The 72,089-nt window shown below is 31.7% G+C and overlaps 4 protein-coding genes across 6 annotated transcripts; all 4 read right to left on the bottom strand.

The window, feature by feature from the left end:
• Positions 1-38,169: 38,169 nt before the first annotated feature.
• On the bottom strand, positions 38,170-41,138 carry LOC112741526 (probable folate-biopterin transporter 7). Its single transcript, XM_025790542.2, has 2 exons — positions 40,614-41,138; positions 38,170-39,455 (listed from the first exon to the last, which is right to left on the bottom strand). The coding sequence occupies exons 1-2, from the start codon at positions 40,888-40,890 to the stop codon at positions 38,404-38,406; spliced, it is 1,329 nt and encodes a 442-aa protein (XP_025646327.1). The 5' UTR covers positions 40,891-41,138; the 3' UTR covers positions 38,170-38,403.
• A 1,143-nt stretch (positions 41,139-42,281) lies between these two features.
• LOC112741525 (uncharacterized) lies at positions 42,282-44,869 on the bottom strand. Of its 3 annotated transcripts, XM_072213765.1 has the most exons (3): positions 44,680-44,868; positions 43,146-43,226; positions 42,282-43,035 (listed from the first exon to the last, which is right to left on the bottom strand). In XM_072213765.1, exon 3 carries the CDS (start codon positions 42,819-42,821, stop codon positions 42,486-42,488), a length of 336 nt encoding a protein of 111 aa, XP_072069866.1. In that variant the 5' UTR covers positions 42,822-43,035; positions 43,146-43,226; positions 44,680-44,868; the 3' UTR covers positions 42,282-42,485. The 3 variants fall into 3 exon arrangements, with proteins under 3 accessions (XP_072069866.1, XP_025646325.1, XP_025646324.1); XM_025790540.2 differs by having other exon boundaries at positions 42,282-43,226; positions 44,680-44,869; XM_025790539.3 differs by having other exon boundaries at positions 42,282-43,162; positions 44,680-44,836.
• A 6,585-nt stretch (positions 44,870-51,454) lies between these two features.
• Positions 51,455-52,223, bottom strand: LOC112742247 (E3 ubiquitin-protein ligase SINA-like 4). The gene is made up of 3 exons (XM_025791485.1): positions 51,996-52,223; positions 51,761-51,914; positions 51,455-51,675 (listed from the first exon to the last, which is right to left on the bottom strand). Exons 1-3 carry the CDS (start codon positions 52,221-52,223, stop codon positions 51,455-51,457), a joined length of 603 nt encoding a protein of 200 aa, XP_025647270.1.
• Positions 52,224-56,838: 4,615 nt separating this feature from the next.
• Positions 56,839-58,095, bottom strand: LOC112741524 (E3 ubiquitin-protein ligase SINA-like 10). The gene is made up of 2 exons (XM_025790538.3): positions 57,743-58,095; positions 56,839-57,648 (listed from the first exon to the last, which is right to left on the bottom strand). The coding sequence occupies exons 1-2, from the start codon at positions 57,956-57,958 to the stop codon at positions 56,971-56,973; spliced, it is 894 nt and encodes a 297-aa protein (XP_025646323.1). The 5' UTR covers positions 57,959-58,095; the 3' UTR covers positions 56,839-56,970.
• Between the last annotated feature and the right edge of the window lie 13,994 nt (positions 58,096-72,089).

Below are 72,089 nucleotides of genomic sequence, written 5' to 3'. Positions count from 1 at the left end.
ATCTAAAGTTTTGCCACAGCAGCATTTTCCTATAGGTGACAATTTGGCATTCTCTATGAAAGATTCTTAAGATTAAGGTAAGAAAGTAGGAAACAGAACAGAGATGATGACTTTTGAGTGAAAAGAATTCTAGAAAGAATATTAGTGAATCATGAAAGAACTTGTATCAGAAACTTGTGAATGAAATTGGGTAATTATGAGCAGCACACGAGACCTTATAGTGACTAATATGTAGCTCAATATAAGAATTAATTGTACGAATAGTTTACACGTCTGTTGACTTGTGTTGGGGAAAATTCAGCAAAAATTTAAAATAAGAACCTGTCTAACAGCGAAAGTATCAAAAATAATTTTTTCACAATCTGTGCAATTAAATAGGCAATACCAAAGATACTCCAAGTAACAATTATAATGACAGAAATTAAATAATCAGACACCAGAATTTTAACGTGGGAAAATCCCCAAAAGAGGGACAAAAAACCCACGAGACCTAGTCCAGAAAATCTTTCACTATCAGAATAATGGGTACACAAACAGTCTTTCTAGTGACACTAGGACATCTCAACAATCAACAAAATACATCATCAAAACTGATGGAATCAACATAAACCCTCCACAAAGTGGGTATCTCAAATCAGGCAAAAGAGAAGGCAATACAACTAGCAAGTTATATCCTAATGTTCATCTCTACACCAGGAATAACATACTAAAATTTCATAAGAAATTGAGCAAGTTTACCAGGTCAATATGATCAAAATGTAACTGCCCTTTTCCCTCAAATTCCTTCTCTTCGGCGCCGAAGCTTTGTGCTTCCTTTGCTTTCAATTTCAAAAGAAAGCTTCTCTCACTCTTCTCCCGTGGCAATTAGCCACTTTATTCTTTCTTTATTTTTTGTTTTTGTTTTAAAGCTTGTGGGCCCCACTTGGTTGGGGACCCACTAACAAATCTCCCCCTCACCAACTCAAGTGGGGATAGGCTGCTCCACCAAGTCTGCCTTCTCTTTTTTGGAATCAAACTTCACTGCAGGTAAATTCTTAGTCATCATATCTGAACCATTATCATCAGTATGGATCTTCTCAAGTGCATATGACTTCATCTCAAGCGCTTGACGTATCCAATGATACCTCACCTCTATATGCTTCGATCTGGAATGAAACGTCAGATTCTTGCTGAGATGGATAGCACTATGACTGTCATAAAATAACACAAACTTCTCTTGATTGATGCCTAACTCTTGTAGAAATTTCTTCATCCACAAGAGTTCCTTAGAAGCTTCAATAACAGCAATGTATTCAACCTCTATAGTAGACAAAGCAACACATTTCTGAAGTCGAGATTGCCACGACACAGCTCCCCCTGCAAAAGTCATCATATAACCAGAAGTAGACTTCCTTGAATCAAGATTCCCAGCCATATCCGCATTTGTGTAACCATCCAACACAGGTTGGCCATTCCCAAAGCACAAACAAACTCTGGAAGTACCATTAAGGTATCTGAGAATCTACTTCACTGCTTGCCAATGTTCCTTGCCAGGATTAAAGAGTGTTCATACCCGGGGTCGAGCTATCCGACCCGAGTTGTTTGACGCCAAGTCGACCAACCTCTTCAGATCAGAACTACCCGACCTCTTCCCAAAGAGCTCGACCAAACCGCTACAGAGGCCCAAGAAGGCCCAGACCAAGGAACACGGCCCAAATCTAAAGGCAGCCAACGCCTAAGAAAGATAAGGATGGTTTCCCCTAAAGATAAGATAACTCCACTCAAAGATAAGATTAGATAACTATCTTATCTCCAGAAAGGTCACTCCACACCATTATAAATACACTGGAGCACCCAGGTATAACTCATACTCTGATTCTACAAAAAACATGCTTAATACCCTTGCTAACTTAAGCATCGGAGTCCTTTGCAGGTACCACCACCCTTCGGTGATGAAGGATCAGCATCACCAACAAGTCCAACAAGTCAGACGCGGCGGCTCCGGCCACCACCCACAAGTCGGACACATCAGCGCTGACCAGCACAGAAGATCTCGTCCGAGATCGACCTATAGTTTCAGGTAATCCTCGGAACATTGGCGCTGTTGCCGAGGAATCTGGAAGTCATCCCATCGTCATGGTGGACAACCTTGACAACGACCACAATTATGATTTGGAGAACAGAACACCCCATAAGAATGCAGAGGTCACAATAGACGATACTTTTCAACCTAACAAAGACAAGAATTCACCAAACACGGGAGCCATGGAGGCACTTCAAGATCGCCTAAAACAACTTGAAAAAGAGGTCGAGTACCAACGGGAAGTCGAAAGAGACCTACGAAGGGAAGCTAGGTGACGCCGCGAGTTAGAGGACAAGCTCCTAAAACTCGAAGCAGATCTCAAGGGCAAAACTACTCAATCCGGCCACGAAGATAGCTCCCATAAGGACCAAGACCCATTCATCAAAGAGATCATGAAGACCAAAATCTCAAAGGACTTCAAACCTCCCGACATGACTCTATACGATGGCATAGCAGATCTCAGTCATCACCTCAGTAATTTCAGAAGTAGAATGTACCTCACTGACTCCTCAGATGCAGTTCGCTGCAAAGCCTTCCCGACTACCTTAACAAAAACAGTAATTAAATGGTTCGACAATCTGCCTCCTAGGTCCATATCAAGCTTTGACGACTTAGCCAAGAAGTTTCTGGCCAGATTCTTCATCCAGAAAGATAAAACTAAGCACGCCTCCAAGTCTATTAGGGATCAAGCAAGGAGATCGGGAAAGTCTCCGCGGCTACATGGAAAGATTCAACAAAGTATGTCTGGACATACAAAGTCTACCAACAGAAGCAGCCATTATGGGTCTCATTAATAGCTTACGAGAAGGACCTTTTAGTCACTCAATGTCAAAAAAACACCCCACATCCCTGAATGAATTGCAAGAACAAGCAGAGAAATACATCACCATGGAGAAAAACTCTCGACTAGGAGAGACCTCAAAGTCTGGATTCTCCTACTCCTCCCGAGATAAGGACAAAGAGTCCAAGAAAAAAGAAGATCAGCATGGAGAAAAGATCAAGAAATACCACAATTGCACCCCTCTTCGGGTGTCCCTTGTAGATGTCTATCGAGAAGTATGCCATACTGAAAAGATACCCCCATCTCGCCCACTCAAAAGCAAAAAAGGATGAGGAAATCGGACTGAATATTGTGAATACCATCAAATCTATGGACATTCTACCAACGAATGTTTCGACTTGAAAAATGTCATAGAAAAACTGGTAAGAGATGGAAAACTAGACCGGTACTTAGCCAGCCGAGCAGACGAACCAAGAAAAAGAAGAAGGGACGAAGATGTCGGACGAACTAAACGACCTCCTCATACTCCAGAGAGACATGTCCACATGATACACGGAGGATTTACGGGAGGAGGAATCTCTAAATCATCTCGCAAAAGACATCTTAAAGAAGTATATCATGTTGAGGGAGGAGAAGAAGCACCCGACATCCCCACTATCACTTTCACTAAAGAGGACGCAACTGGCATCGTCTCGGGACATGACGATCCCATGGTCATCACTATCATATTGGCCAACGCTAATCTCCACCGCACACTGGTAAACCAGGGAAGCTCGACCGATATCTTATTCAAAACCGCCTTCGACAAACTCGGCTTAAAAGAAAAAGAACTCAGAGCATATCCAAACAGCCTATTCGGGCTGGGAGACACTCCAATCCAACCACTTGGATACATCTCACTACACACAACCTTCGGAAAAGGAAACCGGTCAAGGACACTCAACATAGATTACATCGTGGTCAACGTGAGTTCAGCCTACAATGCCGTAATAGGCCGGACAATATTAAATCAGCTCGGTGCAGTAGTCTCGACTCCACATCTATGCATGAAGTTTCCAACCGCAGAAGGAATATCTACGATAAGAGCATATCAGAAGATGGCGTGCCGTTGTTACAACGAAAGTCTAAACCTTAGAGGCAGAGGAGAAGAGTTCCACACCATCGAACTCGGGGGAGTTCGAGGGCGGGAAGAACTTCGTCCACAACCCGAAGGCGAAATAGAAAAAGTCCATATCGAAGATGTCCCAGACAAAACAACCAATATCGGCACAATCCTAAAAGGAGACGTAAAGGAGTCACTCATACAGTTTTTAAGAGACAATGTCGACCTCTTTGCATGGAAGGCCGCAGACATGCCAGGCATAGAACCTAAGTTAATATGCCACAAGTTGGCAGTTTACCCAGGATCTCGGCCAGTACAGCAGAGACGCAGAAAGCTCGGACCAGAACGATCCCAAGCTGTGGAAGAGCAAGTACAAGCTCTACTGGAGGCATGATTCATAAGAGAAGTTAAGTACCCACTATGGCTAGCTAACGTCGTCTTGGTGAAAAAATCAAATGGGAAGTGGCGGATGTGCACCGACTACACTGATCTCAACAAAGCTTGCCCAAAAGCTCTTTATCCACTCCCAAGTATCGACGCTCTGGTGGATGCCTCCTCCGGATACAAATACCTCTCGTTTATGGACGCCTATTCAGGATACAATCAAATCCTGATGTACCCACCTGACCAAGAAAAAACCTCATTTTTAACCCCGAAAGTAAACTACTGCTATATCGTCATGCCATTCGGACTCAAAAACGCCGGAGCCACTTATCAAAGATTAATGAATAAAGTCTTCTCAGACCACATCGGAAAAATCATGGAAGTCTACGTGGACGACATGTTAATAAAGACACAAAGTGAAGAGTTGTTACTGTCCGACGTCACCCAAGTATTCGATACCATAAGAAGGCATGGCATGCGGCTAAACCCTGCAAAATGCACCTTCGCAGTAGAACCTGGCAAATTCTTGGGTTTTATGCTCACACAAAGAGGAATTGAGGCAAATCTGGATAAATGCCAGGCCATACTCAACATGAAGAGTCCGACCAGCGTTAAAGAGGTACAGCAACTCAATGGAAGATTGGCAGTCCTGTCCAGATTTCTAGTTGGATCGGCAATAAGATCCCTCCCCTTCTACGCCACTCTAAGGAAGCGAAAGGGGTTTGAATAGACAACAGAGTGCGAGCAGGCCTTCCAGGATTTCAAAAGGTTCCTGGGACAACCACCTATTTTAACTCGGCCACGGAAAGGAGAACCACTTGTATTGTACCTCGCAGTAGGAAATCGGGCAATAGCCTCAGCACTGGTCTGAAATGACGATAGTGGACAACAACCTATATACTTCATCAGCAAAGCATTACAAGGGTCCGAACTGAACTATCAAAAGATAGAAAAATTCGCTTATGCTCTCATACTAACATCTCGACGACTTCGCCCATATTTCCAAGCCCACATCATCAGGGTTCGGACCAACCAGCCCATAAAAGGCATTTTACAAAAAACAGATTTAGCAGGAAGAATCTTGCAATGAGCAGTCGAGTTTTCCGAATTCGACCTTCAATATGAAGCTCGGACAACCATCAAATCACAGTATTTGACCGACTTCATTGCAGAGTTCACGGACACCCTAGAAATCCCTACAGAATAGAATCTCTACGTAGACGATTTTTCAAAAAAAAATGGGAAGTGGCACAGGCGTAATAATAGAAAGCAACAGGGAACCCAAATCGAACTTTTCCTCAAATTCGGGCTCCCTGCCTCAAACAACCAAGCCGAATATGAAGTACTACTGGCTGGTTTGAAGCTGGCTATGGAGATTGGAGCTCAGAAGCTTATCATCTTCAGTGACTCACAAGTAGTTACCTCACAAATAGCAGAGAGTTACCAAGCCAAGGATCCCACCATGAAAAAGTACTTAGACAAAAACAGGGAACAACTCGGACAACTTGGGGAATATGAGGTCCGCCACATATCCCGGGAACAGAATGCTCGAGTTGATGCACTCTCAAAACTAGCCAGTACCAAACTAGAGAGCAACAACAAAAGCCTCATCCAATAGATGCTGCAAAACCCATCAATCTCGGAAGAAGAAAAGGTCCTAGCCATAACAGGTCTGGATCAAGGATGGATGACTCCCATAATTAATTACCTCAAAACAGAAACACTCCCTACAGATAAGAAGGAAGCAAAGAGGTTAAAATGGGAAGCACAATACTACACCATCATAAACAATACTCTATACAAGAGAGGGATTTCAACACCACTGTTAAAATGTGTGCCGACTTCCAACACAAAAGAAGTTTTAGAAGAAGTACACAGTGGCATTTATGGCAACCATCTTGGAGCACAAGCCCTCACCAAAAAAGTACTCTGGGCCGGACTCTATTGGCCAACTTTACAAAAAGAAGCAATGGAATTCGTAAAGACATGTCCACCATGTCAGAAGCATGCTAATTTTCATATCGCCCCACCAGAGGAGCTCATCAGCATAACCTCACCCTGGCCATTTGTAAAATGGGGACTTGACCTCCTAGGACCTTTTCCCCAAGGATCAGGACAGGTCAAGTTCCTCATCGTTGGGGTAGATTATTTTATAAAGTGGATTAAGGCAGAGCCCCTAGCTAACGCCACTGCTCAAAGAAGTCGAAAATTCTTATATAGAAACATTATCACAAGGTTTGGGGTCCCCTACTTCATCACCACAGATAATGGCACTCAATTCACAGACGCAGGCTTCAAAAATTGGTGGCCGGCTCGAAAATAAAGCACCAATTCACATCCGTAGAACATCTCCAGGCCAATGGACAGGCAGAAGCCGCCAATAAAGTTATATTAGCTGGGCTAAAATGGAGATTACAGGATGCAAAGGGAGCCTGGGCTGAAGAGCTCCCACAAGACCTATGGGCATATCGGACAACTCCACACTCTACCACAAAGGAATCACCTTTCCGATTAGCTTACGGAATGGAGGCAATGATCCCAGTGGAGGTCGAAGAAGAATCACCCAGAGTAATCCACTACAATGAAGAGGCCAATTTCCTATTTCAGAAGGAGGAACTTGACCTACTTCCAGAAATTCGAGAAAGAGCTCGGATCAAGGAAGAGGCGTTAAAACGTCGGATGGCCTCAAGATACAACTGAAAAGTAGTACAGCGAGGTTTTGTCGAGAGTGATATCGTCTTAATCCGAAATGATATCGGAACAAGTCGACCTGGAGAAGGAAAGCTGGCAGCAAACTGGAAAGGACCCTACTGAGTCGTAGAAGTGCTCGGAAAGGGATACTACAGGCTGACCGAACTCGAAGGGCGAGAGCTTCCAAGGTCATGGCACGCCTGCAACTTAAGAAGGTATTACAGTTAGGAGGTAATAAAAGATCTTAGGATGAGGTGCACTCTTTTTTCTGAAAAAGGTTTTTTAACGAGGCACCAAGCCAAGATCCATGAACTGCCTCACTTAGAGGGATAAAATGCCCACATGTATATATTTGCATTTTCTTTATTTTAAATAAAGTTTTTAGATTCTCTACAAATCTTCTTATCAAGACGCATTAATCTGAAACGCAAAAAATTCATCGCCCGATTATAAAGCTACAAATCGACAGAAATTGAAAATCAAATTCACTGCTCGATCACGATAAAGACCAACAAAGATGAAAACCAAATTCATCAAAAGTTCGACCAAACGGGGATCAAACCCAATTTCTACAAAATCCGCAAAGATGAATAGGCGACAAAAACAAAATAATATAAGAAGTTATCGAAAGTGATCCATAGAAAGGACCTGACGAGGTCTTAATAAAAATGGGTTGCTAAAAATAACTTAAAGACAGGCCGACGTAAAGAAGTCGAACCAGTCGACCACAATAACCAAAGTTATAAAAAGTAAATCCCTGAAAAGAGGCCTGGCGAGCCCTAAAAAAGAGGATTACTAGAAATAACTTAGAAGGGACCGACATGATGAAGTCGGCCCAAACCAAAAAGTTATAAAAATTAATCCATAAAAGAGACCTGACCAAGGTCCAAGAAAAATGGATTACTAGAAATAACTTAGAAGGGACCGACATGATGAAGTCGGCTCAAACCAAAAAGTTATAAAAAGTAATCCATAAAAGAGACCTGACCAAGGTCCAAGAAAAATGGATTACTAGAAATAGCTTAGAAGGGACCGACATGATGAAGTCGGCCCAAACCAAAAAGTTATAAAAAGTAATCCATAAAAGAGACCTGACCAAGGTCCAAGAAAAATGGATTACTAGAAATAACTTAGAAGGGACCGACATGATGAAGTCGGCCTAAACCAAAAAGTTATAATCCAGAGAAAGAGACCCGCCAAGGTCCAAGCAAAATGGATTACTAGAAACAACTTCAAACATGATCAAATTAAAGAAGGCAGAAGGTAGGCGCTATAAGGGACCCAAGTCGGACCCAAAAAGCCAGGACCTCAAGAAAATCAAGAAAGACAGGCACCATATCAGAGAATGCAAAAAAGACTAGTTGCACGAAGCTAGCTTCAACTCAAACAGAAAATAAAACACAAAAGGCAATCAAAAGAGATTGGACAACAAGGCTCCAACACTCTCAAGATTCCAGAAGTTTTCAGAAAAATGCAGACAAGCATATCACAAAAGAAACAAGGTTGTTATAATAACAAGACTCAAGAGGTCACCTGAAGTCGACCCCAAGAGGCTTGAAAAACTACCTTTGTTTTTTCAAAATAAGGTTGCTAAAAAAGCAACTAAAAGTATCCAGAAGTCAAGACCATAAAACTACAAAATAAAAGAGTTCAAAGCTCATAGGCCGGGCTATACACAAATACATCAGAAATAATTAGAGAGAATCCAAAGACTTCCCAGTAGCAGCATCCCGAGGTGAAGGAGGACGAGTCTGAAGAGGTACCGTATCTACCATTCTATCATCCCGGTTCAGGATCTGGACATCGGGATCAGACTCAGGCTGACCGACTTCAGCTGCCAGAGTTGAAGAAGGCGGGGCAACGGAGACTTTGGCAGAAGGCACAGGAGGAGGGTCGACATCATCATCATCATCAGGGTCATCTGGGACAATCTTACCATCTTTTACAATGTTGTCCAAGTTGAAAAGAGTAAGGTCAAGCTCGGGCGCAAGAACTCGAACTTGATCCTTTAAATTCTCATAAGCAGCATTTACACTGCCTACAAGATGACCCTGGAGCTCAGCATAGTCAGCTCGGGCAGACTCCAAATCCTCCCTAAGACCCATCATCTCCCTATAAGTCGTGACATAGCTCTCCTTATGCTTCAACGCCATATCTTCAGACAACTTGGCAGAAGCCGCCAAGGCAATAGCCTGAGTCTTCTCACCCTCCAACTCTTTCTCCAATTTGGCCACTTTCACCTCGAGCTCCTCCTTCAAACCCTTCATCCGGTCGAACTCTGATTTGGCCTCCTCCATAAAGGCCTTCGTTGCATGGATAGGAAGATTATGGGCATTTCGATATAAAGCTGCTCCCAAATATGCCATTTTGATGCTGCTCCGAGTAATGAAATCCAAATGACGAAGAAGAGAGACATCGTCAGTAGAAATAACACCATAAGGAGAAATCTGCTGATCGACAAACCCAACGGCATCGAAGTCAGTGGCATCTAGATTGAAGGGCTCAACAGTCCTTTGTCTTTTGGGAAGAGGGCCGGCAGAGGGAGAAGATGTAGCAGTAGAAGTCTGGGGGGATCAACTAAACGGACTTGAGGCGTAGGAATCATCTTCCTCGGCCCAGCAGTATTCAAAACAGGCTTCTTGAGAGGAATCTGGGAAGACCCTTCCCCAGCAACCTTACCCGAGATGTGCTGCGTTGCTGTAGCTTTTCTCGCCTTCTTAAAGGCCTTCATAGATTCGTTGTTTTTAATCATATCTGAAAATGCACAAAAAATTAAGTTATAAACTGGAAGAAAAAGGAAAGAGCTCGAAAGAATAAAGCAAATACGACAAATATCAAGGAAGTCGACCCCTACCCAGTTCAGCTCGGAGAAATAAAGGATTTCCTAAAAATTTCTTAGTATCAAGATGGGGAGGCTGCCCCCAGTTCTCTTCCAACATAGTTACAAAAGCTTGCTCAATTTCGTCCAACATCTCCCAGGTGTACCTAGACACCACTACGTTCCTTTGCCACTCTAAAGGAAAGCTGGGCTCGCCATTCTCATCCAAAAAGAAAGGTCGAGCTCCTTCAACAGCTCGGACCTTAAAAAAGTAATTCTTAAAATCCCTAAAAGACTCATCATACATGGAAAAAACTTTGTGTCCTTGGGCAGACCTGAAAGAAATCCAAGAAGCTTTCTTTTTGGTAGTCCCAGGCTTGGTCAACACAAAGAGGTACATAAAGAGGGTTTGAGAAGGTTTAACATCAAATTCTTGACAAAGCAATTGAAAAATTTTGATAAATTCCTATGAGTTCGAATGAAGCTGAGATGGAGCTACGTTACACGACCACAACAGGTCGGTCTCAAAAGGGGTTAAAGGAAGGGTGATGTTCATTTGGCTGAAAAAGAAGTCGTACACATAAAAGAAGGGACGCTCCCCCTGGGTCGGAATAGGGAAGCAAACCCTTTCATCAGAATCAGGTGCTACCAATTTATAGTTGTTCTCTTGATCTCTACTACTACAGATTCGATGATGTTTTCTAAGCTCGGCACAAAATTCAGAGTTAACTACAGAAACACACAGCAGGACGAGGGAGTCCAGCCAGTCGGACATACCCTCAGGAACCTTGGAAGACGTCTCGAAAATATTTTTGTGAGAAGACATGGTCAACTAGTTCTACAGCCAGAAAAAGAAAATGGATTAATAACCAAAACAGCTCGGACAAAAAGAAATCAGCTCGGACAAACATGACTCAGAACAATACAAACAGTAAAAGGAAAACCCCAAGACGCACAACAAGGTCCAAGGGCATCCTTTGGAGGCAGGGACAGAGTAAGGACTCAGAAAAAAGTCTACAAGGCTACACCCCAACAAAACTCTCAGCGAAGAAAAATAATCCCCTTCCAAACAAGCAACGATACGAGAAGAAAATCAAAGCAAGCCATCAGAAAAACGTTATCTTCTACAAGTTTATCAGTAAAGAAAACTACCAACATGGCGAAATCATCAAAGGCGCAACCCTTTTCAAGAATGAAGCAGAAGCCTTAGTAAAAAACATGCAGTTCATAAAAATCAAAAGATACAAACCAGAAACAATAATGGCATGCAGAAACCCTAAAAACATCAAAGGCAAAAAGAATCATTCAAAATTGAAGAAACTCCCAGAGCACACATTGCAGTAATAATCAGATGCACGACCAACACAGAAAAGATTCAAGCTTTCTAAAACCAAGCAAGATCAAAACTTTTCAAGCATAAAGTAAAGTACGGAAAGAAAGAAGAAGAAAGAAGGACCAACCTGTAAAGTAAGGAGACAGCGAAAACAGAAACCAACAGTGAGCCTACACCAACGATCACCACCAAAGAGAGCACGAAGACGTAAATAATTGGGGGCAAAAGAACAAAAGAGTTACAGACGAAACGGAAGAAAAAAAAGAGAAAAGAGGAAGTTACAGCAAGAAGAGAAAACCCTTTTTTCGTGAAAATTCAAAATAAAAGTAGGAGGCAAAAGAAACGGAGCATTAAAGAATTAATTAATGGGTTATTAAACCCTCGCACGTTCCCAAAGCAAAGGGACATGCGCTTTCAAAAGGATGAGGAAAAAAGAAAAACGTTCCGCATTTAGAGGAATCTCTACAAAAGAAATCGACACTGCTCGAGCTCGACTTCTCCGGAGAAGGATTAAAATCCTAAAACTATGGACTCGACCTCAAGAAGAAGACCGCACTCGAGCAGGGGAACTATTCATACCCGGGGTCGAGCTATCCGACCCGAGTTGTTTGACGCCAAGTCGACCAACCTCTTCAGATCAGAACTACCCGACCTCTTCTCAAAGAGCTCGACCAAACTGCTACAGAGGCCCAAGAAGGCCCAGACCAAAGAACACGGCCCAAATCTAAAGGCAGCCAAAGCCTAAGAAAGATAAGGACGGTTCCCCCTAAAGATAAGATAACTCCACTCATAGATAAGATAAGATAACTATCTTATCTCCAGAAAGGTCACTCCACACCATTATAAATACACTAGAGCACCCAGGTATAACTCATACTCTGATTCTACAAAAAACCTACTTAATACCCTTGCTAACTTAAGCATCGGAGTCCCTTGCAGGTACCGCCACCCTCCGGTAACGAAGAATCAGCATCACCAACAAGTCCAACAAGTCGGACGCGGCGGTTCCGGCCGCCACCCACAAGTCGGACACATCAGTGCCGACTAGCACAGAAGATCTCGTCCGAGATCGACCTACAGTTTCAGGTAACCCTCGGAACAGAGAGAAACCGACTAACAACTCCAACTGCATGAGCAATATCCGGCCTGGTGCAAACCATAGCATACATCAAACTGCCAACTGCAGATGCATATGGAATCTTCTTCATTTCTGCTTTCTCTTTCTCACTTGTAGGACATTGCTGCGAACTCAGCTTGAAATGACTAGCAAGTGGAGTACTAACAGGTTTGGAATTACTCATGCTAAACCTCTCTAAAACCTTCTCAATATACTTCTGCTGTGACAACCACAGTTTCCCATTCTTCCTGTCACGAGTGATACTCATGCCAAGAATTTTCTTTGCAGGACCTAAATCTTTCATAGCAAAGGATCTGTTCAAGTCTTTCTTAAGACTTTCCATCTTCTTAGTGTCATGACCAACAATCAACATGTCATCAACATAAAGCAAGAGAATTATAAAATCACCATCAGAGAATTTCTTAACATATACACAATGATCAGAAGAAGTCTTACTATACCAATGACCTTCCATGAAGGAATCAAACTTCGTGTACCACTGCCTTGGCGCTTGCTTTAGCCCATATAAGCTCTTCTTCAACTTGCATACAAGGTGCTCCTTTCCTTTAACCTCGAAACCTTCTGGTTGCTCCATATAAATTTCTTTATCTATGTCACTGTGAAGGAATGCAGTCTTCACATCAAGCTGCTCAACCTCTAAATTCAAGCTAGCCACCAATCCAAGCACAACTCTAGAGGACATCTTCACAACTGGAGAGAAAATCTCCTCAAAATCAATACCTTTCTTTTGCTCAAAGCCTTTCACAACCAATCAAGCTTTGTACCTTGGCCGTGAGACATTTTCATCTGCTTTCAACTTGAACACCCATTTATTCTTGAATGCTCTCTTACCCTTCGACAACTTCACCAATTCAAAAGTATGATTCTCATGCAAGGATTTCATTTCTTCTTGCATGGCCTTCAACCAATCTTCCTTATGCTCATCAGACATAGCTTCCTGGTAGCTTTCTGCCTCCCCAGTCTCAGTGTTCATCACATACTCATGAGGAGAGTATTTCTGAGAAGGATGATGCTCTCTAGTAGATCTTCTCAATTCAGGCTCAACTGGTGGTTCAGGTGGAACTTCAACATCTGACACCTCAGGTTGAGGTGTAGGTTCATCATGCAAATCATCACTAGTATTATCAACTTGTAAATCTCTCCCATCAATAGGAGGCCTAGTGGAAGGACCAGATTCATCATCAGCAGAACGTCTAACAGTTACAGTTGGCTTATCTGTCTTCTCAAGATCTTCAATAGTTTGGTCTTCAAGAAAAATTACATCTCGACTTCTAATTATCTTCTTGCTCATCGGATCCCATAATCTGTAACCAAAATCTTCGTGACCATAACCCATGAAGATACACTGCTTTGACTTTTCATCAAGTTTAGACCTTTCATCTCTTGGAATGTGAATAAAAGCCCTACAGCTGAACACTCGCAAGTGACTATAGGAGACGTCTTTCCCTCTCCAAACTTTCTTTGGAACATCACCATTTAGTGGAATTGAAGGAGAAAGGTTGATCAGGTCTACTACAGTAATCATCGCTTCACCCCAAAAGGATTTAGGCAACTTTGCATGAGAGAGCATACATATGACTCTATCATTGATAGTGCGATTCATTTTCTCAGCAACTCCATTATGTTGAGGAGTCTTAGGAACCGTCTTCTCAAGCTTGATCCCATGTCCTTTACAATACTCTTCAAACGGACCCCTGTATTCACCACCATTATCTGCTCGAACACATTTCAATTTCCTTCCTGATTCTCTTTCAACACTTTCATGAAAGTGTTTGAAGATTCTGAGCACTTGGTCTTTAGATTTCAAAACAAAATCTCACACTTTTCGAGAATAATCATCAATAAAAGTAACAAAATATGATGCACCACCTAGTGTCTTAGCATCCATAGTGAAAACATTAGTGTGAACTAAATCTAGAACATGTGATCTCCTATGAGGTCCAAAATTATGAAATGATACTCTAGCATACTTTCCAACAAAACAATGAGTGCAGGTATTTAAAGTTGTACCTTTCACTGGAAGTGAGTGCTTCTTGGCCAAGACGCTTAGTCCTTTCTCGCTCAAGTGACCAAGACGTATGTGCCACAAATCAGAAGAGGAATCATCAACTACATTCACATCTTCTTTGCACAACTTTGCTTGCAACCGGTAGAGAGTAGTGAGACTATTGTCTTCTCTAACAACAATGAGAGCCCTTTGGTAATCTTGCATTTTTCACTACCAAAGGAAGTGCAATACCCCTCTTGATCCAATGCCTTCACTGGAATAAGATTGAACCGCATATCTGGCACATGCCTAACATTCTTCAATTGTAGCTTGCATCCCATGTTGGTTTCAAGCCACACATCACCTATACCAATGATATCACACACTCCTTTATCTCCCTATTTGATCTTGCCAAAATTTCCAGCAGTATAGGAAGTGAAAAATTCACGCCTCGGAGTGACATGACATGAGGCACCAGAGTCCATAATCCAAGTGGAATCATCACAGACAAGATTCACATAATTTTCATCATATGTGATAAGAACATATTCATAAACAATAGCAACAGTTTCTTTATCACTATCTTTACCTTTGTCTTCGTTTCTTTCCCTTGATTGTTCTCTTTTCAATAACCTACAATACCTCTTGATATGCCCCGACTTGCCACAATGGTGACAAATGAACTCCTTTCTTGGCTTGTACTTTCCTCTTGACTTGCTCCGACTCTTTGACTTATCAGAACTGTGAGGTTTTCTACTTTGACTTCTCCCCCGTAACTCTGAAACAAGTGCTTCTAACTGGGAGGAGGCATTAGTCAAACCTTGCTCTCTTCTTCTGGCTTCTTCATTCAACATGCTCTCTTTAACCGTTGCTAACGTCAACTTTCCATTTGGAGCTGAGTTAATCAGTGTCACAACCAGAACTTCCCAACTATCAGGCAAAGAGCTCAACAACAACAAGGCTTGCAACTCATCATTCAAAATGATCTCATTATTTGTCAGTTGGTTCACTGTCTCCTAAAAAATGTTCAAGTACTCCGCCTTCAACATACTTCATATTTACAAGCTTCCTAATCAAGAATGCTTGCTTTGCACATTCTTCCTCTCATATAACTCCTTCAATTTATTCCACATCTTCTTAGCATTCGTTTCGGTGTCAACATATGGATACACACTAAGATCAAGCAATTGCCTAATAAAAGCAACTGTCTTCCGATTCAGCTTCTTCCATTCAGCATTGGATTTAGTACCTTTGGATTTATCTCCCTCCACAGGATCATACAAGTCCTTGATATACAACATATCTTCCATGAGGGTCTTCCAAATTGAATAATTTTGGAAATTCAATTTGACCATATTCAGTCCATAAGTATTTTCCTCCATTTAATCAGCACAGAGACAAACAACCAAGCTCTAAATACCACTTTGTTAGGAAAAACTCAACAAAGGTTTAAAACAAGAACCTATCTAATAGCGGAAGCACAAGAAATAATTTTCCCACAACCTGTGCGATTAAATAGGCAATACCAAAGATACTTCAAGCAACAATTATAATGGCAGAAGTTAAATAATCAGACACCAGAATTTTAACGTGGGAAAACCCCTAAAAGAGGGACAAAAAACCCACGAGACCTAGTCCAAAAAATCTTCCACTATCAGAATAATTGGTACGCAAACAGTTTTCCTAGTGACACTAAGGCATCTCAACAATCAACAAAATACATCAAAACTGATGGAATCAACATAAACCCACCACAAAGTGGATATCTCAAATCAGGCAAAAAAAAAAAAAACGCAATATAACTAACAAATTATATCTTAATATTCATCTCTACACTAGGAATAATATACTAAAATTTCATAAGAAATATAACAAATTTACCAAGTCAATGTGATCAAAATGTAATTACCATTTTTCCCCTTCTCTCACTCTTCTTCCGTGGCAATTAGCCACTTTATTTCTTTTTTTTAAAGTTTGTGGGTCCCACTTGATTGGAGACCCACTAACAACTTGAAACCTAACAGATTCATCTATATTGTATTAACTATTAACCTATCTTATCACTCTAATAGTCTGCAGAATTAATTCCACTTATTACTTTCTCAAATCTTCTCGACCACTTTATTTCTCCTCTTTAATTTTAGGTTGTAATATTTCATCTCTTTTTAAATTACTTTGTGTTATTTACGGTACCATACTACCATATTTGATTACGATAGCATTTATCCTCTACTATGTTGGTCCAATACGTTACAGAACATCCATTTTACTTGTGTTATTCCAGCTATCAAATGAAAATGTGTATTTCAAAAAACTATTCCACAACATACCATACTACAATTCCCTTCTTTCTCTTACGAGTTTGCTCCCTTTGCCTTTAGCCCTTCTCCTCTCCAATTATCTTGGAGATATGTGGCTATAAAGTATTGCCTTACAATTAAAAATATTTTATTAAATTTTAATTCACTTCAATTATGTATTTTTTTTTTTGTTGAATCTTATCCCTAAGGGCCGAAATCTGTTAGATCAACTTGCTAACTTGTAAAAAAAAAATGGACCGAACTAAAAATTTGAGACTATCATAATAAAAAATTGTGCTTAACTTATAGAGTCTAACTCACGGATTTTGATGGAGGCAAAACAAGTTTATTCACAGGTTCGTCATTTTATAATTTTGCTTTAGAAAAATTAGTTAATCATTATGTTTATTAGATATTTAAAATTATAAAAATTTTAGTGTTTGTGAATTTAAAAATAAAAATTTTTTATTTTTAAAAATTATAAATTTATTAAAATATTTATAAAATTATATATTTTTTAATATTTAATGATTTAAAAATATATAAAAAAAAAAAACTAAAATTGGCAGGCTAAGGGTGGGGGAAGAAATTTGGGAAGCCTCGCTAACTGGTACGTTTCCTAAATCTCACCCATCAATTCTCTTAGAGCAATATTAAATGACTAGCAAATATTATCATTTTTTATTAGTACTTAATCACTTATAATTTATACCCATATTTATTGTGCACACAAAAAATATATAATTTGCATTCAGGGGCGAAACTTCTCATATTATAGGGGAGGCAGTGGCCCTCCAAAAAAAATTTTGTTTACAAGAATAATAAAAAATTAAAGAGTGGTCCCCTAAAAAAAAGTAGGCCTCTCCCCTTTGAAAAATATATGCTGTATATAATTCTATTAAAAAAATGGTTTAGAAAGTAGTGTATTATTTGGGCTATGAATAGTGGGTCATATACTTAATTAAAAAAAAGCCCAAATCCATATTAAAAGTGAAGAATCTGAAAAGGCAATAACAAAAAGTCAATAAATCACTTTTTCCATTCTTCCCTCTTCCTTCAATTAGAAAACAAAACATCACTCCATATTTTCATTATCATTACAACTTAGAAAAAAGCAAGTAGTCTTTGGTCTTCCATTATCATCTTTTATTCTTCTTTCTTTTGTAAGTTATTTATTTTATTTGTTTTTATGAATAATTTATATATTTATTTATTTATTTATCTAGTTTATAATATTGTAATAATAATTTAGGTTTTTGAATCGTGTAATTATAATGTTATCCTTGTATTGTTTTTATTTTTTTCTCATTATTAATTGTTTGTGATAGTGATATTATTGATTTACAAAAAATAAAATAAATTGAGTTTAGTTAAGTTGCATAATGTTTATCTTATTATCTATGTAAATTTTTAATTTTAGGAATTTAGTTGAATCATGAGTAAGATGAAAACAATAGATACTTTGAATGCAATGCATGTTGTTTCCATATCAAAACTACTTCTTCAAAAATTGAGGGATAATGGTTGGTGCAATTTACTTGAGATTGTTAAGAAGTTTTGTGAGAAACATGAAATTGACATCCCTGATATGAGTACACAATACACGGTTGGAAGAGGTCGATCTCGTCAACCAAAGATAACAATCGAGCATCATTATTGAGTTGATGTGTTTTTGGCAGCAATTGACTCTCAAATTCAAGAGTTAAATAGTAGATTTAATGAGAAAATCATGGAGCTTTTGACTTTAAGTACTGCTTTGGACCCTAAAAACAATTTTAAGTTGTTTAATATTCAGAATATATACAAGTTAGTTAAAAAATTTTATCCTTCAGATTTTTCTGATCATGAAATGATTCTCTTGAATGCTCAATTACAACATTATGCATTTGATATACCGAATCATCTAAAAGATGTTGGGACACTTTCTGAGTTATGTCAAAGATTGAAGAAAACAGGAAAATCAAGAACTTATCATTTGGTTGATAGACTGATTCGCAATGTCTTGACTCTTCCAGTATATACAGCAACAACAGAAAGAACTTTTTCGACAATGAAAATTGTTAAAACAAGACTTCGGAGTAAAATGGCAGACAAATTTTTTGCAGATAATTTAGTCATTTACATTGAGAAAGAAATTACAGCTACTTTCAGTACAGATTCAATAATAGATGACTTTGAATCAAGAAAAAAACGTCGAGTTCAATTGTCTATGTAAGTTGTAAATTTTAATTTATTTCAGTTCTAATAATATTGTTACTAATTTTTTTTATTGCATAAATTATGGTTGTGATTTAAATTATTTACATGAAGGTTGAAGTATAATACATTTTTTTAATAATTTTGCAGGAAACGTCTAAAGAAGAATTGAACAGTAGTTAAAGATTCTAAAAATAAGTATGTAACAACTTATATTTACAATATTTGAAATTAGTTTTGAGATATTTGTGTTTAATTATTTTAATATACAATGTGTTCAGTTATCTTATAAAAAGTAAATTTTAAGTTTTAGTTGTTATTTTTAATTAAAATTATATATAGAATTATTTTTAACTTTTTTTGTTAAAATAAAAAGCTAAAAAGAATATTGGCCCCCTGATAAATATTGTCTAGCTTCGCCCCTGTTTGCATCTATATTTACTAGAATTTTGCACACATAAATCAATACTATTTACACATAAATTAATACAATTTGGACGAAAGCTAGTGCACTCCAGGTAAAGTAAAGAGTGCAGCACTCTTTAAAAGTTAACCTACTATCAAAAGTTATCAGGTAAATTAAATTTATTTATTATTGTTATTATTTTTTTCTTTTTTTTTTCATAGGCTAAATAAACAAATTGACACTGACAAAAAAAACTAATCGAATTCTTCCATTACTCTGTTATTGTCGATGCGATATCTTCAAGCATCTTTACTGTTTTGTCTGCTAGCGGTGCTTCCACTATCGTTTTGGCTAACCAGACGCTCTTGAACCCACTCCCTTCTACTTCTACCATGAATAACCTTCAAAGCGCGCCTGAAAAATCGCTGTCATAGAAGAGGAAGAAGACTTTCTGTCACTGCTGCTGGTTGGCTAACTCCAAACACAAAACCGATTTTGTAGAAGAACCCGGTCTCCATGAAGGCGCCACCATAATTCTCAGATAACGACACAGTCAAAGCACAAAATACATGGCAGTTACAAAAGTTCATTATCTTTTATTTCAAATTATCCACAACGTACGTAATAGAATGAAAAATTAAAATACAATTATATTTAAAGAATTATTTGTATTACTTTTTTATTAATTTATTCAAAAAATAATTAAACTTTAAACTAATTGGTATAAAATATTACAGATATAAAATTAAGAGAAATTTTTATTTGTATAAGAATGAGCCTAATAAATAATTATTCTATTTAATATATAATTAAGAGTATTTCTTTCTTTGCCAACGAACTATAATTCAAATGGCATACTCTTTTCATACTCATCTAAAAGATCGTGGATTTGAGTAGGGGTGGCAAAACGGGTCGAGCTCGTCGGGCCGATCCGCTAAACCCGCTAAAAAAGGTGGGTCGGGCTAAGATTTGGAGCCCGCCAAATTAAAAAAACCCGCCAAACCTGCACCGCCAAATTGGCGGATTTTGGCGGGACGGGGTGGGCCAGTCCGCTGGCCGAAGATTTTTACTTTTTCTTTTTTTTTTATTAAATAAAAGAGTAATTACTATTATAAAATTAATAATTATAAAATTTTTAAAAAATTTTGTTTATTTTTTATTTTTATTCTTCTTTTAGTTATTAACTTTATTTATTTTATTTTTCAATTTCGTATATATGCTCAAATTATGTGACTTATTTTTTAAAATAAAAATAATTCTATTGACAAATATTATTTTGAACAATTTTATGAAGTTAAAAATTAAAAAAAATTGTAAAAAAATTATATTATAATTTGATTATTTTTTATTTGTATTTAATTTTTTAATTATTATTTTTTGGTTAATTTTAATGAATTTTATTTTTCAAAAAAAAAAAATCAAGTGGGCTAGCCCGCTAACCCGTCAATCCGCCATAAAACGGGCAGGCTAACATTTTGAACCCATTTTAGTTGGCGGGACAGGCGGGTCCGCCCCGTTTATGGGACGGGCCTAGGCGGGACAGGGCGGGTTGGGGCGGGCCGGTTCGCACAAAATAAAATTATTATATGTTTGTTTGCTTCTTACGTTGTATATATGCTTTTTAAATTAAATTTATATAATACAAAATCTTTTATCATTTACTTCATATTTAATGTTATAATTTTGAGATAATACTCAATTTGGTCCCTGAACTTACACGCGAGTCTCAATTTAGTCCCTGAGGTTTCAATTGCCTCTATTTAGTCCCCGAAGTTTATAAACGTGCCTCATATTAGTCCCTGAGACCATTTTTAGTATAAAAACGTTAATAGAGCGCTGTTGTAGACTATCACATGTCACGTTAAAACTTGTAAAATGATGCAGTTTTGGTTTTGACATTTAAATAGCTCAAAAACGACATAGTATTATTTTTTTGTTAGGTAAAAATTTAATAAACACCATTTAGGATGTTGTTTTTAGGTTATTTGAGTGCCAAAACCAAAACGACATCATTTTACAAAGTTTAGTGTGGCATCCGGTTGTCACGACAGTGTTCCGTTAACGTTGTACGTTGAAAATTGTTTCAAGGACTAACATGAGTTATGTTCACAAAGTTTGGCGACTAAATAGAGGCAATTGAAACTTCAGGGACTAAATTGAGACTCGCGTGTAAGTTCAGGAATCAAATTGAGTATTATCTCTTATAATTTTGTTTCACACAAAATAAAATTGTATATATATATGTATTAATTAAATTTATATAACACAAAATTTTTTATTATTTTATTTATATTTAATATTATAATTTTGTTTTACACAAAATAAAATTTATTTAAATTTTAATATTATATACATAATATATATTTAATATTATTTTTTTAAGATTATAATATATCTTTTTTTTTCTGAATTTAGTACATGAATTTTTAACTTATTTTTTATGTATTATTTATTTTAATTCTAAAATCCAGTAATTTTTTTTGTTGTACCGATATGTTGCTTTTAATATTTATATACTATTTTTCTTTTGTTTTAGACTTCATCCCAATATCTGAAACTTATAAAAAAATCTAAAATTTATAAAAAAAAATTGTTAACCTGATTAATAGGTTATCTTTTTAAATTTAGATCATTTAAATAAAATATAATAAAGAAAGAGTTCAGATTTAACGAATTAACAAGGTATGCAGCACTTCATACTTAGCAAAGAGCGTTTAAAAATGAACCTATAATTTATACTCATATTTTTTAAAAATTTGCACATATAAATTAATAAAGTAACAATTTAGTATTTGCATTAGCTAAACATTGCCAAAAACCCTAAAAATTGATGGGGTGTATTAATAAGAGTTTCTCATTCTGTTATTATTGTGTATATTTAGCTAATTGTCATATGAAGTAATCTTCATTTCTGTTGATTATAATGCAGAGATGGAGTTAAAGAGAGGTTAGTTTTATACATTATAGAAATTCTCAATATTATTACAATTGAGCATCTCTTAATATGGGTTCCATTTTAGTTTTATACATTTTTGCTATTTTTTTCCTCGCTCTCTTTTACTTAGTGTAATTTTATTCTTTATCAATTTTTGTTTTGAAATTCTATTTTTGCTTTTTACTCAAGTGTTTTAACAAATATACTTTTTTTATAGCTAGTAAAAAATGAGCTGCAGTAAATAAAAGCAACTCAATTATAGAACACATCTTGTAAAGAATGAATCATTATAAGGTCAAAAAATTTAGATATAAAAATGAGATTTGTGATATATCTTAGCATTATACTTTTGAATATTTTTTAAAATTGTGGCATGTACACAAATTGAATCTTTTAAAATTTGGTGAGTTCTACCATGTAGAACAAAGATTCTTTCTACACCTATAGAAAGACACATGTTGACATTGGAAGAAGGTAAAGAACGGAAGAAGGGAAGAAGGTAAGAAACTATGCACGCAAAACTAAACAGCATATTCTACAAAATTGGGTCCCACTAATCTATAGGTTTGCAGTTTGGTTAGTCCTACAATAAAATGTTCTATGTACTAAGTAGATGTTGATCCATATTAATTACCATATTAATTATTCAATTGTATTTATCAATTTATTTATACATTTTTTTCTTAGTAGGTGTAGATATTTATTATATCTTTTTTAAGCCATAAAAAAGAGGAATATTTTAAAAAAGCCATTAAAAAATACAAAAATAATACGACAGGTTCAATGCACATTCACATGCATATTAGTTATTGAATAACCCTTGTTAATTTTTATTAAGTCAAAATCACTTAAATATTTTTAACACTCAACATAAATGTATCTTAAATTCAACAAAAATATGAAGCTTATACCTATTCGGCTATTCCTTTCACAAAATTAAAAATTAAAAATTAAAAGTAACAAATATCTCCTAAGCCAGGAGTAAAATAGGAACTTATCAAAGTCATGCTTTCATGTACTTGTAGATAAATTTAAATCATCAAACATCAAAATTTAAATAATTTAATGCATTTAAATTATGATTTTTTAAATATGAATGTCATGGGAATGTAAATTCTTTTTTATTTTTTTTGTACATGACAAAATAAAAGTATGCATTTTCTGTTATAGTCCTGTAAACAGTGATGGACCCAAAAAATTTTAAGAATGAGGGCAAAAATATATATCTTAAAATAAATTTTGTTGAACACTGTTAATTATATTAAAGAGAAAATTATTCTAAAGGACCGTTAGTAAGATTTAATTATTAAAAAAGACCTTTAATACTAAAATTATTAAGAAGGACCAATTTTTTTTATAATATTTAAGAAGAAGAACCAAATCTTTTTATAAAGAGACAAATATAATTGAGCTTTTTGGATAGTTTGTGCTTGTGGGTACAGTTAATACCAAGGAGAGGTTGAGTAGGCTAGGCGTTATTATGCCAACTAATAACATCTGTGTACTTTGTAACAAGGAGGTAGAATCGGTCAAGCATTTATTTTTTCTCTGTGAACTAACATGGCAGGTGTGGTGCAGTTGGTTGCGGTCCTTTGGTAAAGTTTGGGCTATTCCTAGTACAATAAGAAACTGTTTGAGAGTTGGACTGGTTAACATAAGCGAAAACAAGAGCGGAAGAGATGGCTGACTGGGTTCTTTGCAGTGATTTGGAACATTTGGGTGGAACGTAATGCTATGATCTTCAATAATAATAAGGAAGCAGGTGTTGACTTCGTAATAAGGAGGACAATTCTGAGCTACAATAAATGGACCGATAGTGATCCTTTTGGTTGTTGATAGCAATGCCGGCATTGACAGAGATGTTATGTATTTCCATGTAGTACTTGTTGTTTGGCTTGTTTGCTCCACTTTACAGTGTTGAGCTTCCTTTGTTTCAAAAAAAGAGACAAATATATATTTTTTTTAATTTATTTTTTATAATCTTTAATATATGTTGTTTGACTCTCAACGCTATATAGATATGAATGAATATTTACTTGTGATTAATTAGTTAATTAATTTAGGAAAGAAAAAAGACCGTTGGAGAGATTTAATTATTGAAAAAGATCTTTAATATTAAAATTATTAACAACGACCAAATTCTTTTATAATATTTAAGAAAAAAGACAAATTTTTTTATAAAAAGACAAATATATCTTTAATTATTTTTTATTTATTTTTTGTAATTTTTATATTAACAATTTTTTTTCTAAAATTTTAGTAATTTTTATTATTTATTTATTTTTTTTATTTTTCTAATCTTTTGTCTTTTTTTTGTTGGATAAAGATCACAAAAATAAATAAATAAATAAATAATTAATAAAAATTACTAAAATTTTAAGAGAAATAAAATTTATCAACATAAAGATTATAAAAAATAAATAAATAAATAATTAAAGATATATTTATCTCTTTATAAAAAGATTTGGTTCTTCTTTTTAAATATTATAAAAAAAATTTGGTCCTTCTTAATAATTTTAGTATTAAAGATCTTTTTTAGTAATTAAATCTTCTTAGTAGTCCTTTAGAATAATTTTCTCTTTAATATAATTAACAATACTCAACAAAATTTATTTTAAGATATATATTTTTTCCCTCATTCTTAAAATCAGAAAATGCATACTTTTATTTTGTCATGTAAAAAAAATAAAAAAGAATCTACATTTCCATGACATTCATATTTAAAAAATCATAATTTAAATGCATTAAATTATTTAAATTTTGATGTTTGATGATTTAAATTTATCTACAAGTACATGAAAGCATGATTGTGATAAGTTCCTATTTTACTCCTTGATTAGGAGGCATTTGTTACTTTTAATTTTTAATTTTGTGAAAGGAATAGTCGAATAGGTATAAGCTTCATATTTTTATTGAATTTAAGATACATTTATATTGAGTGTTAAAAATATTTAAGTGATTTTGACCTAATAAAAATTAACAAAGGCTATTCAATAACTAATATGCATGTGAATGTGCATTGAACCTGTCGTATTATTTTTGTATTTTTTAATGATTTTTTTAAAATATTCCTCTTTTTTTTATGACTTAAAAAAGATATAATAAATATCTACACCTACTAAGAAAAAAATGCATAAATAAATTGATAAATACAATTGAATAATTAATATGGTAATTAATATGGATCAGCATCTACTTAGCACATAGAACATTTTATTGTAGGACTAATTAAACTGCAAACCTATAGATTAGTGGGACCCAACTTTGTAGAACATGCTGTTTAGTTTTGCGTGCATAGTTCTTTACCCTCTTCTAATGTCGACATGTGTCTTTCTATAGGTGTAGAAAGAATCTTTGTTCTACATGGTAGAACTCACCTTAAAATTTTGGATTTTATACTTTTGAATGTTTAAATTGTGGGATGTACACAAATTGAATCTTTTAAAATTTTGGAGTACACAAATCGAACCCTTCCATTTGTGTTTTAAAAATTTTAAAAATTCGGAGTACACAAATCGAAGGGTTTGATTTGTGTATCCCAATTTTTTTTAATTTTTTAAACATAAATTCGAAAGGTTCGATTTGTATCCCAAAAAATCGAACGGTCCGATTTCTATACCTCTTACAAATCGGACGGTCCGATTTTAACTTATGACACTACAGCCGCGTAAAACACCTATACACTTTATAATTGCGTTCCATATCTAAATTAAAAAGTGTAATTTTAGAATAGAATTATTGCATCAATTTATTTCTTTGTTTTTTTTATAAATATTATATAAATTAAAAAAAAAAACACACACATAGAAGATAGGCCACACAACGTCTAAAAATTAGGAGCATTGACAGTGAAATTCAATCAAGGGAGAAGTACTCTAGCAGCCTACCTCATCCTCTTCTTAATCTTAAAAAGAAATTAATGAAAATAAAATTCAATCATCCTCTTCATCCTCTGCCTCTCAAATTATCCCAAAATCTAGAAAGAAAAAAAAAATTGAATTGAATTGAAATGGAAGGAAAAGTGGAAGTACCAGTAATAATAGCGATGAAGGGTCATCCGGGAACAGGCAAGAGCACGTTAGCACATTCCATAGCCTCAACCCTCAAAATTCCACTCCTCGATAAAGACGACATCAAAGACGCTGTCGTTTCACTCCAAAACGCAACAACCTCACAGTCACGGCCACATCCACTTCCACCTTCTTTCCTAAACGACGTGTCATACGACGCACTCTGGCACCTTGCCGCCACACAGCTCCGCATCCGCCTCAGCATCGTCATCGACTCCCCTCTCTCCCGAAGCCACCACCTCGATAGACTCCTACGAATCGCCGCCGACGCCGCAGCAAAGGTCGTCGTCGTGGAGTGTCGTCCGTCCTCCGAGGCCGAGTGGCGTCGGAGGTTGGAGCGGCGAGGTGGAGAAGGGCACAAGCCTGCCACTTGGAGGGAAATTGAGAAGCTTCTAGAAGGATACGGTGGATGTACGGAATACGATGTCGGTGATGTGCCGAAGATGGTTGTAGATACGACTGCCAATGTGGCAGTGGAGGAGATGTGTTCCGCCGTGGTCGAGTTTGTTTTATCTCATGCTCGTGTATAGCCTTTAGAATTTCAATTTATCTCAAAATTATACCAAAAATAAATTAATCAATCTTATAAGATTTGTACTAGATTCAACAAATTTACTATTTAAATCTTATTATTATTATTTTATGAGGATAGAGTACATGCATCAATTAAACACATAATAATATTATATAAAAATTTTAAACTAAAAAATCTTATTTAGATGTCTTCCTTTATAATTTTATATAAATAAAATTTATTGAATTTGAATTAGCCAATCCAATCCAATACTAAATAAAGGCCAATGTCAGGTTTAGAAATTTTTATCTGATTTGACTTTTTTTTTCTTAGCTAGATGTAATTGACAGCAATTAATTTAATTAACAGTATTTTGTTTGACCATTTTTATTAATTATGGGATTGATAGCCCATTATTGATAAATTCTAATGATGCACTTATTTTATTGGTAAGAAAAAATGTGGAGTACATATTATAACCCACAATAAAATAAATCAGTTCAGAAGACATTAATAATAATAATAATAATAAATAGGGAAATAGTATGGCATACCTAATTGTTATTAATATTATGAGTACTGAGATCCAACAGATATTATTATATTTTATTTAACTATTTTTTTATTATTTAAAAAAATTATATATTTTAAATTGTAAATTTGATATTATTAAATAAAATATAAAAATAAAAATTTTATAAATTATTTATTATTTAGAATGTATGAAATAAAAAAATATAAATTAAATAAAATATGATTAAAAAAATTTTAATTATGTTGTTAAAATGTGCAATAAAAATACAAAATTAAGATAAAAATTTATAAAATAGTTATTTATAAATAAATGTTATTAAATTTATTTAACTTCTCAACTCTATTTACTTTTTTTTTTGGTGAAATGGATATATGAAAATTTATATTTAAAGTACTCTTATTTCATAAATTTTTTTTATTTTTATACATAATTTTAATATATATAAAACAATTGTATTTTTTTCCAATATTATATTTAACATATTAAACTATCTTCAATTTCATTTTTTTTAAATTACTAATTTTTATTTTTATCATACCCTCTTTTAGTATTTGTTACGATGGGTAACCGGAGATTAATGGGCTAGATGGTATTGGTTGGCCCAAAAGTATGAAAGAGGAGGCCTGCAAGTGGGTTGACGATCCCCGGGCTCCGTCCGACTTGTTCGTGAGAGGTGAGGGGGGTGGTACCTGCAAAGACACTCCGATGCCAAAGTCAGCAAAGGGAGCAAAACAGGTCTAGAGAGTATTGGGCTCCTGAGATACCGTGTCAGTGTATTTATAGGGATAAACTCATAACCACCGTTGAAGTAGTTCCATCTTTTAAGGGGGGGGTGACCGTCCCTTTATCTTAGGGAGGTTAAGATATGGCTCCTGGAAGTGGTTAGAGAGATTCTAGGGGCAGTTATCCTCTTGATGGAGGGTTTATCTGCCAGCTAATCCTCGTACCGACTTCTTTAGAGCAAGTCGTGAAGATAGCCGACTTCGTGGTATCTGATCGGTGTAACGAAAGGCTCAACTCTTTTGGGTTGGGCCTTTTTTCTTGGATCCTGGGCCTTAGTGTTTGGCCAGGGTATGAACAGTGCCCCTACTCGAGCCCAATTTCTCTTCAAGATTTGGGTTCGAGTATTCTACTCGGGGTCGTAGCCGACTTGTTGGAGGGCCGACGTGACGGTCCGTAACCGACGTGACTTTTCGTGACCTTTTGGTTCTGACAGTTACGTCTAATCAAGGGTCGCGTCCGTTAGGGATTTGCGTAGGGATTGATGGCCTTGGTAATGGTGCATTCTTATTAATGATTGCTCCGCTTTTACCATTATGCCCCTAGCATGTTTATAAATACTTTCCCTCTCCTTCGTTATTTCGTTTCTGCGATTTAAAATTTTCTTTTCTACTTTACTTGCTCGTGGTGCAACCTCTATTCAAAGGCTTTTATCTTCCTTTCCTTCACGCCCAGACAAAGGTTAGTCCTTTCTTCTCTTTTCTACGAAAAAATGCTTCTGGCTTTCATGCTTAGAGAGAAGTTGGTTTGTAGGTTCTGACTCCGTATTCCCCTTAGAGACCATGTTTTTTATTTTTCTTTTTCTTTTTCCTTTGTAGGTTTTTCTCACCTTTTAGGAAAAATAATGGCCTCTGTAGACATTCTTGCTCAGTGGGTTGATGTCATTGTATTAGGAGAGGAACCTTTGGTTGATGCCGAATTTATCACCCGCTTTCGCACTCATCATAGGCTTTGTACGTCTGAGGAGGATGAGCCGAAATATGAGTTAGTGGCCCCGGGTCCGGAGGACCGGGTGTGTTTTGGGAGGGTTACTGAGGCGGCCCCTCATTTCTTCTTCATGTACGAAAGCATGATTACCCGTTTGGGTGTTTTTCTTCCATTTTCTGACTTTGAAGTTGATGTTTTACGCCACTACCGAGTTGCTCCTACTCAGCTTCATCCCAACTCTTGGGGTTTTTTGAAAATTTACTAGTTCATCAGTCATGCCCTGGAATTTCCGACGTCTTTGAGGATTTTTTTCTATCTCTTCCATATGACCAAGCCCTTTAGTGGGCAAAATAATAAACAACAATGGGTGTCCTTCCGAGCTATCCAAGGTCGGAGGGTTTTCACCCTTTTTGATGAATCTTTTCATGACTTCAAAAATTACTTTTTCAAAGTGCAAGCTGTAGAGGGTCACCACCCCTTTTTCCTGAATAATGACTCTTCTTCTCGCTTTCCTCTATATTGGCTGGAGGCCTCCCCCTGTGAGAAATATGGCCTGGATGACCTGGATGAAGTGCAGGCAGCCATTGTGGGGTTCCTCCGAGAAGTGTGGGGGAGGGCCCCATATTTGGACACTAAAAAGTTTCTCCAAGGGTCTCCGACCTTTGTCCAGGCACAACTAGGTGGCTTTTACTTGTTTATCAAATTTCTGATTTGTCTGACTTGCTTTTCTGACTTGTCTAATCTATTGGCTGTTACTTGTTTTTACAGAGATGGCGAAGAGGACTTCGAATGAGTCTTACCAGAGGGTGCAAGAAGCTAAGGCGAGGTCTCGGGCAGGACTGGTGGTGCCAGGGCGGTTATCTCTCCTCCTCCCTCTCCTCCCCGAAATTTGGGGACTCCTTCAGAGCCCATTGTGATTTCAGCTTCTTCTCAGCCGCCCCCCTCTCCCCGACCTTCTCCTGAGCCAGAGAGGAAGAAACGCAAGGCTTTGGAGCCTAGCTCTTCCTTGGGAGGTGAGGTTAAAATTGATGCTCCTGCATTCATCCGGAAATACATCTATCCCCATACTCGTATAGGTATGGATGATGTTTCTGTCCGGAACCACCTTACCTCTCTGGCTGAGGAGAGTATCAGGGCGGCGGGGGTTTGTACCAAGCTCTTAGATATCTTTGAGAAGGCCCCTCTTAGTTCTTTGGGTTCGACCTCGAAGGTTGAAGAGCTAGAGGGAAGACTTCTCATGTATCAGGAGCATGAGAGGGAGTTGAAGAAGGAAGTTACCAAATTAAGGGAGGAGATGGATAGCCTTCGGGAGAAGGAGAGCAAACTGCAGGCTCAGTGCAACATGGAGGTGGGCCTGAGGAAGACTGCCCAGGAGAGTTACCAGAGCTTGTTCGAGGACCTTGTAGGGGTTAGAAAAGATTTGCTGAATACTCGGACTGCCTACGCCGAGTTGGAGGACTCCATTGCTGAGGGATCTGAGGAAGCTTGGAGGATTTTTAAGGAGCAGGTCGGGGTCATTGCCCCCGACCTGGATCTTTCCCCTTTAGATCCCGACAAGGTTGTGATTGATGGGGCCATTGTTTATCCCCCAGCTCCTCAGGTTGTCTCCGAGTCAGAGTTGAAGACTCGGGGGCAAAGAATCATTGAGTCCCCTCCTCGTTCGAAGGATGCTCTGAGTTCCTCAAAGCCCCAAGTTTCCTCCTCTCCGACTCCTATGGATACTTCTCTCCCTGGTTCTGGTGGTGATCCGTCTACTCCTCTGCAAAAATAATTTTATTGGCTATATGGGGGCCCGGCTTGTGGGTCCCCCCTTTTTTAAACTCTTTATATTTGTTTGTTGGTGGTGGTGTTTGTTTGAACGATTTCTTCTGGCCTTTTAAGGCCGTAAACAAAACATTTAAAAATACCCTTTTTGATAAGGGTTTAAGTTAACAAAATAAATACCCTTTTTTGGATAAGGGTTTAAGTTACCTTGTGCGTGTATGCTTTTCTGATTTTTATTTTCCGAAGACCCCTTGATCTTTTCTGAAAACCTTTCCTTTGGCTTGTCTGAACCTTTTTGTTTTAGGGGTTCTAGGATAGCTTTTAAGCTTTTTCCCTAGGTTTTTCAATCTCTTTTTGTTATTCCTCGTACTCAATTTTGTTTTATTGAGTTCTTATGACTTAGGTTATTTTTGCGATTCGTTTTCTTTTATACTCGATTTCGACTTATGAGTCGAGATGTTTTCGAGTTTTTTACGATCAACTTTCGTAACCTCTTTACACCGACTTGTACCTCGTCGTTTTATCCTAACGACCATTTAGGTCGGTCCATGGGATTTTCACGCTTTGTCGAGCTTAAGTCGGCGCGTTTCGTAGAAAGACTTAAAAAGCAAAAAGGAACTTATAAGAGATATTGAAAAAGATCTTTATTTATTGGGGAGGTACCTTTTTGCTACTAAGGGTTTTTGACAGCCTATTTTCCCTTAGCCTCTACTATGATGCCTCGTTAAAAACCCTACTCCAGAAAAAGCCCTTTATTTTCGGGAAAAAATCGTGAAGTTGGGAAAAGAGTACATCAGGGAGTAGAGTTCGCTTTTAACTGTAAGGTGGTCGGGAAAGCTTTGCAGCGCGTTGCGTCAGAAGCATCAGCCAGATACATCCGACTTTTGAAGTTGCTCAAATGATGCTTCAGATCTGTGGTTCCATCATAGAGGTCCATATCGGGGCTTTTGAAGCTTCTTGGAACTTTTGCCCTCATTATGTCCTCACTAAAAGGATCCTCCCCTCCTAGGGGCGACTCTTCTCTATCGTCACGGGAGTTCCGACCTTTGAGGGAGGATTCTAACTTTAAGAGTTTTTTCTCTAACTCTTTTCGTCGATCCATCTCCTCTCTTAGGTGCTTTTCTATTTCCTTTTGTCGCTCCCGTTCCTGTTCTAGTTGTTCCAAGCGACTTTGGTGGACATGGACTAATCCCATAAGCACAGTTGCGTGGGACTGTCCGTCCTTCTCCGATTCACGGCCTTCTGAGGAATTCACCTTCGGGGTTTTGACTCCGGAGGTACCCTCTCTGTGTTGATCGTTGGTTTCCTGGTGGAGGGTTAGGTCTGCGTCATTATTTCCGGTATCCAGATTCTCTTGTTCGGAATCTGTTTCCACATGACCCTCCTCAGGGGATCTGTCCGCCATCACTGGTTGATCTCTCGGGTCCCCAGCAACGGCGCCAATGTTACGATGGGTAATCAGAGATTAATGGGCTAGATGGTATTGGTTGGCCCAAACGTATGAAAGAGGAGGCCTGTAAGTGGGTTGACGATCCCCGGGCTCCGTCCGACTTGTTCGTGAGAGGTGAGGGGGGTGGTACCTGCAAAGACACTCCGATGCCAAAGTCAGCAAAGGGAGCAAAACAGGTCTAGAGAGTATTAGGCTCCTGAGATACCTGAGAAGTGTCAGTGTATTTATAGGGATAAACCCATAACCACCGTTGAAGTAGTTCCACCTTTCAAGGGGGGTAACCGTCCCTTTATCTTTGGGAGGTTAAGATATGGCTCCTGGAAGTGGTTAGAGAGATTTTAGGGACAGTTATTCTCTTGAGGGAGGGTTTATCTGCCAGCTAATCCTCGTACCGACTTCTTTAGAGCAAGTCGTGAAGATAGCCGACTTCGTGATATCTGGTCGGTGTAACGAAAGGCTCAACTCTTTTGGATTTGGCATTTTTTCTTGGATCCTGGGCCTTAGTGTTGGGTCAGGGTATGAACAGTATTATACTATCTTCTTTAATTTTCAAACTGTTCTTTTTTTTTTCTTAAAAAAAAAGATAAATTAAACAATCTCCAACCCTATGTATTTCATAACCATTCTTTATATTTATCATCATTACTATCTCCTCACCAACCACGCCTATAATTCTTCTTAGCTTTCATGGTTTAATTTTTCATATTTCACCTACTCTTCATCTAACAACAATTAATTATCATAATATGGCGTTATCACAATCTCCTCACATCTTTTTTCTACACTTTTATTTAATTTTACAACGTAATTGAAAAGCGGTTATTATATTACCTTTTTTAGGGGTGCACAGACCCGGCCCGGCCCGAAGGCCCGGCCCGATCCCGAACACTTTTGGGGCTAATTTGGTGTGATTTCATCGGGTTTAGGGTCGGGTAAGGGTCTCAAAAATAGACCCGGTCATTATTTCGGGTCGGGTCCGGGCCATAGCTCGGGTCACCCGAAGTCGGCCCGGTGACCCGGTCATCATACACAATTAATATTTTGTGTTATTAGTGATGGATCATGACTATTCTTATGTGGAATTTTAGTATTGTAAATCTTAATATTTTGTGTTAATAGTCATTATAAGACTATAAGTTAATGTTTTATGTTTAGAATGCATAAGACTTTAGACTAATGCATAATATTGTGTTATTTGTATTGATTTAAATATTTGGTATTATTAGACAATATTAGTATTGATTGTGGTTATGCTTTAATTTTGAAGAAGGGTTGGTTCTTGTTATATTTTTCTAAGTGAATTTTACCATGTTAAATAATGATTGGAGTCTTGGAAATTTGGATATTTTTACATGCTAGCTTACAAGAAGGTATCAACGTAATGTAATGTTAACGGCCCGGTTTTCACCCGGTATAATGATGGCCCGAAAGTGTATTGGTTTCATCGGGTCTAGGGCCGGGTTCGGGTCTAATAAATAGACCCGGTGTATATTTCGGGTCGGATCTGGATCACATCAAACCCGGCTTCACCCGGCTCATGTGCACCCCTAACCTTTTTCACTTATGTTATAAATAATTAGTTCAAATATTTGATTTTAATTAATTTGGTTTCGTTAGGAAATTAACTAAAAAAAATAACCAACTAAAGTCAACTAGTTAAAAAATAGGAGATTTATTATAAAAAACAAAAAGAAAACTTTAAACTACTTTAATTTTTTGAATTTCAAAACTAAAAATACAAAAAATTAACTTAAATTAGCTTAAATTGTAGTTAATTCTCTGGACTTTTTCTAATTAATAATATGTGAATATAATTACTTTACTTATTCAGTACTCATATAAATCAAACTCTTTGTATACGTGCATACATATTTTATCTAATTTTGTAAAATTAATGTATAATTATTTTTTTCGACAAGTTTTGTATAAAACTTGTGTGCCAATCTTGGTTAATAAAAAATGGACAAAAAATTATGATTGTTAAATAAATAAAGTAATCTTTGTAAGTGAAAAAATAAATGTGGCTTAAGTAACTCATATTTGAGTATATTTTTTAGAAAGTTATTTTGATGGCATCCTTATACATGGAACAAAAAATATGTATTAACCTTTATTTTATTTAAAAATATTATGGGTTATTCTATTGTGGTCATAATTAAAAATTTTTAATGAAATAACTTTTTTGTATTCAGATTTTTTTGAAAAATAAATTTAAATTGTATTGAATTAAATTTTAAATTGTGATAAATATTTTTTGATATTTTAAATTAAAAAAAAAAAGAGTGTATATTTTGATCATTGCATTTCTATGGTTGGTTACACTCTTATTTATTTTTTATGAATTTTTTTGGTGACTATTTTTTATGAATTTAAAATATCAAAAAGTATTTATCTCAATTTAAATTTATTTTTCAAAAAAAAAAAACAAAATATAGAGAAGTTATTTCAACAAAAATTTTCAACTATGAGCACAATAGAATAACCTATAATATTTTCAAATAAAATATCTTGATTTTTAAATAAATTTAATAACATTTATTTATAAATAACTACTTTATACATTTTTATCTTGATTTTGTATTTTATTGCACATTTTAACAACATAATTTAAATTTTTTTAATCATACTTTATTTAATTTATATTTTTTTATTTCATACCTTCGAAATGGTAAATAACTTATAAAATTTTTATTTTTATTTTTATTTAATAACATCAATTTTACAATTTAAAAAATATAATTTTTTTAAAATAATAAAAAAATAGTTAAATAAGATATAATAATACCTGTTGGATCCCCAATATTCATAATATTAATAACAATTATGTATGCTACACTATTTCTCTATTTATTTATTTATTTATTAATTATTATTATTATTATTATTATTATTATTATTATTATTATTATTATTATTATTATTATTAATGTGTTCTGGAGTGATTTATTAAGGATAAGCATGGGTCTGTTTGGTTCGGGTTTAAGGTGAAATTAGAATCGAACCGATCAAAATATAATTGGTTCGGTTTGGTTTGAATTTGTATTTTTTTGTGCATGTACCCAAACCAAACCAAACCGATTAAGAACGGATTGGTTCGGTTCGAGTAATTGGATATCCGATGACTTTGAAATTCATAAAAAAACCAAATTTTTATCTTAAAAATTCAATAAGTACAATAAACATGTAACATTAATATAAATAATCTAAACATGTTAAATACCAAATACATTAAAAACTAAACTCATTAAAATCCAAACATATTAATAGTGAATAATCTCACTAAAAGGCCATATATATTTTTATTTTTTTATTTAATTAATATATGATCGAGTTTACGGGTTGGTTCGAATTTCGCACCCCCAGAACTGATATCCGAATCAATCACTAACAAAGGTTATTGGTTTGGTTTGGTTCCAGAATCAATTCAATTGGTTCGATTCGGGTTCGGTAATCAGATACCCGCTATCCGTGCTCACCCCTCTGATTTATTTTGTTGTGGGTTATAACATGTGCTCCACATTTTTTTTACCAACAAATAAGTGCATCTTCAGAACTCATCAATAATGGCCATCAGCCCCATAATTAACTAAAGTGGTTAAACAAAACACAATTAATAAATGTTATAAGATATTATACTAACGTGTCTTTATTATTACCATGCCAACTCCATTCATCACATGATAAAAAAAATACGCATCATCACCGTAGCATTGCCCCTAAATAAAATCAATATGGTTCGAATTAATAAAAAATAATAAAAATCAAAATACCAAAGAATGGAATTCAAAATACTCATGATATTAACCCATCTATAATAATCCAATACAAATAGTTTTTAATTAGTCCGTAGTATTATTGCACCTCATAATTCGAATTACACCACCATAGTAATTCCAATGAAGTAAATTCGATTTATGAGTTGAATAGAACTCCTATATTACGTTTAAATTCAAACCATCAATCATGAATAATAATTTTCACAAACAAAAACAATCATAAACTACTAATAAACTAGATTAACTAGATTTAAACTGCACCCCAATCATTTAATTCGATTCAAAATAATCCAATTTGCATTGACAGTCTGAACTTATAAATACACTGAAAGCATTTTTAAAATAAACCAAATTATAATTCTAAATGCACCGAAATTGGGAACAAAACAGATTCATTAAAATAATAATTCAGATTCAAAACTTTTATATTACATTCAAATTCAAACCATCAACAATGAACATTAATTTTTACAAACAAAAACAAAATTATTCAACCACAAAATCATAAACTACTAACAAACTACATTAACTAGATTTGAATCACACCTCAGCCACTTGATTCGATTCAAAACAATAATCCAATTCACCCTAATTCAATTGATCGTATGAACTTGAATCATTCATTGTCTTCGAAAACGAAATGTTTCAAAACTTCAAATCAAATAAAATAGCATTGGTCTTGAACAAAAAGAACACAGAAAACACAGAAAAAGAAGAGAACGCAGAGAAGGAAGAGAACAAAAAGAATGTAGAAAATGTAAAGAATATAGAAAACACAGAAAACGTTGAAAATTTTCGAAAAAGAAAACGAAATCCGCATAAAAAAGCAGTTATATATATTCGCGCGTTAAATTAAAAGTTTGTTAGAGGTAGTGGCACGTGGAGGTAAATTAGGTTAAAACTACTTGGTTGGAATTAGTTAGTTAAATGACTTAGATGTAAAGGTTAATTGCTTATTTTTTATTATGATTTCTATACACTTTTTCTTTTTTTTTTTAATTTTGATCTAATAAAATTAAGAGCCTCTATTTTAGATTTTGTCAATAGGTACATTTTAAATTTTATTACCAAATTAAAACTAAAAGTAAAATTTTACAAAGATCAAAACAACAAACAGATATTTTGCATATGATATGCAAAATTTGGTAAATATTGATGTTAGGTTTTACCTCTGTAAACATTGCATATGGTAATTTGGTATATCAACCACGAGTTTCAACTTTCAAACTTATATAAGAAAGCTCAACTGAAAATTTAATGATGTCAAACCGGTAAGGCAGTCATAAGCGATATAGTGATTAACCAGAAAATTTAACAAAAGAACAATTGATACAAATACATCATCATTCAACAACTACATGGTAATGTTGAATCTGATTTATGCATTAGGACTTATCCCTCAATCATTCATGCATAAAAAATATTATAACACTTTAAAAAAAGGAAAAACACATTGGAGGCCTAGAAAAATTGTCTTGACCAACATTACAACATGTTAATCCTCTACTCCATGATTGCAATTCCTCCAACAGCTTTTAATTTTTCAATAATTTCATTTGACTCCTCTTCCAAGATTAGTGAATATGCTCTTATCTCCTTAATCACCTTGATCTTTACAGCTGCACCAAACTTTTCCAACTTCACATCAACTCCAAATGCAGGAGAGCACAAAACAGCCGGTTACTGAGCAAACACAAAAAAATTGACGAGTTGTTGACTACTTGAATCTAATTACATGCATTATTGGAAATTAGGTTGAAACTTCTATTTTTATTTTTTTTTTCAAATAAGGAACACCATATACTGCATTTTATCACCATATACTTCTGGTAACTCAATAACACAGTATTGAAAAAGGACCGCACTCAAAGGGTGCGTGTGATTGGCAGAATTATAAATAATTCCTACGAATTTTAAGATGGGAATATCATATTCCCATATTTGGTTCAAAGTTTGAAAAGTTATTCCCAAACAAGTTTGATTATAGGGAATCAAAATACCATCATTTCAATTTCTTCCTTCCCCCTGAGTATATTTGATTCCCATAGAAATAAAATCTGAATAACAAAGTAATACTTGAACCACACACTCCCAAAAGGTATAATTTACGACGCCTAACTTGATAATTATATAAGTGACAGCAGCACCTGATAATTACATCAGTAACAGCAACTATTTCCACGGCTTAAACCCGTAAAGCACACAAGAACAACTCAACCGTTACTCCAAAACTCCCCTTCAATATCCAATGATAGATAGGGGGAGAAAAATCAGAATTTCTTTTAATATTTCCATGTAATAATGTTTATACTTTTCACGATATAAAAATGACAAAAAGAAGAATTAATAATAACCACCAAAGCATTCTCCTATTTGGTGAATTCTGCAATCAAATATACCAAGTTTTTCAAAATGAATCCTATAGTTTGAGGTGCTACAAGTATACAAAGTATGTTAGTCTTTCTTCCTGTCTTTTGGTTTTAGATCATCAGGTATGCAAGATGACCAAAAGATTGGCAACAATGTGCATGCCGCTTGAATCAGAAGTGCAATTGGAAGCCTTGAAAAATCAGTTCCTGTGATATTGATCCATGACACCAATGCAACACCAAGATATCCACTTACAATGAATGCAAGTGCCACAGCAGACATAAGAAATGCCATTATAGAACCCTCACATCCATGTGGACACAACTGTGCTATCAACACACTGAATGGAAGAACCTTGAAGAAGTAGAGAACTTCCAAGAATCCAGAGAACATCACAACATAGAGCGAATCGGGCATGCCCATTTGTCTATAGAAGCCTCTCACAAACAAGAAATCTGAGATCATGAAAACTGCCATCATGGATTGAATGGCTGATATTAGTTTCCTTGATGGAATAGATTTTAAGTATTGGTTGTATATGATCCCCCATAAAAGCATTGTTGCCTGGCCAACCACCTTTGAAATTCCCAATACCGACGAGTCGATTTTCAAATACTCTGTCTGGTAAAAGAACATGGTTCCTGTGAGTGCAGGAATAATGGCATAGGATACCGCGAACCAAGATATCGAGTAAGCGATTTCAGGCTTTCTTAAAGCAACCAATAGCTGTGAGAATTGTTTCCTTATCCCTGCAGATGTACTCTTTGGGAGACCAAGAGAGCTTTCAGAAACAGAAATGGTTATAAAGAATTGGAGACTGAGTAGTAATCCGAAGGCGAGAAACATTGATTGTGGGGAGAACCGGCCAATAAACATGCCGCCAACAAGGTTTCCAAGGACTCCTCCTATGGAGGAGGCTATCCAAACAAATGATTGGAGGCTTCCTGAGGAAGATGACTGAGAGCTCTTGGTTGATGGAGGAGGTTGTTTACCCATCTCTGCGACAATGGCATCATTTGCTACTTCAGCTATAGAAGCACCAAGATTGCTAAGGAGGAGGTATACAGATATTGTGAAAATCGACATGCTTGACGGATAGATTGCTATGACTAGCCATGACAATGCCTGCAAGAAAGCTGCATATACAAATGAATGGGAATTTAGAAATTAGTTATATCATCGGTAAAAACTTAAAAAACAACAAACTACAATGGGAATAATTCAAAGATTAGATAGATATGATTATCCTTAAAGCAACAAGTGCGAATGCCTTTTGATCGATTCAATTGAAAACTATATACATTTTATCCAAGACAGAAGATGCTTGCACAACCCAAAAATCCTAATAGAAATCAAGGCAGCAGTTTTAGATGATAAATGGATAGAAGTATCATGAACAACTCCCCCAGTTCTGATTTCAACAACCTAGAAAAATTAGTAAGATATTTCCACCAAAAACTGAAAACGGGAGAAATTCTTGATATGCCAAGTGGTTAATCTAGTCATAAAATTGGTTAATTGTTTACCTCAACATACATAAGAAAGAACTGCGAAAAGGAGAGTAGGTTTAGATACATTAATCTTATTAGAAAAATGGAATGAATCACGCAGAGACACAAACAAGCTAAGAGTGCTATACAAGAATCTAAATAATTGTGATTCCTCAGATCTCCTTCATAAGAAAGCTAACCCTGTGGGATTTAAGAAGCCTTATTACAATCTAGTATCAATTAGTTGTGTGTTTGAGGCCAGAACCTGGATTGTTTCCAGAATCCAGGAAATTCTCTTTCTGCCATGCAGCAAACAATAGATGAGGTGACCATAACACCTTTTTGAGTATTATTAGGACTAATTACATTGCAATATCTGGCTGTATTAAAAGACCTTAATATAAACAGCAACGAAGTTCAGATTTAATTTAAGAGATAATGTCAAATAAGTTCCAACAAAGGCCAAAGAGAAGCAAAGATAACTCTTTCACACAAATAGTTTCTCAAGTCAGGAATCTTAATCCTAATGCTTTTTTCCATTCCTTTTTTTCTTTATGCAGTAGTGCTTTTCCAAAGCAGCCCACAAAAGACCACATCCAAGGTGGTTTCAGTCAATTCCTATGACAATAACAATCACATGAATGCAATCTCTTTTATTCTCTCTCTTCCCCCTAATACCAAGAAATCAAAAATAAATGATTGAAGATCCCAATTAACAAATTGCACAACTTGGAGTTAGTGTGATAAAAATCAGATAGAAAAAGCAAAAGGGTATGTGAATTCAATTTGACATTGGGTTCTTACCTCCAAGGGCTATGTAGGGAACACGATGCTGGCCAGAGATGTAGATTGAATCAGAGACAAGTCCATATAAGGGCTTCCCAACCATTGGAAGATTAGCTGAATTCAGGAGAATTTGGAGTTTTGAAGGGTCCACATTGAGTCCATCCTTGAGGAAGAAATTCACTGCCAGCCATGGGAAGCATCTGAACCCTTGAACCCAATACCCTAAACCCAGAACCTTCTTGATTGGGTTGCCACCACCACCCACACTGCCTCTACTTCCATCAGAAGAAACCATCTTTTTTAATTTCACTTCACCTTTTTCTTAACAGTCTCAAAGCCAGAGAGAAGTAGAAATGATTCAAATTCAAGAACTGTAAAATGGAAAGCAAGGTTTCGGAGGTTTTAAGGAAAAGCAGGTTGTACTGTACATGTGTCTGTTGCAATATTGTACTGTGTTCTTCTTTTTTATTTTTTCCCTAACGTCTAAGATTTGAAGTGTGACACACCCAGTTATCTGTTACTTTAACGAATGCAATTGTTTATTTATTATTAGTGACTGACACGTGCTTCCTTCTTCTGCTTACACCTTTTTCTATGGCCCCATCTTTAGATTTTCCTTTTTTATTGTTTTGTTTTTGTTTAAGAATTAAGATTCTCGGGAATGTTCTTCTAGGTAGATCTGATGCTGCTTGAATTCACCACTCTTCTTTCTGTGTTGCTTTCACTGACATGCTTTTGCATGTTATTAGATGTGGCATGCTGTAATTCTTCAAAACTTTACTGATAAAAATTAACAAAGGATGTATTTGGTATGAAATCAAAATAGGAAACAAAATCCTGAACAATTAATTTCATTATTTTACTAATGTTTTTTTTTTCTTTTTCATTTTCAATATCATATCAGATGTAGCATGTAAAAGATAAGGAAAGAGAAAAAAAGGAAGGGGGGAAAAGGGGGGGGGGGGGGGGAGGGAGTGGATCATGAACAATTAATAATTACTTCTTAAAAATAAATAATATTTGACTAAATATATAAAAAAAATGTTTTTGTCAAAATGTTAAATCTGCTACTAAATTAGATATCATGTAATTATATATCATGTGTTTTAATAAATGATTTTTTTTAAACATAGTAAAAATCAATCACCAAATTAATCATCATGTAATATATATTTTATACATGTAATTGATTTTTAATATACACATAATATAACTATTATTATTTTTGGATAAAATTATCAACATCACATTTAGTAATTTATTCTTTATAAATGAACTCCTTTGCTTTTATATTTTAAGTTTGATATTATTATTAACATTGGTTAAATATGATTGTAATGTCTATAAAATACTTATCTTTTATTTTGATTTCTATAATTTTTTCATTTTGTTCTAATAAAATTTAAAACTTCTCTATTTTAGATTTTGTCAATAGAGACGTTTCAAACTTTTTAGCAAAACAAAACTAAATAAAATTTTATAGAGATCAAAACAAGAAACAGAACTTGTGTATGGTATGCAAAATTTGATAAACATGGATATTAGGTTTTATGTCTATAAACATTGCATATGGTATGCAAATTCGGTCAACCACGAGTTTCAAACTTCTACAAAAAAGCTCAACTGAAAATTTAGTAATGTCAAACCGGTAAGGCAGTCATAAGCGCTATAGTGATTAACCAGAAATTTAACAAAAGAACAAATGATACAAATAGATCATTCAACAACTACATGTCTACATCGTAATGTTGAATCTAATTTATGCATTAGGGCTTTTCCCTCAATCATTCATGCATAAAAAATATTATAACATTTAAAAAAAAGAAAAAGAAAAACACATTGGAGGCCTAGAAAAATTTGTCTTGACCAACATTACAACATGTTTATCCTCTACTCCATGATTGCAACTCCTCCAACAGCTTTTAATTTTTCAATAATTTCATTTGCCTCCTCTTTTGTGACTCCTTGTTTAAGCACAGCCGGCACCTTTTCGACAAGATCTTTGGCCTCTTTCAGTCCAAGGTTAGTGAATGTTCTTACCTCCTTAATCACCTTGATCTTCGCAGCTGCATCAAACTTTTCTAACTTAACATCAAATGCCGTTTTCTCTGCCTTTTTCTCCTCGACCTGCACTCCAGCTGCACCATCTTGCTGACCCAAGTCCAGGCCATCTGTTGAAATTGACTGCAACTTTGGAAGCTTTAATCTTTCTACCAACATAGGCATAATTTGACTGCGCTCTTCTTCAGGCAATGCTCCAATCTGTTCTGCAAGCTGAATGATTTTTTCTGAAGGTGGAGGTCTAGGGCCATAAGGATCATAAAACTGAGGAATTTTGTACCTTTTTGGTTTGGCCTTGGAATCTCCAGAAACAACATCAGCCTGGAAGGCACGACATTGCAAAGGCCTAGATGTATGACGAGGGATGCGGCAAATTAATCTAGAAAGGTGGGTAAATCTCATGTCTTCGTTCAATCAAACCAGTGATTCATCAAATCAAATCAAAATATTGAGAAATGATGCCCTTTAGCAAAGTTGTTATACACTTACACCACAAAGATAGCCCCCTGAAGCAATTTCCCATCACAATAAAGTTTCCAAAGATCAGAACCACTCTTTTTAGTTACAAGGCTACACAAATTTGAGCAATGAACAAATAAGCTAATGAATTTAACAACAAATAATTCATAAATGCTCTCACTCAAATATTTAATACAGAAGAGTTCATCGTAAAAAGCTGGAAATGCAGAAAATGGTAGAAAATGTTGCTGAAACAATTTAACCTCAACGCTCAATTGTGATTTAAAATTAGAAATGGGAGATAATATTATATAGTCCAAAAGCATTCTATTTGACCTAAATGTGATCAAACCACACATCAACTCCCAAAAATTGACAAGAGTGGTTGATTACTTGAATCTAATTACATGCATTATTGGATTAGGTTGAAACTTTTATGTTTATTTTTTTTTTAAATAGGAGCACCACATACTGCATTTTATCAGCATATACTTCCGGTTAGCAATGAACTACAGCAATCATAATGATACTATCGATCCAAAAACAAGAGAGAACAATTTTCAAACAAAAAAAAAAAGAAAATAAAAAAGAGAATGAATATACAAGAATGCAAGACATATAGAAAAGAAAGTCCAACTTCACTTCAATAAATTACCATTCATCAAGACAGATATGACCTCAAGGATTATTCTGTGCAATAACTATTGCATACAAACAACCAATCACTAAACAAACATAACCGGAAAATTAACAAATTCCCCATTCACCATCCAAGAGAGAAACAGATCGAACCTCCAAAGAAAGAACAAGCAAACCTATCGTACATGCCAGAGATCACCCAAAAAAAAAAAAAGAAAAGAAAAAGAAAATCAGAAATCATTAACCAATCAGCCTGTTTTCATTGGCAATCTCGCAGGACCAACTAACTAATTGGTCCGTAATCTTAACATAATAACATTCCAAAAACTCTTCATGATAAGTCCAAATTGTCTCAATCCAAACTAACAATATCAACCCGTTAACATAATAACATTCCAAAAACTGTTCAGGATAATTGATCCATTTTATTAAGATGACTAATGTCCCATATAATAAAAAACCACAAAATCATTCACTCAGCAAACTAAAATTAAGTCTTGAGGGATCTGAAAATTTACATTACACTGAGAACATTAAGAACGAAGAAAAATTACATGAATCTCCGGGCAGCTCAAAAAGCACAAGTAAATCCAATTACCAACTAACAGTACAATCCAGCAGCAGACCAACTAAAATACTAACGGGGACGGGAATGACCCATCTTGTTTGCGAGGCATTTCATCAAACAGCTTACGTGCATCATTCCAAATGCTTTGATTAAATAAAAAATTCATCACAGCAACCAAATAAATCACAAAAACAAAGGCAAACGCTAGCTTAATCCCAAATCGGAAATGAAATCAAGCAGCAATTAAACTAACACGACATGAAAATTACACTGTAATAATGAATTTCATTGTATCAAAAACTGGAAGAAAATGTAACAGTGCGAAAAAATAAAGAAGCATTTTTGTCATGTGCTTACCTTTCGGAAATGCGGAGGAGGCACTGCGATGTACGAACTCCTCTTTGTTCTTGTTCTTGCTCTTGCTACTTCACTTCTCTTATCGCGTTTAGTCGTTTACCATGAAAGGGCAATTCAGAGGCCAGAGCCCTAACAGAGTAACAGCTATTTTGTTTTTTGTTAGAAGAACCCTAACAACAGAAACGGACCGGGATCTTCCTCGTTGGTCTCTACTTCACTATTCAGCCCAAAAGGTAACAATGTAATTGAAAGCCCATTAAAATTTTAAGTTTTGTTTTACCAAAAAAATAAAGCTTTTAAGTTTTGCACTTTGCAGTCTATAAATCAAAGAAGAACTTGAGGGTTATTATTAGCATTGCTCTTAACCATAAGGTCCTTGGATCGAAACTGGCATACAGAAGAAGCAAAAACAAAATAAATAAATAAATAAATAAATCAAAGAAGAACAAGATAGCGTTTTTCTCTAACATTTCATATTTCAGTATTTTCAAAAAATAGAGACATAACAAATTAAAATTTTTTAGGAATGAAAATTGAAACTTTAATAATATTTTATATCTAAAATATCCTATTTCAATTAATTAATTCTAATTTTATTTTTTGTGCAAATTAAATTAGAGCTTTATTTTTATTTCAATCTCTATTTCTCAGACAAAGTCTCTTAATCTCTTTCTTTCTTTCAAACGTTATCTAATTTTAAATTCTAAAATTTATTTCTTAAATTTTAAATTTTAAATTCTAAAAATTTTAATTTTAATTTTTAAATTCAAAACTCTAAATCTATGTTATTAATATAAAATACAATAAATAGTGTAACATTTGTTATTTAATAGAGTATTTATGGATAAATCCACTGTTCATTTATTATAAAAATGAAATGATAGTCATACCAAAAAAAAAAAAAACGAAATGATAATATGATATGCACTTGCCTTGTCAACGTGAAAATGAGAATGTCGGGTTGCTGATTCCTAACGTCCAACACATCCACTTGGAAGAAATGATATAAAAAAAAAATAGACGAAAGTATAAACTTTTATACGATAACTAAATATATATTTTAATTTTTTATTGAATTATTTATATATATTAATATTAAATTTTATTATTATTTCTATTAGGTGATATCTTATTGTGTGATGTGGTTATTTTTAGAGTAAAATATTTTTTTTGTCCCTAACATTTGGGGTAAGTTTTAAATTGTCCCTAACGTTTCAATCCTCCCATTTAAGTCCCTAACGTTTCAAAATTGACTCAATGTTGTCCTACCCTTAGGGATTGGTTAACAGAATTGACGGCAGGACAAAATTGAGACGATTTTAAAATGTTAGGAACTTAAATAGAACGAAAACGTTAGGGACAAAAACGATACATAAAAATAAATTTTAATTTAATTTTATCTTTCAATAATATTAATTTTTTTACTGTACATAGTATTCAATTAGTTTTTAATTACATCTAAATAAATTACACTTAATCACATTACTTTCATTTTAAATAAATTTATTTTTTTATAATTTTAAAGAATTTTGATACATTAGAGACAAAAGGTATAATTTATATTTTATTGTATATATATTATTTTTTTCTGCAAGTTTATATACTAGTCATTATACAAACATTTCATGATAACTAAAAATCTTTAAGAGTAAAATTATAAAAAAATTAATTTATTTAAAATAAAAGTAATATGATTAAGTGTAATTTATTTAGATGTGATTAAAAAATAACTGAATACTATGTATAGTAAAAAATTGATATTATTGAAAGATAAAATTAAAATTTATTTCTATGTATCATTTTTGTCCCCAACGTTTTCGTCTTATTTAAGTCCCTAACGTTTCAAAATCGTCTCAATTTTGTCCCGCCGTCAATTTTGTTAACAGATCCCTAACGGTAGGACAACATTGAGTCAGTTTTGAAACGTTAGGAACTTAAATAGAATGATTGAAACGTTAGGGATAACTTTGGGACTTACCCCAAACGTTGGGGACAAAAACGATACTTTACTCTTATTTTTATGATATAATAAAAAAATAAAAATTAAATTATTAAACTTATTAAATTAAAAAAATTTAATAATTTAACAAATTAAGTAAATGAAGTTTTTTTTTGTTCACCCTTTGTTAGAACGTTCAAAGTAAATTTTGAAAAAAAAAATGAATAGACATTGTCATTTGTAAGTTTGTTGTTTTAATTTAACAAATTTAATAATTTAACTCTTATTTTTTATTACATAATTAAAAGAGTCATGTCACATAACATACAGAATCATTATCAACTACTACACTAAAAAAATTATTCTTAGCAACAAAAAAAAAAGTATAAATGACAATAGAACATAATATATATTAGTGACAATAGAACATAATATATATTAGTGTGTACAGATCTTTATCTATAGTGAAAATTTTCATGTATAATTTTTTTTATTCTTTCTAAGAGAATAACTCATATATAGAAATTTATATAATAAGTAAGTAGGTCTCAACTACTATTGTCTTAGAGCATTACAAATATAAACGTCTGAAATGGTCACCTACATATGCAAATTTTAAGATTGTAAGGTTCACTAGTACTTAGGGATGACAAGTAGGGAAGACCGTCCCGTTCCATTAGAAGTCTGCTCTTTGACAAATTAATTCGTTCCGTTCCGTCTAATGAGACAGTCCTAAAATTTCACCCACTCCATCTAATTGCGGATTGGCGGGTTGACGGGCTAAGCCCACCAATGAAATGGGCAAACTCATCTCAATAGTGCGCTGAATCTACTTATGAAGGATCTGGCAATATGGAACAACAAGGTATTCGGACACATCGAAAAACAAAAAAGAAAGATTTTGAGTAGACTTGGTGGAATTCAAAGGGTTCCCTCTTATGGTAAGAATCCGTTCTTAGATGATTTGGAAAGAGAGCTAAGGAAGGAGCTGGAAGATATCCTGGATAAGGAAGAAACTATGTGGATGCAAAAATCAAGAGACCAATGGCTAGTAGATGGTGATCGTAATACCAAGTATTTCCATACTAGGACAGTCATCAGAAGGAGAAAAAATAAAATTTTAAAGCTAAAGAATCAAGAAGGTGATTGAATAGAGAATTATGAGATGTTTGACAAGCATGTAGTTGATTTTTTTCGGGCCTTGTACTCTGAAAAAAATTATAGCTCTGCTAGCTTTTATTGTAGTTTTGATTACCCCATATTAGAAGATGAGATAGGGAGGAGCTTGTATAAAATTCTCTTCGAAGAGGAAGATTCAAGATGCAATCTTCAACATTGGGTCTCTTAAAGCATCGGGACCAAATGGATTTCCATCTCTTTTCTACAAAGAGCACTGGGGAATCATCAAAGACAGCGTTTTGCAGCTGGTTAGAGATTGTTGGGTCGACGCGAAACTAATAAAAGGGATTAACTCTACTTTTATAACACTTATACTAAAAGTGAAAGTCCTGGAGTATATCACACAATTCAGGCCAATTGTTCTATGCAATGTGAGCTACAAATGTATTTCTAAGATCATAGTTGAGAGATTAAAGACAGCTCTAACAGACATAATTGCCTCTTTTCAATCAAGTTTTGTTCCCGGGAGAAAGATTCATGATAATATATTGATTGCGAAAGAGCTTATACATGTGATGAAGAAGACAAAAGGTAAACACGACTTTATGGCTATTAAACATGACTTTGAAAAGGCGTATGATAGGCTTAGATGGAGATTTCTTAAACAGTGTTTGATTGACTTTGGTCTGGGAGAATCCTTTACCAGCCTAATCATGGGGTGTGTACAATCGGTCTCGTATAATGTGCTTTGGAATGGAGGAAAAACGAAGAAATTTCACCCAACCAGAGGCTTAAGACAAGGAGACCCCATGTCTCCTTACCTTTTCGTTATTGTTATGGACCGTCTCTCTCAAATGATAGAGGAGAAGGTAGAGATGGAACAATGGAGACCGATGAAAATAAGCAGAGAAGGGTCACATATTTCACACCTCCTATTTGCTGACGATCTTTTGGTTTTTGGGGAAGCTAGCAAGGAACAGGAGAAAACCATCTTGGAATGTATGGGAGAGTTTTGTCGAATGTCTGATATGAAAATTAGCGTATCTTATTCTCTAACAATGTAGGAAGAGCAAATCAGAAGGCCATCGTTGATTTGTGCCATTATCAAGAATAACAAAGCTTGGGAAGGTACTTGGGTGCTATACTAACAAACCATAGAAAAGGTAAAGAAAAGTTCAAGAATGTGATTGATAGAATGCAAAGTAAAGTAAAAGGATGGAAAGTTCAATGTTTATTCTTAGCGGAAAGAATTAATATTGCAAAGACTATCCTATGTCCACTTCAAAACTTTGACATGCAGCATTTAAGAATACCTAAAGGGGTCTGTCAACAATTAGAGAGGATGCAAAGAAGCTTCATTTTGGGAGAAGTACAAGGCCAGAAAAAAATGCACCATGTGAGCTGGAATACTTTGTGTCTGCCAAAACAAATGGGGGGTATTGGAATGAGAAAATTAGACATTATTAATGATGCTTTCATTATGAAGATGATTTAGAATTTATGGACTGAACCGGACTCTCTCTAGGCACAAGTAATATACAATAAATATATAAAAGGAAGGGAAGATGAGGTTGGAAGATCCTACAGAACAAATGACTTTTCTCTTTGAAAAGAGATGACAAAACTATGGGATAAATTACAAGACAGTTGCCACAAAATTATTGGAAACTGCAAAAGCACCTTGTTCTGGTATTACAAGTGGGTAAAAGAAGAAAATTCCTTAATCAGAGCTGTCATCAATCCAATCCCAAGAAAAAAAGAGAATGAAACTGTCTCAAAATATGTAAATCAGAATGATAACTGGAATTTCAGGGAACTTAGTCATTTGCTCTCATCATTAATTATTGATAAAATTAAATCCATCCCTCCTCCCAATGAAAGTAGCACGGATTCGATATGCTAGAATCATACACCTAATGGTATATTTTCAATTGCCTCGGCCTATAAGAAATTGTCCCCGATCAATAACACTCATAATGACATAAGATGGAGCAGCATATGGAAGTGGAAGGGACAAGAACGAGTGAAGATTTTTATATGGCAGCTTGCTCATGGTTGATTACTTACAGCAAGTAGAAAAGCAAAATTCATGGGAACAAACCCCAATTGTCGCAGGAGCCAGTAAGAAACTATTATTCATGTGATGAGAGACTATCCTAAAATAGCAATCATATGGAAATAGATTATCAATTCAGCAGTGACAGCCACTTTCTATGGCACGGATCTCTATAACTGGATAGTGCTAAATCTGGAGAATAATATTGATAAATCTTCTCTTTTTTCTTGGAAAGACGGATTCTTTATTACTTGTTGGTATTTGTGGAAATGGAGAAACCAAGAAGTTCACTCCTCACCTTTTGATAGACCTCGAAATGCTGTTTTGATCATTAGAAATGTCATATATCAGTCAAAGAAAGCTTTCAAGAAATTGAACATGAAAAAAGGAGGACAAGTGATAGCAGAGACAAAAATTGAATGGAAATCTCTCCCTATTGGATGGGTGAAACTGAATACAGATGGATCAGTAATAAAAAGTATGAAGACGGCAGGTTGTGGTGGATTGATCCAGACTCATGAAGGTGATTGGGTAGGAGGATTCATAGCAAATTTGGGAAATTATCACGCCTTCCAAGCAGAACTATGGGGTATCTTTCATGGCCTCAATATAGTATGGGACTTGGAGATGAGGAGAATAATTATCGATACTAATTCGTTGGAAGTTTACAAAGAAATAAGTAAAGGAAGAAAAAGCCAAAATTACAACTTCTTAGTTAGAGAAATTCAAAACTGAAGGATAAATTTTGGGAGATCAAAGTCATGCACACACATAGAAGTGGCAACGCCTCTGCTGAGCACTTGGCCAAAGCTAGTATAAGAAAACAATTTGAATTTTATTTCATTGATAGTCCACCTGAAGAGATGAAATATCTCTTTATAAATGATGTAAACAGGGGCACTAACCCTCCAACTAGTTATTTTTTTTTTCTTTTCTTGGGCTTAGGCCCCGCTGGTTTACCAAAAAAAAAATACTAAATAATATATATAATTTCACAATCATATTAATAAATTTATATTTTCTAAAAACATAAAAAATTATATTTTTTATATTCACAAATATTAAATTTTTTGTAATTATAAAAATTTAATAAACATAATTATAAACTAAATTTTTATCCAAAACATAATTATAAATATTCTCTCCAAAACAAAATAAACATAATCCAAAACATAATTATAAATATTGTCTTCAAAATAACATAAACATAATCCAAAACACTCAATTTTCAATTTTCATCTTCATACTCTTGTAAGTTGCGTTGAGGAAAGTTGAATTTTGGCCCAAAAAAACTACAAAAATACCCCGTACCAAAAAAAACTAAGTCCAGCGGAAAAACCCGTCCCGCCCGCCAAAGCTCGCGGTTTAAGCGTTGCAGGTTAGGTGGGCTTTTGCTCTTTGACGGCCCCAATTTTTCACCCCGACTCACCTTTTATGGCAAGTTACGCGAGGCGGCCCGACGAGTTTAGACCCGTTTGCCATCCCTACTAGCTAGTAGCACCAAAATAATAAGATGGAATCAGCATAAACCTTGACAAAAGAATAGTGAACATAATAGACTTCTGAATGTTCTTGGTAAAAGACTTCATATCTAGACTGCATCCATTCGACTTAGCCGATATTTGGCACCGATATTTAGGCATTGAATCAGGCTGAATGCATCAACAAACATTAACAGCATTTCCGTGATCGATCACAAGATTGTGGAGTATGAACAACTTGCTACCAGTGTCTTCTTGAAATATAATAGTTTCATCTTCAGACTTGAGTGTCACATTGAATGGTTTATCGTACAAAAATCTCACTCCGGCGCTGGCAGAGAAACCATATTCAGTTGTGAAGTAGGTAGGTAGATCCAAAAACAAGGAAACAGAGTCGCAATCTGTGTGTGGACAAGAACATGGCACAAAATTTGCATTTGGATTCATGGCCACACTTGGCACTGTAACGCAATGTGTCCTTGCAACCGTGTTTGGCATTGGGACATGAAACTTTAACGGATTCTAATACTTTCTCCAAGGCTCTGCAATATTTCGTACTAATTAGTAAGGAGGAGCATGAGCCACACTTGTTAAAAATGCGACGGCAGCAAACAGAGCAAGCAATATGACCATTTTTACACTGATACATGAAAACGTGCATAAGATTTAGACAAGAACAGATGAGTTTTAAAATAGGTGTGAGAGAGAGAAAGAAGCATACCTGATAGACTGGAATGATGAGGCGATCAAAGCAAATTAAGGAATCAAGGACGTCTAGGTCTGAAAGGAAGATATTGAAAGACCTATCTTCAACAGAAGAAGCTTTCTTACTTGTTGCTTTGACTGTGACAAGTTTGTTATTATTTTTTGCATTAGTAGCTTTAGAGACTTGTGCTTTCACCGTTTCTATGATCTCATTCTGTCTACTCTCTTCATAACTCAAACTCATGTATAGACACTCGTCGCTAGAAAGAGAGGCTAAGAAGCTGAATGAAAAAAGTAAATGCAGTAACGTCTAACGAGGGGTTTCGCGGGGTAGTAGAAACCCAATGGGTGTTCACTCCTTTCAGTTAAGACTAGTTGCAGTGTTGTTTTTCAATTCATCCATTGTAAAAATGAAAATAAAAAGGAAGGATTATGCTATATATACACTAAAATCAGTTACCAAAGTTAGCCATTAGTATAAAATACATGTTGAAATATAAATACATATTGAAAATAAATTAAACCACAGGTTATGCTACGTTAGGGCTGGCAATATATACTCTACCCACGGGTACCCAACCCGAACAAACCCGTTCGGATAGGGTTGTCTACCCTACCTAGGGTAGGGTACGATACGAATTTGCCTGCGGATATGGTAGGGTACGGGTTTAGGGTGTACCCTACCTGCACCTCTAATATATTATATAAAATATATGTAAAAGTTATGTATGTAGTGAAGAAAGTGAGTGTTGAACTCACAATCTTCCTCTTATAAATATTTGAAATAATCACTAAACTCGTTGATGACCATATTATTTGTAATTTTATGTTGGATTTCTTTAAGATTTTATTGTTTTTAATTTTAATTTGAACTTAGTTTTTTATTTTCTATTTTATTAATATGTATGAAATTTGGAATGGTTGAATTTTATATTTGTTTGAAAATTTTTTATTTTTCTGTAGGTAAGGTCGGGTAGGGTAGGGTTTAGATAATTTTAGGGTGCGGGTAGAGTTAGGGTTGAGAGATTCTCAACCCGCGAATATGATAGGGTAGAGTTTTAAGAAAGTTTTCAATTCGCGGGTAGGGTTAGGGTAGAGTCTAAACCCTACCCTACCCTACCCATTGCCAGCTTATGCTATGTGTACACCAAAATCAGCCATTAGTATAAAATACATGTTGGAATATAAATACACATTGAAAATAAATTAAACCACACATGTATTTATATATAAATATATTTGGTAACTGATTTTAGTGTATAAATAACATTTTCCTTAAATCACACATATATTTATACACAAATATATTGATGGCTGATTTTAATGGCTAATTTTAGCTATTTCTCGAAAAAGAAATATATGCACCCCTTTTTAAAACACATCACATGTGACATGACGTAGCAAAAAGTATTTTTATTGGAATAAATAGTTAATTTGAATAGGTCTATAAATAATTTTTTTATCTTTTAATTTATAAAAAAATATAATATTAAATTTGATAGAATTCGTAAAATTAAATTATAATTTTTTAAAAATATTTAAATATTTATAAAAAAAGTTAAAAAATAATATTTTTTATAATAATATTTTTTATCACTTTTCTTTTAAAATAAACACTTTTAGAACTAAAAAATTAAATACAAAATAATTTATTTATGAATTATTTTTAATATAATTATTTATTATTTATTTTTTAAAAAAAATTTAATTAAATTATTTATTCAAATTAAACCAAAGTCTAAGAAACTAACTATAATATAAACCAATTTCTTTTTATTTTTAAATTTAAAATTCTAAAAATTAGGATAATAAAAAATTGTTTTTTTAACTAATTAATTCCACTGGCTACAGTTAAACCAAAACTATTCACACTTTGCTATTATATTATTATTGGAAAATTATCAGGTGTTCCAAATACTTTTATGGAACATGACTGTTCCAATAAGCAAAAGGTTCCATATTAATTTTATCGTTTAGCAACTTTTTAAAAGACTCTATAAAATCCTCTAAATTAGACATTAAATGACATAAATGGGCAGTTATAAGAGGTTCGCTGCTCCTTGGATTGCTGGCTTTCAATAACGGGCTTAATTGTTTGGAAAAGTTATCAATAATTTTTTAAGCAATAAATAAATAAATTTCAACCTAGTAATGATTTAAAAAATATAAATTCTAATATTTAAAACATTTGTATCTATTTATGAGTATCATTTATCATCAATAGTTTTAAAATTTAGGGTAAAGTATCGTTTTTGTCCCTAACGTTTGGGGTAAGTCTTAAAGTTGTCCCTAACGTTTCAATCGTCCTATTTAAGTCCCTAACGTTTCAAAATTGACTCAATGTTGTCCTGCCGTTAGGGATCCGTTAATAGAATTGACGGCGGGACAAAATTGAGACGATTTTAAAACGTTAGGGACTTAAATATGACAAAAACGTTAGGGACAAAAACAATACGTAAAAATAAATTTTAATTTAATTTTATCTTTCAATAATATTAATTTTTTATTGTAGATAGTATTCAATTATTTTTTAATTACATCTAAATAAATTACACTTAATCACATTACTTTTATTTTAAATAAATTTATTTTTTTATAATTTTAAAGAATTTTGATACATTAGAGACAAAAGGTATAATTTATATTTTATTGTATATATATTATTTTTTTCTTTTCTGCAAGTTTATATACTAGTCATTCTACAAACGTTTGATGATAACTAAAAATTTTTAAGAGTAAAATTATAAAAAAATAATTTATTTAAAATAAAAGTAATATGATTAAATGTAATTTACTTAGATGTGATTAAAAAAAATTGGATACTATGTATAGTAAAAAATTGATATTATTGAAGGATAAAATTAAAATTTATTTTTATGTATCATTTTTGTCCCCAATATTTTCGTTCTATTTAAGTCCCTAACGTTTCAAAATCGTCTCAATTTTGTCCCGCCGTCAATCCTATTAACGGATCCCTAACGGCAGGACAACATTGAGTCAGTTTTGAAACGTTATGGACTTAAATAGGACGATTGAAACGTTAGGAACAACTTTGCAACTTACTCCAAACGTTGAGGACAAAAATGATACTTTACTCTAAAATTTAAATCCGTTATAATATACCACTAATCAATTAAATTTCATACTTATCATCTCAATTGAATTAAAATATGATAGTTAAATATAATTAATATTTAATTAAAATAGCTATAATAACAACTTTTAATTATAAATATTCAGAATATATAATGTTAGATTTACTTAAACATATTTAATAACACTTTTATCAATATTAGTCTATTTTATATCTTCTGGATCAAATAAATTATTTAAAATATCTCTAAGTATGTTTAGCTTTAACACAACAACAAATACTTATTTAGTATACATTCTAATATATTATGATTAATAAAGTTTATTTATACTTCTATATTATATTTTTTGTATTTTTATTCTCAATCATTTTTCTTAACTCTTTTCTTTAATTATTTTCAAACATAAACTAAAAAAATTTTAAAATTTAAAATTACACCATAGAATATTATCTTAAAAAAATATTCACACCAACAAATAAAAATAAATTTATCTACTTATAATTGAGTATACTAGATAATTATATTATCTATTATATAAAAACACTAGAAAATACAAATAAATCAATATGGACAAAAATAACATTATGAACAAAAATACTAATTTTGTAATTAAGTCTTTACCGTAACAAAAACGTTAAAATTAATAGAATATTTTGTTAAATTATATAAAATTTTAAGTCAAATATTGGGCATATTCATTCTGAATATTATGTTAATTCTAGTATTTTTGTCACGACAATGACTTAATTATAAAATCTGATATGGTATAATGACTCAATCGAAAAGAAAAAACAGTATATGGACTTAATTGAAAATTCAAACTATAAGGATCGACAAAATAATTAAACCAAAAAAATATAGAATTTAATTTTTAATACTCGGACAGCATAAAATGTTTTGCACATTCGTGTAACCAACATCTATTTTTTTGGATAACCATTCACGCGATCAATAAAAATAGTAATTATTTTTTATGATGTGGTATTTGTGATTAAATGCACATATAAAATTTTGTACGTATCAGTTAAATTCTAAAATATATCCATGATTTAAAGTTATCTTTTTATATTTAAATATAAAAATTATTTGTTACATTATACACAAATTAACGTAAGCAAATATGTAAATATTTTTTATTTGACTTTAAATAAAATACTAATAATACTTTTATAATGTAAAATTAAAAAAAAAACATATGAAATCTTAAGTTCAAATTTACCATTGTGAGAGTCTTATTCTAATTGTTATATATTACGTTATTTTTAGAGATTATACAAAAACTAAATGAAGCAAAATATATATATGTTTAAATTAGTATATTTTAATTTCACGCGATTTCACAGTCTTTTATATTAATATTTTACTTGAATCAATATGTTATTGCTAATATTGTAAAAGTTTTAAGACCCGTTTAAAAAAAGATTAGGTGATACGCAGTTTTGGTTCGCATAATTTATTTAACTATGACTGGACTCATAAAGAAGTCTTAAAAATCTTTCTACAAGTGTTAATGTTATCAGAGGAAAATTGAATAAGGGAACTACCAGTTAAAAACCACCTATAAACCACTCAAATTGCACATTCACAACATATTTTTCACAATATTTTTTATATTAAATCTGAATGATTAAATAAGTTGGACCGAAAAAGTTACAGATTCGTACCATGGAATAGGTGATAAGCTTCCTATATTATTAGATTAGATACTAGATATTTGGACTCAATATATGTCTAGAGAGAGTATCCTATTATTTGAAAATAGTGTAGTCATATATATAAGTTCTCATTATCTGATTAGATAATATACATTGGATATAATATCTGCATTCAAAGTCTTCTCATTCCCAATGCAATAAACAAAAAACATAAAAAGGCTGAGTAACACTAAAACATCTTCTACTCATATGACCTAAATATGCAAATTTCAAAAGCGCGAGGTTGACCGGCACCAAAATAATCAGTTGGAATGAGCAGAAACCTTGATGAAAGAATAGTCGCCATAGCAGAGTTTTGAGTGTTTTTTGTAAAAGAATTCATCACCAGACTGCATCCATTTGACTTGGCCGAAATTTGGCACCGATAGTTAGGCAATAACTCTGGCTGAATGCAGAAAACACTGACAGCATTTCCAAGACCCGCCACAAAATTCTTTACTATGAACAACTTTCCACCATTCACTTCTTGAAGTATAGTGACGTCATCATCGTCATCATCAGAATTCAGTGTGACCTTGAAAGGCTTATCGTACAAAAACCTCACTCCGGCGCTGGCAGACGAACCATGCTCAGTTCTATAGTGGGCGGGTAGATCCGAGAATGATGAAACGAAGTCACAATCTGAGTGTGGACAAGAGCATGGGACAAAGTTGCATTGGGATTCGTGGCCAGACTTGTCACTGTAACGGAGTGTTTCCGTGCAACCGTATTCGGCATTAGCGCATGGCACTTTAACAGATTCCAGAACTTTCTCCAAGGCTCTGTTACGAATGGAACCTATTGGCAAGAAGCAGGAGGCACACTTTTTCTCAAGAATGCGCGAGCAGCAAACAGAGCAAGCAACATGACCATTTTCACACTGATTTACAACCACAATGGAAATGAAAATAAAGTCATTGGATCATAACTTCCATTTCACAGTGGAATAAAGAGAGAAGTAGAGGATAAGATACCTGATAGACTGGAGTGGTGAAAGGATTAAAGCAAATGGGGCAATCAAGGACGTCTGGATCTGAAAGGGAGAAACTGAAGGACTTATCTTGTGTAGAAGAACCTTTCTTACCTGAGGCTTTGACTGATACAGGTTCATCATCAGGAACTTGTTCTTTGTTTGCGCGAGAGCGATCTTGTTTACGCTTTCGGCTTGTGGCTGCTATGACTTTCTTCATTTCTATGATCTTTCTTTCCGTCTAATCTTTTCACAACTGAAACTCATATAAAGAGACTAGAGACGTAGAGCGAGGCACAGAAGCTGAATAGCCCCAAATTTATTTTCATTAAAAAATCAGCTAATCAATAGAGAGGCCATCTGCCAAGTACCAAGGCAGTATCGCTTTGTATTCTATGGTGGCATGGGAAAAGCGTGGTTAGGACTTAGGAGGTTGACCGATCAATAAGTATTGGACACTTGGCAAGAGAATTATAACAGAAGAATAGTTAATTAATGTGGAAACCGAGTAAAGTAGGAAAATTTACTGGAATGTTACTGCAACGGTATAAGTGGAATTTGAACCCCAAAAAAGTTAGGTTTATGTTATGAAATTTGGACTTAGGTTAAAAAGGAAATAAAACAATATCAATATGTCCAAAAAAATCGTAGAGTCCATAAAATTTGATGATAAATATCTTTTTTTGTTATCCAAATACAAAATAAGTAACATCAATCAGTGCAAAAAAAAGTAACAAGTTTACAATTCTTGATTAGAAAGAAAGAAAAAAACTAAAAGAACAAATTTACTCGAGTAAATAGTAAAAATAAAAAAATGTTAAATAGATGTTTGAAATCAAATTTTTTTAAAATAAAGTGGTTTATATTAAGACACAAATTTAGAATAATTTTGTATCAATTATATATTAATATTGGAGTTTAGATTTTAGATTTTTTTCTTTTTATAGAATTTATGGAAGAAATTTTCTTTAAAAAGAATTTACATATACGAAATATTTGCATAAAAAAATTACATAAATATTTCAGAAAAAATTTCAGTACATACGAAATTCTATGTTATATGTTTGTCGATGATAGTCAATGGAGTCTAACAATTTAGTATAAAAGAAAGACAATACTAAATTATGGGAGGTCACCATTATCTCCATGCATATTTTTAAATTGTGTAAATAATTGGTTTAAGAAATTTTTTTTAACTAAAAATAAAGAGATTTGAACCCGTAATTTATTAGATAAGTATGGAGAGATTATGTCATTTGAGCTATAACTCATTAGCAAAAAACTTAAGCAAACTTAGCCAAAGTAATAAAATTGAGTAGAATTTGATTGATTTAAGATTATTTGTAAAATTTAAATATTATCTGAGGCAGAAAGCAAACTCAGTTTGATGAGATATTTTTTTATTTTATTTTGAGTTAACAATGGAAGAAAGAGGATGAGTCATGTTTGATGTTAGAGATGTAACAGATATTATATTTATTTTAAAGAAAATATTGTATCAATTCAAATATATTGATTGTTTTATTAAATTTGTTGTTTCAATGGTAATAGTAAATAAGTTAACAATTTTTTAGTTTTGTTTCACAATTTTAATTTAAAGAAAAAATGGACATTTTCTTGTTGGTGTCTCATTATTCCAATTTTAGTGATGATGTAAACAAAAAAAAAATTAAAAAAATAAAAAGAAAACATGCAATTTGTGAAAGAAAAATAAAATGCTAAAATTAAAATAAAGTATTAGAAGATGAAAATGATAAAAAATTTATAAAAAAATAAAGAACTTTAATTAAAAAATAGATAATAAAATACAAATTTTAATTCAGCCTTCTTAAAAATTATTTAAGATTTCCTATTTACTTTGTACTATTAGGGAGACTAAGAATGATTTTGGATTTCGAAGTGTTTTGTAAGAAGGAATGAACTAGTTATTCACAATTTTTGTCCAAAATTCTAGTTACAGAATAATCTAATGTTAATTGACAGTGAATCCTACAATGTGTTAGTGTGTGTTTGGATTTCACACGTTTGCATAAAATTGATTTTACAAAATTGATTTTGATGAAAAGTAAGTTTGGATTAACGTGATTTATGTTTGATAATATTTGTATTAAAATTGATTATAGCAAAATAAATGTTGTTTGAATTATACTATTTAAAATCACTTTTAGATAAAAAATTACTAAAAGAGACATCAATTTAAATTTTTTTTGTATACATGGAAAAACAGAACCTAACAAAAATAATATAAAAAATATTTATTATATAAATAAATAAATACAATAAAAAAATATGAAAGAGAGTACTATAAATTTTATAATGTTAAACAAAAAAAAATATTCTATAATTTTTTAATATTACCCGTACTCTTTCATTTAGTATTATTTTGGACTATAAATTTTTATTATTTATGGTTCTATTGTTATTTATAATTAATTTTTTATTTATTTTGTCTTTTTTTATAGGATCATAGTTTATATTATACAAAATTTTGATAATAAACGTAGTAAATAATAATTACAATTACAAATTTTACAAAATCAAAATAAAAAATAAAAAATTAATATAAAACAAAAATAGAGTACATCAAAGAATAGAAAAAAATCGATAAAAAATAATAAAAATTTCATAAAACCAACAACATATATCATATGAACAAAAAAATACAAACTAAATAAAATTCATATGAATAAAATAAATTAAAAAAATAAAAAAAATTTTATACACAACATAAATACAATGTAATAAAAGATAGAAAAAAAAGAATTCATATGAACAAAAAATAATAAAAAATTATAAAAATTAATAAAATACCTAAAAATTATAGTACAACAAAAAAAAATCAACAATATTTGTCGTATGTATAAAAGAAATATAATAAAATAAATAAAAAAATCATATAAACAAAGTCAAACAAAAATAAAAAAAAATCATAAAAAATATACATATAAAAAATAGTATAGGAAATGATAAAAAAACACATATAAAAACATAACATCAGAAATCGTAACACTAAAAATTAAAATATGAAAATGAGTACTAAAAATAATAAACAATTAAAATATTCAATTTACTAGTAACTGAAACAAATCTGAACGATTTTGATTGAAAGAAAAATGAAAGAAAGAACTATGAAAAAGTAGAAAGAACTAGAGAGAACTACTATGAAGCTTATAGTTATTGGTATCCTTTTTATAGAAAAAAATGAAGGGTAAGGTTAGTAAAAAAAGAAGAAATTTTTTCACCTAATTTTTTAAAGATAATTAGCAACCATAAACGTGAAAAGTAGAAGCTACAAATTTTAGCTTCTTTTCAACGTGGGTTCAGAGGCAGAATCATTTCTGCATTTAGAAAGAAAAAAATTACCAAGAATAAAAGTAAAATTTTCAAAAAGCTCAAACGCACTTCTTTCTTCGTCAACGTGTTTGCCAAAAATTCAATTAACAATTATTTTCTGCACTTTTTGGCTTGATAATGTATTGCTATCATTGACAACTATTCCCGCACTTTTGACTTTCATGTTCTATTAGGCTCATCCTTAAACGCTCCTTGCTAAGTATGGAGTGCTGTACACCTTGTGAATTTGTAAATCTGAACTCTTCATTTATTATATTTTATTTGAATGACCTGGATTTAAAAAGGTAACCTGTTAATCAGGTTAATCATTTTTTGATAAGTTTTAGATTTTTTTTTATAAGTCTCAGGTATTGGGCTGAAGTTCAAAATAAAAAAATAGTATATAAATATTAAAAATAACATGTTTGTAAAAAAAATTATTGGACTTTAAAATTAAAATAAATAATACATAAAAAATAAATTGAAAATTCATGTACTAAATTTAGAAAAAAAGATATATTAGAATCTTAAAAAAAATAATATTAAATATATATTATGTATATAATATTAAAATTTAAATAAAATTTGTTTTGTGTGAAATAAAATTATAATATTAAATATAAACACAATGCTAAAAAATTTTGTGTTATATATATATATATATATATATATATATATATATATATATATATATAATTTAAATAAATTTTGTTTTATGTGAAATAAAATTATAATATTAAATATAAATACAATGATAAAAAATTTTGTGTTATATATATATATATAATTTTATTTTGTGAGAAACAAAATTAAAACATTAAATATGAACAGAATGATCAAAGATTTTGTATTATACTAATTTAATTAAAAAAACATATATACAACGTAAAAAGCAAACAAACATATAATAATTTTATTTTGTGCGAAACAAAAATTCATAAAAATTTTTATTAACAATTTTTTTATTGAAATATGTCATTTTACTATATTTATAATATATTATTTGGGATAATTATATTATTTTAGTTAATATATATTATTTAAAAAATATTTAAAATTTATTATTTTGTATTAAGAATATTATTAAAAATATATTATTAGTTTTTCTTAAAATAATATATTTTTTTCTTTGGTTCAAATACTATGACAATAAATTTTTTTTACGTAACTGTGTCTACTCAATAAATATTATATTCATTTATTTCTATATTGTATGTAAAATAAATAATTAATGTTTAAAAAAGTTAATAAAAAAAAATATTCTTTTTTTTTTACCAACTCTTAGGTGAATATAAAGACTATGTCATTTGAACTATAACTCAGTTAACAAAGAAAGAAATATTCTTAATTATATATTAAATAAAATAATTATTTATTAGGCTCATTCTTATACAAATAAAAATTTTTCTTAGTTTTATATAGGTAATATTTTATACCAATTAGCTTCAAAATTTAATTATTTTTTGAATAAATTAATAAAAATAATACAAATAATTATTTAAATATAATTGTATTTTAATTTTTCATTCTATTACGTACACGTTGAGGATAATTTGCTCATGTATCTTGTGCTTTGATTGCGTTGTCATCCGAGAATCATGGCGCCTTCATGGAGACCGGGTTCTTCTACAAAATCAGTTTTACGTTTGGAGTTAGCCAACCAGCAGCGACGACAGACAGCGTCTTCCTTTTCTATGGCAGCAATTTTTCGGGCTTTGAAGATCCATTTATGGTAGATGTGGAATGGGGCGGGTTCAAGAGCATCAAAATCTGTGGCTAGACAGAACAATAGTGGAAGCACCTGCTAGCAAACAAAATAGTGAAAATGCTTGAAGACATCACATCAACAATAACACAATAACAGAGAAAGTCGATCAAATTTTTCTGAGTACTTTTCTGGTGTAAAGATAATCCTGTGTTAAACGAGCGAATTAGTTTTTTTTGTTAGTGCCGGTTTGTTTGTTCAGCCCATGACAAAAAAAATAACAATAATAAATAAATTTAATTTACCTAATTACTTTTGATAGCAGGTTAACTTTTAAAGAGTACTGCACTCCCTACTTTACCTAGAGTGCACTAGCTTTCGCCGTTCTATTATTATAATTGACAGATTCGTCTTTGACATAACATACCCCAATTATTTAAATTTAGTTCAATTTTGATTAAAATTGTTCTTTTGGTAGTGTCAATTAAAATTTTTTCCTAATATATTAAAATTGAATTGTTAAAAATTAAATAATATAGCATAAATTCATAATAAAATTATCTTATATTTATTTACTTAAAACAACTTTTTTTTTAAATGTTGCCTATCATTTTTATTATCAAATTAGTGTATGTTTCCGTACACTGTACAGGATAATTAATAAAAATATATAAATTTTTTTATTAAAAGAGATTAAACAAAAAATATATAATAATTATTACTACAAATATTTTATAAAATTATAATTAAAATTAAAGTTTAACTATTTTTAATGTTAAAAATATTAAAAATAATTAGTATTTTTAGTGGTCATCTCACTCGTCTACCTAAGTAAGTATTAGAGTTTCGAATCCTGCCTTGCGTATGTAACAACTCATTGGCTATAGTAGACTCTTAAGAAATGGAGCTTCAATACGTAGAGGATTAGTTCTCGACCCAGGGGCGGAGCTTAGTTAAGACAAAGGGGGCCATGGCCCCCCAAACTTTTGTTAAAAAAATTAGTAGTACTTTTTCAGAAAATAAAAAATAGTTCAGTTGGCTCAAATACTTTTACTATGACTTAAAATACCAAAGTTCAATCTTCATCTCTTATTTTTATTGCATAATAGTTTAGTTTTAAACATTTAAACCTGGTTGGATTTGGACTCAACTGAGTATATTCGCATTTCGCTGCTCCCTCTACCTTTGAATTCAAATATAAAAAATTAGGTATTTTTTATTTATGCAATTTAATATTATTTTATATTTTACTATTTATTTAATTTAATTTTTATATGATAAAAAAATATTAGAATATTCAATAAATATTGATATTATTATATTTGTATAAATTGATAAAAAAAATTCAATAAATATTATAAATTTTAATATTTGTCCTTCTAACTTCTTTTTTACATATTTTACAGGATATATATTCAAATTTTTATATAAAATAATCATAAAAAATCAAAGAATTGATGTATTTTTAAGAGGAATGCTAATATTTAAGAAGGAGAACATATAACTTTTACAATATCAACACTTTTAGATAGTTTTTTTACTTTAATGAATCACCAAGAAAGTACGATACAACCTTCAAAAGTTTAAAGAGTTGCATCCGATGAGTTTGACCTTAATTTTTTGGAACGAGATCCTAAAAATCGACTTTAAATTTGACAATATCACCCAAATCAGAAAGATGAGGTTGGACGAGTTTATCTTAGATGGGTCCATATTAAAAATATTTTGACAATTATCTTTTATCTGGCCCCCCAAAATTATCTTTTAATAAATGGAGCTTCAATCCGTAGAGGATTAGTTTTCGACCTGTCGAGTTGGAAAATACAGTGAAAGAAAATAGTATTTGTCTTGAAAGTAGAACAATTCTCATTGATGATAGCAATACTTATGGATATTTGCCTTTGTTAAAATTTAACTGTGACAGTTTTATTTATTGGTATCATATTCATTCAGGAAGTCAAACAATATGATCAACGTTATTACCAATTAAAATTTTATATTTTATTACATGATTTTCAAGCTTTTAAACTTATAAACTTATGTCATTACAAAAGCTATTAGATTGATTAATATCTTTTGGTAATATTACCAAAACACTGTAGTTGAGTATATTAATTTGTGTAAAAAGAAACTATAATAACTTTTGTTATTCAATATATAATTTATTCTATTAAAAAATAAATTATTATTCCTAGATTGGAATATATTTTTTCTCCATTTTTATATCATTTTATTTGACAATAATTGCCATTAAAGAAAAAATGAATAACTACACTATTTTATAATATGATATACAAAATAATTTTTTATTTTAAAATTAATTATGGTTAGTGAAAAAAATTCAAAATATTTTCTTACATAAATTTAAATTTAAATTTGAATTCAGAATTGATTAACAACTCACTTTTTTTTAATTTTAATAGCAAAAACAAAATTAGTTAGTTGTAAAATATTTAGCATTTAATAATTTTAATTATTTAAATTTTAATTACCAAAAATTGAGTTAGAAATTAATTATAACTTAATAATTGATATATATATATATATATATATATATATATTAGTACACAAATAATAATATCTAATATATCATTTAATTTTTTAACAGAGTTAATATATAATTTATTGAAGATTAATTTATTGTCTAAATTTTTTTATAAATTTTGTAGTATGTGAAAATAGTGATCTTATTTTTTATTATTATTTAAAAAATTATTCATAATTTTTTATTATGAAATAACTTAATTAATAACCTTTATTATTGTTTTTCTACCAAAAAAATCATGTTTATATTATTTGTATATTTTTTAATACTAATAAATATGTAGGTATTTGCACTATTATATTTATTATCATAGATAATGGCTTAAGTTACTTATTTCTATGTTAAATAATATAAATTATATTTTATATATTAAATTCATCAATTTATCCATATTAAGAAGAGAAAAATTTGCAATAGATTGTATGTTATAAAGATTAGTTAATTTACGTATAAATTATCTTTAGAAAAAAAAAGAGATAATTTATCACATATAATAATCCTTGATATATGTAGTGTCATGTATATATTAGGGTGATCTATTTTAATCATGTCAGTGAATTATTATTATTCACTTTTTCAATAAGATAGTAAATAATATTTAAAATTAAAAAAAAAAGATAATTAGAATTTTTTAGTTTGATTATAAAATCAATTGTAAGTATACCTAACTTTTATATATACAAAATATAATCATATTTAATAATATAGTATTTATTACAGTAATGACTCAAAATATTAAGTTAAGTGAGTAAGATCAATCTAGGTCTATTGTTAGGATTCTAAATCCGAATTAGGTTCATTATCTTAAAACCCGATGCAAATAAAGTTCATGTGTCCTATCTCAAATCAGCTCAAATTGAATTTTCGTTGTTAGTTAGATATAGTAATAGATACTCGTGTGGACACGGCGGCGGACCCCTTTTCCCGTCCTTCGCTCCTGTTTAAAAAAAAATATATCCCGTTCGCTCTCCATCTTCGTCGTAAGTCCCCTATTTAATTATCCCCTTAACGAATGCAGATACCCACGATTATTTATCAATATTATTTGAAAACTTTTTAAAAAAAATAACAAAAAAAACTATAATATAATAATAATAAAATAATCAATTCAATATAATTTAACACAACTCATATATATTCATCATTAAAAATAACATTTAAAAAATAAAAATAAAAACATCTTCCAACATAATAACATAATATTTTAGAGCGAGACTGAGCGACATAATGACGAACTTAAGAGGCAGAGAAAGTGAGTTCGAGAAAGAGTAGATACAAAATTAAGGCTAGAGATAAGTCTAGAAAGAAAAAAAAAGAGTTTAAATTGGAGACAAAAATTAGGATTACCAAATTTAAGAAATGAATATATATATATAAGGATAAATCAGTAATGTATATTCACGTGGATTTAACGGGTCCTTTGAAGAGGGTACCTATGTCCCATCCCAATCTATTTCACGTGAACAGGTCTTTACCTGTAAAAGTTTTACTGATCCCATTTAGTCCCAGATTGGCTAATCTTTTTTATCATTCCTAAATAACCAAAGTTCAAATTATATCATTTTTATAAAATAGTAACACCCTTAAAAATTATTAATCAAAATACATAAAAAATATATAAAACAAAATCATAGAAAATTTTAGCAAAATAAAGAAATTACAAAGATTATAACGGAAGTACAAAAAAAAAGAAAAAAAAAGTATAAAATATATTCTAATTATATATATATAAAATAATAGGTAAAAAATTTAAATTAAATTCATTTATTTTATGTTCTTATTCATTATTTATTAAATAATTTAATATTTATTTTGGTCAAATTAAATAATTAATATAATTAATTATTTATATTTAATGTTATTTATTTAGTAGTATAACTAAAACATATTGAAATATTAAGAATAAAACTAAAACTAAATATTAAGGATAAAATAAAAAAAAATTATATGTACTATTTTATAATTTTTTTAAATAAAAATAGAAAATAATATATTTATAAATAAATAAAAATTATTATTAAAAATTGAATAACCAGATAAAACAAAAATAAATTATAACTTATAAAAATAATTTATAAGATTTGTTACACAAATATTAAAATGTATGAACCGTCGTGATGTCACTAACACATACAAATTATACAATATAAACAAATGTATAAAAGTAAAAATAAAATCTTCAAACTCAATCAATGTAACAATAAATGAAAATTTTGTTATTTATCTACTAAACGCGGTAATTAATATTGGACAAAATAAAATCATATTTTTATAAATATATTTACAGATAACTAAAAAATTAAAAACAAACACACTAAACAATATAGAGTATCAATGGTAAAATATAGCTTAAAAAAGTCACTTAAATTCAAAAAGAACATGCATGTGATGAATTATAATAAATTTATATATGAGGAGTAAAAATAAAATAAAAAATAAAAAAAAAATAAAGAGAATAATTAAAAGAAGGTAAAACAAATAATATGTGAAATAAATAAAAAATATATTGTAATAGAAGATTAATATAATAAATGAATATAACAGATAAAGGAGAAAAATTAAAATACGATATCATTAGACAAATTTCAAGAAAATTTTTTTGAAGAAGAACCTATTAATCAACTTTTATAAAAATATTATAACAAATTTAAAATGTCTTTAACAAAAATAATTCTATTAATCAAAATACATAAAAAATAATTGATATAAAACAAAATTACAAAAATATTTAGCAAAATTAAGATAGAAAAAATAAAAATAAAGAAATTACAAACATTACACTCAAAGCACAAAATAAAAAGAAAAAAGGGACGGAAAGCACATTCTAATTATATATCATTAAAATATATTATTGAATTATTAAATTAAAAAATTAAATTGATGTCTAAAAATAATTACTAAAAATAATAAATTCTGATGACTAAATATAATAAATTAAACTAAAGAAAATTTGAAAATATTATCTAAGAATATAAGAATCATAAAATATATAATATAGGAGTATATATACATTAATAACAAAATAAAATTGTAGCTTATAGAATTGGAATCCTTCAATATTTTTAAATGAATTAAATGAATTCATTTAAAAATAATAAATATTCATTCACTATAATAATTAATACACATTTTATTTATTGGACAATACTAATAAGAGAGCAATTAAAAAATATATATGACCAATTTAAATAATTTATTTAAGTATCTATTAATTAATACAAAGTATAAACTCGTTACCTTCTCAATAATTAATACTCGTTTTATTATATATATATATATATATATATATATATATATATATATATGATAATAAATTAAATTAAATTAAATAAATTCATTTATTTCATTGTCTTAGATATTATTTATTAAATTATTTAATATTTATGTGGTTTAATGAATCAAACAAAATTTTAAATAATTTAATATCTATTCTAATTAAATTAAATATTTGATTAGTTATGATTGATGTAATTTAATGAATCAAATAAAATATTAAATGATAGAATATTATTTATTCTAATAAAATCAAATTAAATATAATTAATTAGTTATAATTAATACAGTTGAATGAATCAAACACATTAAATTAAAAAATAATTTAGCTAACTTGTCTCTTAAAGACATATTTTAAAAATATTTTTTTATAATGTTTTTAACCTATGCTCTAAGGGCACAGTTAGCAGAACCCATAAAAAAAATACTTAATTAGTTAATACAAATAATTAGTATACTTGATTTGGTTCAATAAATTAAAAGAAATAAATGTGAAAGGAAGAGATAAAGAAAAAGTGAACGAATAAAAATGTGTAGTTATCAAAAGACAATTAAAAAAAAATCTTTTTTATTTTTTATTTATTAATTATTAACTTATTATAATTAATGTCACACTATTTATAATGTGTTATTCATCTTACAAATTAACACAATCAATTAGTTTAATTATAGATAATTAATTATAATTGATATAACTCATTTCACTATACTTTCTAAAAAAATAATTAAAAAAACACGTTTTAATTTTTTGTTAAAGTAAAATAAAATAAAATACATAAATTGAATAGATATAAATATGAAAATTATAAAATTTTATTAACAATTCAAATAAATTAGTACCATAAAACTGAATTTAATGTCTATTTAAAATAATTACTAACCTTCTATTCTTCTAATTATTAATAATTTAAATAAAACAATACACTATAACTTTTTTTTTTATTTATTTTAAGTAGTTACTAACATTTTATTCTTTTAATTATTTTCTTGTCTTATTTATCATTCATGCTTTCGATCAAATATATTAATAAACAAATAAACTAAATTAACTACCTTAATTATAGTTGGACTATTCAACAATTCAACATAATCTTTTTAGTTTAGGTCCCTGACCTTTTGCCCTGCGGACATTTTTACCCCTGACCATTAAAAAATACTTTTAAGTCCCTAACCTTCACAAAACTTGGACAGATCAGTCCCTGACAGAGGCATTTGGACGGAGGGACTGATCCGTCCAAGTTTTGTGAAGGTCAGAGACTTAAAAGTATTTTTCAATGGTCAGAGACGAAATAGTTTGCGGGACAAAAAGTCAGGGACTTATTTGTCCTTTTCTCAAATAAAAAAATATAGAGTAATTTAGTTTTATGAACATTAATTATGTATTGTGAAATAACCTAAAATCATAATGTAATTTATTTTTAAAAAATTAATCAAGCATTATTGTTAATTATGAAATAACCTAAAATTATAATGCATTTTATTTTAAAGAAACAATCAACTATTAACATCAATAAATAAAAACTATCGTCAAAACACACATTGAATTTAAAAAATAAAGATTGTTAAGTAATTAAGATTTATTTTGAAATAAATAGTAAAAAAAAATTATAAACTATATTCTTTCATAAGTAACCCTTTTAAGTTGTACGTTATGTTTGGTATAGTTTATTTGTATATTATTTAAATTGACATTGTTTTTATAACGATCATTTATTCTTAATAATTGTTAGAGTTTTTGATACCTTACAATAATTATCTATAAAGAAGAAACATATATATTTTGAAAAAGTTATTAAATAAAATTATTTTTTTTTACCCTATTTTCACATTAAAAAATTTTTTGTTTTGTCTTTTTAAACTATTATCATGTTATTATAATTGTTAAAATAATATTGAAAAAAAATCTTTAAAAATAGAAATAGCGATGACACTTCGAATAATTAATTCAATAGAATTAAATTTAAATGAATAAGATGATTCAATTAATTATACAGATAATAGTACATTTATAAATATTAATAATAAAAATAGTCTCACTAATGTAAATGACTAATACAATAATTATATGAAAAAATAAATAATTACATAATTGCATAATTTTCAAGATCCTATATGATTGAATTTAATGGACAAATTAAAAAATATGTATATGATAATGTCCTAATATTTTAGTATACTGTAAATCATACTATAATTTTATATATCATATTATAACTTTAAGTCAACTCCTTAAACACATGAAGTACACATGATAAAAGAGAATATTACAAAATAAATTATAGTAAGATTATTTAAAAAATCCTAAAAAAGACACATCTCTTTTGTTAATCAAAAGCTAGAAGGAAAAAATATGCGCCTAATAATGAGCAACTAAAATAGACAAAAATCTTTAAAAAATATAAAATAATGAAATGTATAAGTAGTGATAAAAGAAATAAAAAATAAATAAATTACAAAAATTATACTCTAAACACAAGAGAGAGCAAAAAAGAGAAAAAAAAGAAGGAATGAGTAAAAAACACATTATGATTTTATATAAATAGATGACATTAAAAAAATAAACTAATTAAATTAATTCATGTATTTTGTTATCATATTTATTATTTACTAAAATAATTTAATATTTACTCCAATCAAATCAAATCAAATAATTAATATAATTAACTAAATTAATTAATTAATATAATTAATTTGAAATTTAAATATCTAATCAAATTAATTAATTGATATCATTAATATTCGAATATTTCAATAAATTAAAATTGAAAAATATAATAATTTATATCATAAAATTAGGACATGGAACTTGAACGGATTCCAATACTTTCTCCAAGGCTCCGCAACGTTTTTTTTTAATTAACCTATTTTTCAACTAACTAGTATATGTTTCCGTGTCCTGCACAGAAATACATAAAATTATATAAAATTGTGTGTTAAAAAATTAAAATTAGTGTATGTTTCCGTATCTTGCACAAAAAATACATAAAATTATATAAAATTTTGTGTTAAAAATTTAAAAATATTTAAAAAATTAGTATTTATCTTAAATCAATTTGAATTAGTTGAGTGATTATCTCATTCGTATGCTTAAGCAAGTATTTAGAGTTTAAATTACGTCTTGTGTATGTAGCAATTCATTAGCTAATGACAATAAATAGAGCATCAATATGTGGTGGATTAGTATCATATTAATTCTTAAAATCAAGACAATATAATCAACGTTATTACCTGTTAAAACTTCATATTTTATGATTTGATTTCCAAACTTGTAAATTTATAGACTTATGCTATCACAAAAACTATTAGATTGGTTAATATTCATTGATAACATTACTTATACACCATCGTTAAGTATTAATTTGTGTGAAGAAATCGAAACCGTTACAACTGTTGTTATCCAATAATTTATTCCATTAAAAAATAAATTATTATCTCTTAAATTGGTAAATATATTTTTTTTTCAATTTCTGACACCATCTTATTTGACAATAGTTG

The sequence above is a fragment of the Arachis hypogaea genome, chromosome 14 (assembly GCF_003086295.3).
Source record: "Arachis hypogaea cultivar Tifrunner chromosome 14, arahy.Tifrunner.gnm2.J5K5, whole genome shotgun sequence".
Taxonomy (NCBI): domain Eukaryota; kingdom Viridiplantae; phylum Streptophyta; class Magnoliopsida; order Fabales; family Fabaceae; genus Arachis; species Arachis hypogaea.
This window is presented reverse-complemented; position numbering and strand designations above follow the sequence as displayed.

Excerpts from the sequence above, each read along its gene's own strand:
- LOC112741526 (XM_025790542.2), bottom strand. The coding sequence starts at position 40,890 with ATGGTTTCTTCTGATGGAAGTAGAGGCAGTGTGGGTGGTGGTGGCAAC. Across the intron at positions 39,456-40,613 it reads TCCCTACATAGCCCTTGGAG|CTTTCTTGCAGGCATTGTCA; the intron begins GTAAGAACCCAA and ends TTGTATATGCAG.
- LOC112741525 (XM_025790540.2), bottom strand. The coding sequence starts at position 43,058 with ATGAGATTTACCCACCTTTCTAGATTAATTTGCCGCATCCCTCGTCAT.
- LOC112742247 (XM_025791485.1), bottom strand. The coding sequence starts at position 52,223 with ATGAGTTTGAGTTATGAAGAGAGTAGACAGAATGAGATCATAGAAACG. Across the intron at positions 51,915-51,995 it reads TCATCATTCCAGTCTATCAG|TGTAAAAATGGTCATATTGC; the intron begins GTATGCTTCTTT and ends TTCATGTATCAG. Across the intron at positions 51,676-51,760 it reads ATGTCCCAATGCCAAACACG|ATTGCGACTCTGTTTCCTTG; the intron begins GTTGCAAGGACA and ends GTCCACACACAG.
- LOC112741524 (XM_025790538.3), bottom strand. The coding sequence starts at position 57,958 with ATGAAGAAAGTCATAGCAGCCACAAGCCGAAAGCGTAAACAAGATCGC. Across the intron at positions 57,649-57,742 it reads TCACCACTCCAGTCTATCAG|TGTGAAAATGGTCATGTTGC; the intron begins GTATCTTATCCT and ends GTTGTAAATCAG.